This window comes from Oreochromis aureus, unplaced genomic scaffold (assembly GCF_013358895.1).
Source record: "Oreochromis aureus strain Israel breed Guangdong unplaced genomic scaffold, ZZ_aureus HiC_scaffold_32, whole genome shotgun sequence".
Lineage (NCBI taxonomy): Eukaryota > Metazoa > Chordata > Actinopteri > Cichliformes > Cichlidae > Oreochromis > Oreochromis aureus.
The window spans coordinates 784,409-851,361 of NW_024108868.1; the positions used below are offsets into that span (position 1 = coordinate 784,409).

The window sequence follows — 66,953 nt, forward strand, 5'->3', positions numbered from 1 at the left end:
ACAACAAAACAACAGAAACATTAATAAAAGTTAAATGCTAATATTCTTGTCTCCGTTCATATGAATTTTTAAATGTATTAACATGTCTTAGATACAACCAAATTTCTCCTTGTGGGACAATTAAAGGATTATTCTATTCTATGTAATTACTTTCAAATTTGCAGATTTGTTAAAACAGATGACAAATTGGCAGCAGCTCTTCCATAAGCCATAAGCAGCCACTTTTCTTGCTTTATTTTTGAGGAAAATGCCTTTCAGAATTAATAAAGGTTGACTTATACTTTCCGATAGTGGTGTGCGGCTCAATATTGAAAAAGTGATTCTCATAATACCAGATATTTATGTTCTAGAATAGATTGTCATATTAAAATGTCAATATTTTAGTAATTCTGGGCTAAATTTGTAGTTTGTCATTAACAGTAACTCAGTGCAAAGTAACTGTCTTATTGGGGCTGTCTACATGATTGGGGCCTGTCAAAGTAATATTGCAAACACGGCTGTATAAATGCGTCACAGCTCACTTGTGCTCACTCACTCACTCGACAATGATGGCTGATCGTAAGGTGAGTATTGCGTGGAGCTATTTCAGCTCCGCTGTGTCACAGACTGTGTCTTAGCTGTTAGTGGAGCTATTTCAGCTAAGACATGGACAGTGAAACACCTGGCAAGACCACAAACCTTGTCAAACACAAAATATGATCGGTTTATGTTGAGACAAACTAAAGAGGAGAACAGGGACAGATAGCGCTAGGGCGAGTGTGACATGCCACACGTTACCTGGGGTTTGGCTTCTCCTCCTGTCTGGCAAAAGGTGTGGCAAAGGGCTGGGAGAGCTGAAGTACCACTGACAGCCTAATTGGATGAAACCACATGCTTCATTGCCTGGGGTGTTTCATGTTTGTTTAATTGTTTTGTATTAGTTGGTTATATGGCAGCCATCCCCGTGTGTGTCATTTGGTTTAGCTAAACCAGTATTTAAGTTCCCCATGTGTCATTTCAGGAGGTCAGTTTATCTTATGTTTGGTTTGAAGTTTTATTAATTGTTATCTTGAGTTTAGTCTATTGAGTTAACCTCTTTTATTGGTCTGCCTGTTTAAGTTTTGGCTTTGTTAAATATTCTTTTTATACTTTTGGGTCAATAAAACCCTTTTTGAATTAAACACCTGTGTCCTTTATGCCTTACTGCTTGGTCCCTGACAGCGAGACAGACATCACTAGCAGAGTCCTTTTGTGCTGCATGCAGGCACTGTCCAGGTACAGAGAGAGATAATGCGGAGCTGTTGGCAACGTGTAACACTACTGCTGAATTTTGAAAGGTAAAATTACGTTTAGGTAATATGTCAATATATTTCATACATAAGATAGATAGATATACAATAACATTTGTCTATAAAATGTTTCTCAGTTGTGTGATTGTTAATTTAATATTTTAAAATGTAGGTATTGCCTTTTCAGGTTTTTATTTCTTACATGACAATTCTCCATAATTAAACAAGAGCAAGTAGTCTGATGTCTTACATTTTTATGAAGATATAATTTGAAATACTCCACTTCTTATTTTGATTTTCCAAACACATTAAGTTTTTGTACAAAGTATTGGATCTGTATTGTCGATACCGGCCTAAATTTTACTTGGTATCAGATCAGAAAGGAAATCAGTGGTATTGCACATCACTATTTTTTTTAATCTCAATGCAACAAATTAAATGTAGAAACAACAGTATTATGGTTTAATGAGCTTCCCTGATGTTTTATGATCTTTATAATCTTGATCACGCTTTCACTGACGTACAGTTAGTGTAAATGGCTTAATCTCCCAGCAGAGATCTCTCAGCATCACATGTGAATATCTTCAAACACTGCAGAAACCTGATTTGAAATTTTAAAAATTGATATGGCTACCATTAGTTATTATTATTTTATTTTTTTTACAATTGATGATTTTGCCCAAGCAAAAGCTTCTGGGAGTACATTTGTGGTATGGACTGTTGATTTGGTATGATTTAAGGTGAAAAATTGAAGGTAATGATGACCTTACCTTTAACCAACCAGTGGAAATGGTCTCAGGAGTTTCCAGGAAGCCTACAAAACCCTTTCACTGATTTCACTTCTTAAATGCAAACGTGAGAAATAAAAATCCAGACACAATGATTAATAAAATTATCAACCATTATAATCTTCATAGAGCTTTAAAATCTGTAGATGTCTTGAGCATTGAAAAGTCTTTCTGGTGTACATAATCTGTTTTTTGGTCACTGATTTCCAATAGTAGTAGAGTAGACAGCCTTTTCCCTGGTCTTCAGCACACTAATGTTCAAAATGTAAGCTTTATACCACTTCATTAACAGGTCCATGGTCGAGATTACCATTGTGAAACAAGTACAAAATAATTGAATTGTCAGCAAACTCGAAAATAATTTAAGTCCATTATTTATAGAAAATGGTCAGAGAAATTTGCCTCTGAAATGTAAAAACCACAAAAATGGTGGCTTAACTATGGAAGCCTGTTTCCACCACTAAAAAAAAAAAAAAAGTATCCATAACTCGAAATTTCGAGTTATTTTCTCAAAATGAAATGAAATGAAATGTGCTTCCAAATATAGCACATTTCATTCATAATGTTGTAAATCCAAGCCCATTATGTATTCATGATTTGAACCCTGGGTTGTGCGAAATCCCAGAAATAAACCCTAGACAAAGCAAATCTGTGAACTAAGGTGTAGGTCGCGCCAGCGGGAGTGTTCGCCCAGGGCGCCAAACAGGCTAGGACCGCCACTGGCTCTATTACAACACGTTTGCGCGTAATTTATGGTCATGGTTAGAGTCACCACTTTTACTACGACTTTTGCGCCGCTGGAGGGCGACTTGACTTCCTCAGACGCTCCATGGTACGAAGTACCAGCATTCCCCTTTCTATTATGCATGATTTTTACTTTCCGTAAACACTTATCCTGGACTACAGCTGCAGTTTACCTTCTCTTCACCTTTAACCCAAATCATCGGTTAAGCGGTGAAACTGAGGAGGATGGGTCTTAGTAGACACACGACGCTGGACAACCAGACATGCTGGTGCTTAAACGACTCAAAATCAAACGGAGTGTGGCCCTGTCCAATAAGAAGTTACATGAAGCAAGAAACATCCAATCACAGGCCGTATAGCGAATTGTGGGCGGGCTTAACAAGCGCGTGCCCAAGGTAGAGAATAGGAAGAGGAGGTCAAATGCACTGAGTGAAAACGTGAGGCTGTTTCAGGACAGATACACAGGTGGAAAGCTACAATATAACAGTTCAGTTTACATTGAAGTTATTAGATATTATATTCAGAGGCAGGAGCGGAGGTTTTTCGGTGTATTTTAGTTTGTGCAGGTAGCTTCCGCTAATTTAGAAGCTAGTGAAGAGAGATAAGGTTAGCTAATGCTAACGTTACATGTCGCGTGTTTGCAGACAACTCAGCAGCTAGTGGCACGACTAGAGTAAGTTATGAATTTTGCTTTCTGTAGTTGTGCATCATTATCTGCGTAGGTTAGAGAGGGAGTGCGCGGTGGTAGCTCGCAGCGCATTAGCTTTGGAAACAAAGTTTGTTAGCTAACCTTGCTGCTGCACTTTGCTACTTCTGGAATTCACGTTGTCTTTGTGAACTTGTGTCACGGACACAGCTGTCATGTTTCACTCGGTGCCCCGCCGTCCCATCTGTGAGATCGGTGTAAATACTGTGAGGCTTCAGAGCAGCTGGTCATTTCGACGTACTGTCGAGGAGGGAAGGGAAAGCTTGAGAAGCTCCCGTTGCTAGGCAGGAACGTGGGCCTGCTGCTGTCCTGGCTGCAGAGGGCAGCTGTAGGTGCCAGCGAGTCCGCGGCCTCTGGTCCCAAGAGGAAGGGTTTGCTGTCCATATTTGCGGACCATTGCGGCTTTGTGACCGGCCAGAGACTCCGGCGTGCATGCCAGGTTGGAGAGCTTTACTCCAACCTGTACTCAGAGCGCACCAAGTGGACCCTGGTTGGCAACATATGGCGCAGATTACAGAGCAAGCACGCCCCTACTGGGAAACTTGTGGCTGCCCTGGCTGGTGTCTTCATGTGGGAGAATGAGAAGATCCAAGATGAGGAAATTCAGAGGTGGGACAACTTTTATAAAGTCATATATTAATGCAAAAAAATATTTAAAAAAAAAGGAATAGATGTAAAAACGCCTCTTACTCTGTTGGCACTCTCAACAAAGCAGCACTGACATTCCTGTCCTGATTCCAAATTTTAGTAAACAGTGCAGTTAAATTTATTCTTACATTATTATGCACAGTTCAGCATTTCATTATGATCTGAATATAACCTGTAAGTAATCTAAGCTCAATATTTGCATCTTTGTGAAGGTGTGGACTGGAGCTGCAGAAGCTGGAGGCAGCAAAACGACTAAGTGTATCTTCGGGGACTGCAACTGGGCAACAGGAACCTGGCTGGGAAATTGTGGTGGAAAAGAAGGACTTCAGAGTGTGGAAACGACCTATTCCCAACAGTCACCTCTACGAATATCGAGGTCAGCTCATCCTACACACGTTTAACAGGGTCTCTCATATTTGTCCAATTTTGTCATAGAGGAAGAAATATTTGTAGCTCTAAAGGATTCTGCAGATTTTTCTTGCATTTTTAAGCAGGTAATTGAAGGTACTTTGACCTGGTCTGATCTGTCTGATGAGTTATCTTTTACTTGCAGTATTGGGCTCTTATGACGATGTCACACCAAGACAATTCTTCAATGTACAGGTATATTTAAGTTCAGTCTAATTATGTACAATTTTGACTACCTCAAAAGTTTTAGGGCAGTGAGGAAACTGCATGAAGCTGATCACCTATTCTATTTCAGTGCTGACATACATGAGGAAATGATTAGGATGTATGATTAGGCTACACTCCTAATCCATTATTGGGGATTTAAGTGTGCAGCAATCTCTTTACTCTTGAAGTTTGACCTTCTGAACCACTGTTTACTCAAACAACCTTTTAAAATCGACACATCAAGTTTGGTTATAGATTCATATTAATTGGAGTAGGTTTTTGGTTTTTTTTTTGTTTTTTTATGGGATGTTTTTTTTTTTGAAACACATTACACATCACAGGAATGCTTTAACAACATTAACACTCTGCCTTTCCCTTCCCCCCAGTTGGACATAGAGTACAGGAAGAAGTGGGATTCTCTTGTTATCAAGCTTGAAGTGGTGGACCGAGATGCCCGTACTGGCTCTGAAGTTGTGCACTGGGCTACACACTTTCCTGTGAGTTTGTAGATTGCTATTTGTTAAGCCTACCCTGCATTCACCCATGTCACTTCTTTTGTTATCAGTCAAAGTATGAATGACCTTCATTTACCTTTTGATCAAGAGCAACTGCCAACCAAGTAAGGTTAGGTTGCATTTCGTACACTCAGCTGTTATTTAATCTTGTTTGATGTCCTTCACAGTATCCCATGTATTCGAGGGACTATGTTTATGTGCGCCGCTATGATGTTGATTTCAACAACAACCTGATGATCTTGGTCTCCAGGTCAGACTTAAAGAGATGTTTGTTAATTTAGTTATTTATATAATCAGACTAAATGCTGTCTGTATCTTATCTTGTGCATATATAATCTGGCTGTGCAGAGCTGTGCAGCATCCCAGAGTCCCAGAGACACAGGAATATGTGAGAGTCCATTCATACCAGTCAAAGATGGTCATTCGCCCACACAAGTCCTTTGATGAGGTTTGTAATGAATGTCATGCTGCACACATTATTTCATTTTAAACCACGGTGCCCTGTTTTTGAAGTTGCTCGGCATAGTTTTGTTTGTCTCCTCACAGAATGGATTTGATTATCTGCTGACCTACAGTGATGACCCTCAGACTGTCTTCCCCGCTACTGTGTGAGCTGGATGGTGTCGAGTGGTGAGTACTGAAAAAGTCATATGGTAATCACGAAAGGATTAACTGAAATTTATTCAAAAAGAATATTTAAAAACGACTAATGTTCATCAAAGAGCTGTACAAAACACAAAATAGAGAAAGAGGATAAAGGAATGGAATAAAGGAAACGGACTCAAATTCCAGTGAATAAATATAAGTTTTCAGTCTAGTTTTAAAAGTCTCAGTGGAAGGAGTCGATTTGACGGTGTGGGTGATGAAGTTGGTGATGCTCTAACATAGTTTGGGGGCAAACACAGTTTAAATTTGAGTTTAAAACAATATTCAAAAAGTTGACTACACTGTGGCAGTGCAATTTATCATGGTGTTGTTAATCAACACCATAACTAAGGGACATAAGGCAAGATTTTGACCATATTTTACATCATATTTAACCACATTTAATTGAATAATACATATGAGTAATACTACATTTTGTAGAAGTCTGGACAGAAATGTAGCGAACTAAAATGTAAAATTTAGTTTTCAGAGAGTGGTCCATCATGTTATGCCTTTTCCAGCCTGATTTTGAGAATGTTCTCCCTCTTAAAACCTGTCCAGGTATGCCTGATTTTCTGGATAAACTGCACACTGCTGCCCTGCGGGCCAAGAACTTGGAAGTGGGAATTCAAGACTACACGAGTGTCATTAAATCCAGTGACACAAACAGGCCGTCGAGCCAGGAGCGCCTCACTGGAGAAAACGCCCATACAGGTGGTTCTGGACAGATCTACGCTTGAGATGGAGATTTCATAGAGAGCAGAGGTTTTCTTGGTGTGTTTTCCGTTGCACTCGAGTCAGGAAAAATAACCCTCCAACCCCAAACTTAGGGGTAGATTAGAAGAACTGAAAATGAAAGGTGCGATCTACGTTAGCGGCACATGTCCATCCATAGACATGTTTATGCTGTTTATAGAGGAGATGTCACAAGAATGATGGACTACATTAGTGACGGCATTGTTGTCACTGGAGAAAATGTTGCAATGCAAGTTGTCGTTCAGACTGCTGGTTTTAGCATTTTTCTTCTTCAGCTGGTCAATGCCACCTGATGTTTTCCTGCAATTGTACAATTGAGCCAAATTTCCTAACCAGACATGTTTTTGCCAAACGCACAGTTTTACTCATTTTAATGTTTAATGGCTTGTCTTGTGTTTTAGACAAAGCTTGACTTTAAACTCTGTTCAGACCGCCAGCGGCTCACGACTGTATTAGCGTCTTTAGTGGAATTTCAACAAGTTGTGACGGAAATGAGTATGACGTGAAACTGCAACTACACCTGGCTTGGACATTTTTGCTAACAAGTTGATGCTTGGTCAAATTATGCGTTAAGAGAAGAACTGAGGGCCCTGCTGGGAATTTAAAGCAAGTGGTTTTCGATTTGTTTGAAGCATGACAGATGACAAGTTAATTGATGAGTTTGGCTGAAAAATGACACAATTACTGGATTTTATTTCCACAGAATTTAAAAGAAAGAAAATGAAGCTTTTCATTTGCTATCAATATTAGTTTACTATCCGCCCTGTTGAGGTATCAGACGGTCCGTCTCACACTGTGTTCCTGCGAGTGTTTAAAGCTTCCAGCCTTCTGAAGATAAACCAGTCCTTCAGCATAAGGGGCATAGTGTCTTATAACAACCATATAAATCCTCAGATACAGTGGTGTAAAATTTTAGGTATTTGTGCCACATCCCAAGCCATTTTCTTTTCATGTGATTTTTTTCTTTTTCTTTTTCTTTTTGTAAGTGGTGGTCCAATTTCAGTTCAGAACTTATTTTGTTACTGTTGGGTTCATCAACACAGTTTGCACTCCTGGAGGTCTAGATATTTCTGTGTTGCTGTAGATCTTGTATACTCAAAAGTCACAGCTGGAGGACTGGATCTTTTTTTTTTTTTTTTTTGTCATTGGGTGGAATAAGATTCACGGCTTTCTCCTAAATTTTGTTGCTACCTTTTTGTTCACGTCGTCCCCACTGAAACTCCTTTGAATTCATCCTTCCAAGTCACCCTTGCATGCAGGGGGTGCTATGAATGTACAAAGAGCAGCACATGCCAGAGAATATATAACATCGCCTAACGAGCACACTGTTTACAGACTGGCACAAGAATCCTGAAATAATTTATGTTGTAAAATAACTTCACATCTTGTAGCGCAAGCTTGTGCTCCAACTTCCATAAATGGTACATTTGAGTGAATCGGCTAATTCTATATGGTGGTTTCCACTTGTGTGAGGGAGGTCCTGTGTGTGGGAACGCATATGCTCCCAGTGTGTCAAAAGTGTGTGTGTAGTTATATTCTGTTGTGAAGTGTTTTCCTGCTGTTTGTGTTTTTAGCAATGGCAGTGTAAGATGAGATACTCTTCATGTGTTGACGGTGCAAATTGACTCTCATAATAACCCAATTAAACAGTATGTCATACTTGCTAATGTTTAACTTGTGTGTGAATGTAACATTTAAATGATCTGATAACTGAAGACACCTCTGTGCCACCTGCAGTATTTAAAAGCAGTTTTCACATCTTATTTTTGTTTTGCAGGTAACTTTCTTTTTCTCTCCATTGTTAAACTAATTTAGGAACAGGAAGAGGGGGAAAGTGTGGTTATGAACAGGTGCACTTGTAATCATTGTGATTTAAAATTAATTTCTGAAATGGAAGAAACATTAATCTGATGAAATAAACAGTCCTTTATGTGTATCATTGTGGGTTCAGCTGTTGATGCACAAAGCATTTGGCTTTGACTTGTGCTGCTCGGGGACATGAGTGATTAGCATAGTGTTTGTACTGAAGGGCCACCGTAGTCCAGTCTAATGGGATAATCTGTAAATCCAATAGGCTGTCTGGTCAGAGGGTCCGTGACACTCTGCACATATAGGCTTTACTACACACACACTGTTTAATTTGTCTGCTCTAGATAACACTCACTAGTATATCTATGCTGACTATTGATTCTTTGCAGATAATCAGCACAGTGTACTACTTTAGCATCAAATATTTATAAGTGTTAAAATAGCTGCATGTCATTTATAAAAGATATCTGCCAGTTTTGTCTTAAGTGCTTGACTTGAAGTTACCTTCACATCTTTTTAGGTTCATGAAGACCTTTTACTTCTCATCCAAGGAGCTTCTTCAGTACTAAAACTGATGAGTCCCAGGTGCAATTAATTCGCACTTAAATCTGATAGGTTTATGTATAATAGTATTGAATGAGTTCATGTGGCTGAAGTTTGTGAAGGTGATAACTGGAGAATGTGACGTAGCATTTTCCAATTGATATCCGTTAAAAGTCCCAGTGACCTTAACCTGAAAGTCAGAGGTTTCTTAGATAATTTCTGAAAATTACCAATGATTTCCAAATTTAAAGAGGATGCTTTTTTTCTTCTTTGTGATGTGTTCATGGTGTAGATGTAAATAAAAGGTGCAGTCCCTGTACAGAAGAGGAGAGGAGACAACTTAAACCAGGGGTAGACAACCTTTCTGATGATGAGTGCCATCTAAAATTTCCTCAGAAGTCAATGTGCCATATGATTGCATTAGCAATAAATTTAATAACGCTCTATATTAACAGTTACACACTATATAGAACAACTTTATAGAATTATATTTGCAGATGTTGGCAGCTATCAGCGAATAGTTATCAGCTATTTTGAAACAAAAAAAGACACTTTTTATCCATAACAAGAACAGTAAATGAACTGTACAACAGAAAATGCAAATGCTATTTATGGTCTCCTCACAACAATGATAAGAAAAATAAACTGGGCCAATATGGCATGTTTGTTAATACAGGGATACACATATTAATGTGATCTCTGGTCTCCCACTCAGAGACACAGGTCTCTGAGTGTCCAGCATTCAGATGGCTACCTGAGGACACTCTTCGTGTGAGAGAAAATCTGCTCACACAGATACAGTGGGACAAAAAAGTATTTAGTCAGCCACCGATTGTGCAAGTTCCCCCACTTAAAATGATGACCGAGGTCAGTAATTTGCACCAGAGGTACACGTCAACTGTGAGAGACAGAATGTGAAAAAAAAAAATCCATGAATTCACATGGTAGGATTTGTAAAGAATTTATCCAGTAAATCAGGGTGGCAAATAAGTATTTGGTCACCTCAAACATGGAAAATCTCTGGCTCTCACAGACCTGTAACATCTTCTGTAAGACGCTTTTCTGTCCCCACTGCGTTACCTGTATGAATGGCACCTGTTTGAACTCATCATCTGTATAAAGACACCTGTCCACAGCCTCAAACAGTCAGACTCCAAACTCCACCATGGCCAAGACCAAAGAGCTCTCGAAGGACACCAGGAAAAGTATTGTAGACCTGCACCAGGCTGGGAAGAGTGAATCTACAATAGGCAAGCAGCTTGGTGTGAAAAAATCAACTGTGGGAGCAATCATCAGAAAATGGAAGACATACAAGACCACTGATAATCTCCCTACGATCTGGGGCTCCACGCAAGATCTCATCCCGTGGGGTCAAAATGATCATGAGAACGGTGAGCAAAGATCCCAGAACCACACGGGGGACCTGGTGAATGACCTGCAGAGAGCTGGGACCAAAGTAACAAAGGTCACCATCAGTAACACACTAAAACGGCAGGGAATCAAATCCGCAGTGCCAGACGTGTTCCGCTGCTGAAGCCAGTGCATGTCCAGGCCCGTCTGAAGTTTGCCAGAGAGCACATGGATGATACAGCAGAGGATTGGGAGAATGTCATGTGGTCAGATGAAACCAAAGTAGAACTTTTTGGTATAAACTCAACTCGTCGTGTTTGGAGGATGAAGAATACTGAGTTGCATCCCAAGAACACCATACCTACTGTGAAGCATGGGGTGGAAACATCATGCTATGGGGCTGTTTTTCTGCCAAGGGGACAGGACGACTGATCCGTGTTAAGGACAGAATGAATGGGGCCATGTATCGTGAGATTTTGAGCCAAAACCTCCTTCCATCAGTGAGAACTTTGAAGATGAAACGCGGCTGGGTCTTCCAACATGACAATGATCCAAAACACACCGCCCGGGCAACAAAGGAGTGGCTCCGTAAGAAGCATTTGAAAGTCCTGGAGTGGCTAACCAGTCTCCAGACCTCAACCCCATAGAAAATCTGTGGCGGGAGTTGAAAGTCCGTGTTGCTCGGCGACAGCCCCAAAACATCACTGCTCTCGAGAAGATCTGCATGGAGGAATGGGCCAAAATACCAGCTACTGTGTGTGCAAACCTGGTAAAGACCTATAGTAAACGTTTGACCTCTGTTATTGCCAACAAAGGTTATGTTACAAAGTATTGAGTTGTATTTTTGTTATTGACCAAATACTTATTTGCCACCCTGATTTACGAATAAATTCTTTACAAATCCTACCATGTGAATTCATGGATTTTTTTTTTCACATTCTGTCTCTCACAGTTGACGTGTACCTCTGGTGCAAATTACTGACCTCTGTCATCATTTTAAGTGGGGGCACTTGCACAATCGGTGGCTGACTAAATACTTTTTTGCCCCACTGTATGTAGAGCCAAATACTGTCAATAAGGCCTCTGCAATGTTCTGAAGACAGTTAAACTTGTCAGGTAGTGATGCCCAGCAGGTGAAAATGCAAGCTCCATGAACATGCACAGCTGTAGATTCCAGCTGCGTTCGTAGTTCTGCAAACTTTGCAAACCCCCACAGAGTCGAGGTTTTCAGTTCAATCAGCTGCATTTCGATGTCACATTAATTGGCATTAACTCAGCCAGTTAATGCAAGACAAATCCAGCTGCTCATTAAAGCTTTCTGGTTTGATCAGAAAAGAAAACATTGGTCCATACACCTGAATGTCCCGAAAACACATTGTGAATTCTGTCTCGAGTCTACGGATGTATCCATGTATTTCCGTGGTGCTGATGCTGCGCTGAGCGGACAGCTCCTGAAGCATTTGAAGTGTTGGAATGTGGAAATTTCATCGCTTGAAAAAAACTGCCAGCTAGCAATGTCCCTCTCACCGGTAGGCTGTTATTTTTAGCCAATTACAAGTTGAATCTGGTAGTTGGGGTTGTTAGCTAAAATACCGTAATTAAGAAGCGGCACAGCTAATGTGTGTATGCGAGCTAATTTGCGATGTGCACCGCTGGCCCGGCCATTTATTTTTTAATGCACCTTCTCAGATTAATTCACTGCGTGTCGTGCCCAGGGCTGGACTGGGACAAAAAATCGGCCCGGGCATTTTGACTAGAGACCAGCCCACAAGGTATTATAGGGAAAGCCATAAAGCCTTTGAATGAAAACAAACGCTTTTGTGACAGTGATGTACACTGTCTTGTTGGTATATGTATGATTTCTATACATTTTACATCAGATCAAAACTTTGTTTGTAAGATTCAGATAGTTATTTATTAAAAGCGAGACATTTTAAATGAGAATAAGTAAGAAAAGTATTTCCTCGTGCCCACCTCTTCCTGTTAATGCCCTACCTGGCCCCCTGGCAAAACTTTCCTAGACCCGCCCCTGCACAGTTACCAGCTGTCAGCTACTTAGAAAAGGATCCTGGTGTTATTTGTCTCTCAGAAACAGCTCATAACTTCCCTTCAACTCATTCATGTCACCTAAAAGGTAAACCTGTTTCTCCATCACTGTGATGATTCAGTAAGGACATCTCCTGGTTTCATCTTCATGTTTCCCTCTCACCACATATCCAAACCGATATCATGGCCAGCAGCTTTACAGCTGTGGCTCCAGCAAACATCAACTGATACTAGAAATTAATATTAAATAAATTCTAACAACAGCTGATCAAGCTTAAACGTGCTGCTGTTGTTTAGCGCGACATCCGCTGGTTTCCTCTTTCTGGCGCAAAGTGGGTGATAAACAAGAGAGACGGGACTTGCGTCAGAAAAGCCGATCAGCTGATCATTGATCAGTTTCATGATTGAAGTAGCAAAGGAGAGGGAGGGGGAGAGAATGAGAGAAGAAGAGGCAGCTGTGCAGCGTAAAGACGCAGAATAACTCAAACTTTGTCTTTTCCATTCTAGCTGAAGTCCGGGACAGACTGTGTTCTTTTTCAGCTCAATACGAAACGCGTAATATTTTCTCTGAATACGGGACGATTTCGTTTTTTACGGGACGGTTGGCAACTCTACTAACTAACCTTATGAATAAAATAAAGTTCACTATCAGTAACATCATAGCACCCACCCAGCTGTATAGAAACTCCGTCGTGCTAGCTAGTACGCAGTACAAGTTATTGTAACTGACTGTAAAAAGTCAGCACAACGAAAACAAACTACACCTAAACTTGGTTTTTTATACCTGACCCAGATAGACTGCAGGTCATAACTTCTTACCTGAAGTTCAGTTCACCTGACACTCGGACCAGCGGCCGCCTCGGGTCTCTCCTCCTCCTGCCTCCCCTTTCCCTCATCCACCTGCTGGCCTTTATGGTAGCTCCGCCATAGCCACCACCAAACAACTGACTTATTTTTACACATCGGCCATCATCTGGCTAATCCACCACCTTTCATTGTTTATACTGTTACAAAAAAAAAAAATCATCGGCCCATAAAAACGAAAAATCACCACCGGCATGCCCGATAGCCAGTCCAGCTATGGTCGTGCCATCAGTTAACCCCGGGCACCCAGTTAACCCCGGGTGCCCAGGGTTGCCGACCCTTTACTTAAATGGAGTAAAGTCTTTTTTTCAAGTGGCAGGAAATTTGAAATGCAGCTTTTCAAAGTTGCTTACTAAATAACAGCAAACATAGCTTCTGCACAGTTTGTCACAAAAAGTTTTCTGCTAGCTAATGTGCAGTTGCTGTATTTCTCAGAGAGAGACCTTAATGTGGACAACAGATGTTTTTGCAAAACATCTTACAACCTTTAATTCAATTGACTTAATCCACAGAAAGCAGCAGCACAGGTCAGCTGGTGACTGATCAGTCTACTCAGAGAAAGATCTACTGGAACTCCAAATAAGCTATTATGTCACTTATTAAGTAATTCTGTTCCCCACATTGCACTGCAGCACTCTGTTTGACCTCTACCTGTCAAATCCAACTTTAACCCTTAGTAGGGTCAGATGACAACATTAGTTGCCTCAATGTCCTTTATAGTTTAGATTAAAGACCCTACAATAATAGGAGAACACTCCAACAGTTAGAGGACCCCCTATGAATAAAGACTTTGCAACAGTGGGAAAGAAAAAACTTTTTAACAGGAAGTAATCTCCGGTAGCGCCAGAATCGTGGAGGGGCAGCCGTCTGCCGTGACCACTTATGAATGCAATGAGGGAAGGGGGAAGAGGCGAAAGAGGGACACACACACACACACACACAAAGAAGGGTCACAGAGGTTGAAACATTTGGGAAGGGATCTCTGGATTGCATTATAGGTGGCTGATAGCTGGTGCTGCAGGACACCAGTTCTCTTCAGTGATGATCTTTCACTTTGGCTGTTGATGGCCTCCTTTACTCCTTTCTCAAACCATCTGTCTTTGTCCAAAATGGGAACATTCGGATTCTCACAAGAGCGTCCCTTCTCCTTTAAGTGCAGACATACCACTGGGTCTTATCCTGATGAGGTGTTTCTTCTTTGCATCTCTGGAGTGGATGTTTGGTCTTTCATATGTACAAGCACTCCTCATTACACTGCACATCAGACATTGTGTAGTATTTAGTTTAAGTTGGCAAACAACCCTAAGAACCTCCAAGATGACAGCTTCCCAGGATTAAATACCAGGTACACGCGATTAGCTGAAGCCGCCACGTGGAAGAAACGTGAAACATCCTCACAGACCAGAAAGAAGCCTAGCCGCCTTCAACACAAGCACTGAAGACTGAGGACCTACAAACACAAATCTGCCAGTTTAAATTCATAGATAGAGATCTGAAGATTGAATAACTCAAGCTAAGAGTAGTTTCAGATGGGAATGGGAATAGTTGTTCTCATTTAACAATATTCTTGTCAAGTCTAGTTTGAAAAATAAAAAATGTCCACTGTGATCTGTGTATGGAGTGAATTAACCTTACTGAACCTGCTTATCCAGTCCTAACTGTAGTTTTAGTTTGAGAGGTTTATCAAATATTATACCTGAAAGTATTTTTTTATGCTTCACAGCAGAATTTAGGGCTACGTAATCATTACTTTGAACTGCAGATGGTGAGGTCTTATTATTTTTACTTTACAGTCTGCAGTCAGCATGGCAGTGCAGTGTTTAGGAGGTCGCCTGACAGACGTCCAAAGCTGCTTGTTGACTGTGGCGGTCTTTGTGTCGATATTTCATGTTCTTCTGCTGCCTCCATCAGTTTTCTCAGAGCATGTTCATTCTTTATTCTGAAGTTGTCGTGACTGAGTGCGTATGCTTCTGTGTCCCTGTGCATTTGTTAACTCTATTATAGACTGGCCACGCACTCCAGAATTTACCCGACCTCTCGCTTAATGGCTTGAGCCCCTCGCATTGGGTAAGTGGTTAACAAAGTGGATGGATGGATGATTCTGTCACTGCAAACTGTCTCAGTGAGACATTTGAGTAGAATGTATAAGTAACACTTACACAATCACTGTATTTAAAATAGCAGCTACACCTGAGGAATAACAAATGGCACGCCACCACATCCGTAATGAGTTGATTGATTAAAATAAGAGTCGAAAGAAAGGAGGAGTCTGGTTTTCATATTTCATATTTATTGGTTTGATGCATTAGTTCGGATTGGACGACACAGACTGAATTTAAAAGAAATAGCCGACCTCTGCGGAGAAAAATGGACTAATATAATTTGATGATCATTTCGAGAACATAAACTCGGGCTGAGACATATTGGCTTGTAAGTTTCAGGCGTTTCTAAGAGTCTCGTCATTTGATTTACAGATCTGTGATGAGACTGCAGTCCTTACAGACGACACATTGTTTTAATATATGACCTCTACCAGGCTGAAATCACTGGACATGCTCAAAATCACTGAGCACTTATTGTAATTGATCATTTCCACAAACCTCCCATATTTTTTGCCATCCAACTTACAGATAAAAAAACACTTTATTTATATGAATGCTATGAACCCGATTGCTTGCTTTCACTGTTAAGTTTTCCACTTTATTCAACATAACCAGTAAAAATACACAGAATATTTAGATGGTAATATTTAGGTATTAATGAGCCATAGCCCCACATCTTACTGCATCATGAGATTTTATTAAAATATAAACTAAACACTTGTAATATTATTAAAATCGACCCTGTGGTTATTGATCTTCTTTGTATTTTTCTACCAAACACCACCGCTGTCGTCCAGTCTTATTTACTGCCCTATTTTTCGTGATCATTTCATTTATACATTAATATTTGGAAAAATGCAGAGACATTGGAATAGATATCCAGATAGCTGAGGCAGACAAGCGCACACAAGACTCAAGGTGCTTGGCACAACCATGGACAGAAGATGCACTGCATGGTTAGATCAAGCACAATGGAGTCATGAGCAACGACAAAAAAAGTCCAACAGATATCGCATAGATGCAACTCTGCACAAATTGGCAAAGCAACGTGCCGAATCGACCAGGTTTTTGTGCAAATGTTAAGTATCAGGTTTTATTTTTTCCTGAAAAAAGACACAGCATTGTTAGAATATTTCATGGGTTTTGTTGAAGGACGATCCTGCAGTCGGTGCCGTCGGCAATGCAAAATTTCAGAAAATCCAAAAGTGTGAGAGACGTGATCTGATCTCATGGGGATGTTTAAAAAAAAAAAAGAAAGAAAGAAAAGAAAGAATGCTACTGGTTGCTCTACGATCAAAAAAGATGAAGAGACTTGCAGCTAGGAAGATCTGCAGAATAAAAAAGGGAACGATTACTCACAGGTCATGCTCACTGCGGGGAAAAAAGGGCTACACCCTTCCTGCGCACGAACTGCGTCAAACCCCACCCTCTCGCCCTTCACGCCCAACTCTAACAGAGGAAAAAAGTCACCATTTGATCACTTTTTACTCTTTTAATACTCAAATCTCAAACATTCTTAAGAAAGGATCTGCAGCAGGCCTGAAAATGGTGACTTGATTAAATTTGTTTCCTCATTGGGCATTCCCAACGTCATGAATGGAAACAGAGTTTGGGTAATTCATCTGTGATCTTGTTAGAGTCGCAAGATCTCATAGAGTCCAAGTCCCTGAAATTTTAGTAGTTATTGACTAAAAACAAACCATGCTCCTGGACACTATTGAATTAAGAATTAGAACTATAGCTACTTCTCTGTAGTCCATCTGGGGTGCATCTGCCATCTACTAAGAGCAAATAAAAACCACTCCTAACATTTTAGTCCTAACTATGTTAACTGTTCCCATGTTGTGATACCATCAGGCTAAGAGAGCTTCTTTTCCAAAAGGTTTGACAATCTTGTTACCTTCCCTTGTGTCTCTTTCCAGCTCCCGAGGACATTTTACTACAATGAGAAGGCACGGCACAATAATCAACTTACAGGGCTAAGCAAGTGAAACCACTTTGTGTGATGAAATTACACCATAATGCATATTAATACACCAAACAGGAAAAAAGCTGCATTTGGAAGTGACCAAATGGCACGAAAATTGGAGTACTTTGGGTGAAGATGGTGGGCGGCGGTGGTGAAACAGACTTTTGTTTTTCAGAACAATGAGGATGTTTGAAAGGGATGCAGCGCAGCTGATGGGATGGTTTGATGGGTTTTATGCACAGATGATGATTGTGATACATGATTGCGCTTTACTTACCTTCTGTTTTCCTGTCTTCTTCTGAAATCAACATGGCTCAAAATACTAAGAGAAGTATTTGAAAAAAAGTGGTTTCTGTGCTAAAGCAACAAAACCTAAAGCAACTGTTCTTCAAACTTGACCAGCACAGTATCACTGAAAACAATTGGTCTCAACCTACTCTGTGTTTTACGGACAACTTTCTGGCTGCTTTCGTTGGAAAGTCTCCTCTACACATTGTCTTTCCAAGAAACTCACCTTTCCATTCGCTAGCCTCAAAGCGGGTGTAAGGCGCAGGTGGTTGAGGGGTGGTGAAGACTGCTGGGTGCTCTGAGCTGTGTCTTGGGGTCTTCCAGCTTGCTCTACTGGAGACAGACTGTCCTGACTGCGTCCTCAGCACCCTTCAAGTCCCCAACTCCTGCCCCTCCTTCAAGCTAGGAGGGGTTGGTGATGTTCTCTTGGGATAGGTGCACTGGCAAGGAGGACTTGGTCAGGCTGGGATTGGATGTAGGTTGGGGAGTCTGAATGGGGGGGCGCCGTTCCGCATTTCATAAATATTAATACAGAGTCCTCTCTCCAAATGGGTAGATTCTTTAATTTTGTTAGAGGGGAAGTGCTTTATTCACTTAATGGCTTTTATTAGTGCCCAGTGTTCAACTCTTTCATTAGCTAAAGTGCTGCTATAATTTACAGGGTAAAAGGGGGTGGGGAAGAGGCGGTGTCTGAGAAGGGTTGATCCTGCTGCTGCTGCTTCTGCTGGACAGGCAGGCATCACCGTCAACCACTGCAGCTTTTACTAAAAAGCAGCTTTTCGGCTAAAAGAACTGGAGTCAAAAGATATAAAATACACTCAAAGAACCGTTATCCTGTCGGTCATGCTGTCTCGCTTTCACATCTGTGCAAATCTAAAGTGTTAAGGATTATCCCGAATTAGACACTGTAACCAATGTTTTTTAGAAAAAAGCACAATATTAATGACACTTCTAACAAATAAGTGGCTTTTTACTTATGAGCAGAGAACGATTTTGTGGAAACACGCAGTGGATTTCTCTCTCGCTGGCAAACTGGAATCATTTTTCTTTGTGGTTCCGCATCATATTCATTTGTTAAATGCAGATAAAAGCATCAATTTTTCTGCAATATTATATCCAATATATGATAAAATGTCTGCATTGTATGTATACATATTAAATATACTGTAAGGGTCTCTTATTCAGCTTGGCAACACATCTCTGAATGGGTTTTGTACACACGTTTGATAATTAAAAACAAAAAACATGAGCATCTCTCACGCTTTGAAGAGTCGACTCAGCCGGTCCAAATTTCTAATCTAGCCGTATTATACTACAGTTTACATGTTTGGTGTTATCCACCACATTCATTCATTAGCATGTGGTGCTCGCACTCAGAGTGGTCTTGTTGTAACATACGGACATTAAATAACACCAACTTCCAAGAGTGCACCCAGGTCCAATAAAAAGCAGCTTTATTTTGCTCTGTGGAGTTTGGCTACTTGTGAACATCCCAACCACCCTCAGACTGCATCTGAGTGAATGAACTTATTAACCTGAGTGGCCGTCCCCACCAGAGAGCGGGGAGTGGGTGGGCCACCAGTTTGAATAACTATCCCTATCATCAATGTCATATAAATCTCTTTCCCCCTCCCCTCCGAGCCACAGTTAAATGTTTGCCATAATGCCGGCTGCGGGTACGTATCTGCAACATTTCTGTGGGATTTTTCCTAACAAACCAAATTTAGCACAACACAGAACATTCCTGGTTACACTTTTTGATAAAGTAATAAATCTATTATCTGAATAAAAGCACAAGAACAGACACATTGAGATTCCACTGTGATTTTATTGTATAGTTCTTTTAGGAGTCAATGGAAGCCTTAACCAATATTCAATATGAACTATTCATGGTGTTAAGTACTGTGTGTTACTTTAAATATGACACTTTAACCTGCCATTGTTTTAAATCAATGAAAGCAAAAACAACAGATGCTGTAATGACAGACATGTCCGGTAGTTTATTGAGCAGCTGTACAGAACACTTTGTGATAACATGGGTCATGCAGTGAGGATTAAGACTCCTTTTTTTTTTACTTTTTCACCAGCTGGATAACATCTTCATCCTCCATCACATGGTCCTTGCCCACCTTTTGAGGGTTGTGCTTTACAGAGGAGCCCCAAACAAGTGCACTGAAAGAAAGAGTTAAGAAAAAAAGAGTTTGATCCTGGTTGATTCGCTCAAGAGTGTGAAAAGAAAGATATCAGGCCATTATAAAGTAGCCCTACAAATCATTCTTTGCTACAGCTCTATTATAAAGGAACCTACTGGGTGCGTGACATACGTAAGGTGCAAAAGCTTGCATGTGTCACAGTTTGACCCGTCCCTTCCCTTGAGGATGGCTAATGCTCAGCAGCACTAACATAATGAATGATTGATGATGTTATCTTGGCTAGGCCATTTGGAGATGATGGTGCAACACGCGGTAACATGTCTAAAAATCAAACGTTCCAGTGATGGCAACATTTAGTCTGGTAAATGTTGCCATTAAAGGAGGTGATAGAGTCATGAGAAAAAGAATGTACACCCAGTTTTAGTTTTAAGGTTTTGACGCATAAAAACACATTAAGAATAATCTGATCAATACCACGCTCTAAAACCACTTCTATACAACCTCAGATGAACTAAAAACAAACAAACAAAAAAAAAAAACGAGCTATTACATATGTGTCATTATTTATTTAACAAAAATTAAGCCAAAAATGCAGAAACAATGTGTGAAAAACTAAAGTACAGTGTTCCTGCTTCCATAATAATCATGAGGGTACGTGGCGCAGCTACTCAGAATGCATTTCAAAACAGAAATTTTGGCAGTTTGTTGGTCAGGAGGATTCAGGTGTGTTAACGACGGGGACCAATTGTTGCTGCTCATCAAAATGCTAACAGTTATTAAATGTCATTTACAAATAATCTGAAGTCCATCATTCTACAGAGAAAAAGATTCACAAGTTGGAAACATTAGACACAGCTGCCAATCTTCTCAGGAGTGGACGTACCATCAAATTAGAGCTGGGCGATATGTCGAGTTTTTTTTAAAAATATCGATATATTTTTATACGAGATATAAGATGTGACAATATCCTTTATATCGATATAGTCTATGTTACGTTATAATTATAGTTCCGGAGCCGCAAGTTTGCCTCTCTTTTCGTCCACTTTTGTCTTTACGCAACGTTACTCTGCCTCGCCTCTCCTTCACTGAACACAACTCCCCTCCTCCCCATCGCTTCACCTGCAGGCAGCGACAAGATGGACACGGCAAATCTCCGTTAATGAGTTACTGCGCATCGCCCGTGCGTGGGGCTGGACGGCGTCAGCGTGTTAACGAGCTAACCACGCTAACGCCATGCACGGCCTGAAATCCTTTCATTCTCTCAAAAGTTGACTGCGCGCCTTTTGTATGAATTCTGGTTGTGCTTGATGACCGCGAACCGATTTCATGTGATACACGGCGCTCAGCAATCTGTCAAAAATGTTTTAGTTCGACTTTGGTAAGCTACGGAGCTGCACCGCTTGATGGATTGTCGGAGCATTACGGCTACCGAGGAGCCTCTCGGAGTGATACGTACTGTGCTTCAACGTAATATTACCGTACTGTGTGTGTATAAGGACCATAAATGGCACCTGTTCAGAGACATGGTTACTGAAGCGGATTTCAAACTCCAGGCTGTCAGTCACGCAGTAGAAGTTGGGAACAGAGCAGCTGTGAAATCTGTCTATGTTATTATGCACAATTGTGAGCTCTTTGTTATGAACAAAACAACATAGTTTTCTTTTATTTATAGAGCATCATTATTTAATAAATGCTCATAATTTATTTTTGAGTAGTTTTTTTCATGTTCATGTTCTTTTCTATGCTGTATGTTAATAAAAGTGCCTGTGTGACATCTGGGACACAGCTTTGACTAAGAACTCTCTTTTTGTTCTTACTTTATGGCTTTAAAAAAATATCGAGATATATATCTTATATTGCCATCCAGCTAAAAAATATCGAGATATGAATTTTGGGTCATATCGCCCAGCTCCACATCAAATTCAGCACAAGGTCAGATAATGTCATATCTACAGGCCTCAGTTAGCATGATAAATGTTTAGGTTCCTGACAGTACAATTAGAAAAACACTGAACTACAGAAAAAAAGGTGTTGCGATGTTTGGGACATTGCAACACCTTTAAACTCAAGTGAAATGCTGTGGTGGGACCTTTAGAGATCTGTACATAAACAAATTTCCAAAAACCTCGATGAACTAAAGCAGGGGTGTCCAACTCCAGACCTCGAGGGCCCGGTGTCCTGCAGGTTTTAGATGTGTTCTTGATCCAACACAGCTGATTTAAATGGCTAAATTACCTCCTCAACATTTCATGAAGTTCTCCAGAGACCTGGTAATGAACTTATTGTTTGATTCGGGTGTGCTGACTCAGGGTGATATCTAAAACCTACAGGACACTGACCCTTGAAGCCTGAACTAAAACAATATTATAAAGAAGAGCTGGCCAAAATTCCTCAACAACAATGTCACCGAATGATGAAGTCGTTCAGAAAATTATTAGTTTATAATATTGCCTTTAAAGGTGGTTTTCTACAAGCTGTTGAATCAGGGGTTGTATAGTTTTCAAAAAATCCAGCCAAGCTTTTGTTAAATAAATAATGACACTGTGTAATATTCAATGTAATGCTGTTCATCTCAGGTTGTATTTAAATAACTTTAGAACCTTTTAAAGATCACATGGTATTTTATTTTGTCCTCATCTGTAAAACCTTAGAAATTGAGAGAGGGTGTACTTATTTCAGTAACTTAAATAAACAAAAGACAAAAATATTTTTTAAAATATTAGCATTTTAGCTAAGGCAACTATACTCACTACTTAAATTCTTTGATGAGGTTTTGTGAATCTTCATGCAGAAATCCTCCACTGAAGTTCGCTCATTGGGGAGCACAACAGGAGACGTGTAATCAGGAAGCTGGCCTTTGGGTTTGGTGTAGCTGTAAGTAAACGTATCATCTCAGTAACTTTTTCCAGTCTGAACACATAAACACTTCACTTTTCCAAAGACTTGCATTAAATCTATAACTGACTTTCGCTGCATTCAAAGCATCTTTTGCAGATTGTATTGATGAAAATTCTTACATGCGCACAAGCCTTAAGTAGTCCCACATCCTCTCCAGCAGGTCATCAAAGTTCCAGCGGTGGTGGGCTGAGATGGGCACAGTGTGGGGCACTTTGTAGATGATGTCGAGCTCTTCAATGGAGATCTGGTCGATTTTGTTGAGCACATAAATGCATGGGATGTAGACGCTGTTGGGACAGGGACAGAGTCTGTAAGTGAAACCACTACATACTCAGTTATACTAAATAATCCAAGAAATAAAATTGTGAATAAATGAGTCTATATTTTGGTGCCGCATGAAGCCTTCTACTCCATTTACTTGTTAACCAACATGTCAGCTGGTACACAAATGTTAGATATTACAACTAATGCCATTTACCTAACACAGGGTGCACGAGGTCTCAAACAGAAGATTTACAAATCAGTTACTTTTGGCAGAATAACTCCTAATGAATATCATTATAAATTCATAGAGCTTGCAGTAAAGATAAGATCAGATGACCTTGAACTATCCCTCGGTTATGCTGCTGTTGGCTCAGGATAATGCACGACCTCCCATAATGCATTTGCCTCTTTCACTCCTTTCGCACTTACATGCCACTAGAGTAAGTCCTTTTTTTGCACTCTGTCACAGTTTGTGCTTTGCCATCTCTGTGCTTTTCCTTTTCCCTCACAGCAGATGGCTGCTCCTCCCTGAGCCGCGTTCTGCCAGAAGCCTCTTCCTGTTGAAAATGAGTTTTCTTCCCACTGATGCCAAGTTTTTGTTCATAAGGAAATCGCTGAATCACTGGGGTTCTTCTATAATGTTGTCTTTAGCTTAAAATATTAAGTGTCTTGAGACCATTGTGATGATTTGGTGCTACATAAATAAAACTGAACTGCATTGTCAACTATACACTCCAGTATAATCTGAGTCACCGACATGCTCTACAGTTTCTACAACATTTAGTAAGACATTTAATTCCTTTATTCTGCTTGTTGAATTTGAGATATTTAGTTTTTCATATAAAGTTTAATACTTTCATTTAAATTTAAACTTATCTTAATTTATTGTATTTATTTTTTTAACTTCAAATTACTTTCCACCTTATTTCTTTTGACATATCTTATTTTATTCATCTATATACTGTAAGCACTACTGCCTGATGTGGAGTTTACACGCATGGGTTCTCGCTGTACTTCCTCCCAGTCCAAAGACATGCAGTTAGTGGGTTTAGGTTAATTGGTGATTGCAAATTGGCCATGGGTGTCGGTGTGAATTGTTGTCTGTCTCTCTGTGTTAGTCCTGCCACAGACTGGTGTCCTATCCAGCGTGTACCCCAGAATGGCTGGACGTATGGAATAAATAATGTATATTTCATTAAATTGTATAACAGCATGTGGATTAAGTGAAGCCTTCTACTTTTAGGTGGTTATAATTTCCACTGTGTCCATTTTCCTCTCAAAATTAAGTTAATTTTTGTAGGAAAAATTGTTTACTTTTCACTGGAACATTTGGCTATATATTTTTATATATGTATATTAAGTAATTTTAAACATGTTTAAAATATGTATTACTAAATTTACTTTTGTTAAGACACCTCTCTTCAAATAAATACTGCAAGTATACAGGCAAGGAGGAGGCCCCACCTAATGCTTTATGCAATGACAGTTCATAGGCCCATAGGCTTTTTGAATTATGAGAATTTTAATATAAAAATAAAAATATTTGCCTACATGAAACATCACAGTGGATTTTAACTCAATTAAATGTGAATGAAAGCTAGAATTTCATTTTTAATTCAAGGGAATTTCACAAAAAAAAAATATCCTTCTCTGCTCATGTTCAGCCAAATGCTGCAAAACTGATCAGACAGAGCTTTGCAGTGCAAATGGATGATGACCCAAAGCATACTGCAAAAGCAATGCCGAGTTTCTCAAGGGAAAGAAATGAGACATTCTTCAGTGGCCAAGTCACCTGATCTAAAATCAGTAGAGCAGCTTTTCAGTTATTAAATACAAAAGTGAGGGCAGAGAGACCCACAAACAAGCAGCAGCCGAAGGCAGCTGTCGTAAAAGCCTAGTGGAGCATCTCATGGGAGGAAACAACATCTTGTGATGTGCAAGGGTGACTTCAGGCACTCACTGCAAGAATTAAAAAAAAAAAAAAAAAAAGTCCTTGTATTTAAAATTATGTTTGTCCAATTACTTTTCAGCCTCTGAAAATGGGAGGGTGTCAGTAAAAAATGCTGTAAATCCTAAACACGTAATGCATTTTTTGGCCAAATCCCTTACAATAAAGCTGAAAGTCCGGACTTCAGACCTTGATTGATCAGTCTGAAGATCCACAATGGGGGTGTACAGGATTTAGACATTATTTGAGAAAATATTCTATAGACATAGTATTTGGTAAATTTGTTTCTTTTCTGAAGTTGTAGTTTTTATTTTACTGTATTGTGGTCTTTCTCCTAGTTGTTTTTTCTGAGAATGGACCATGCTCAACTCCACATATCTCTGATCCCATATTTGTTGACTTCTTATATTAAGATAGATGACTCAAAGGTTTTTAAGTAATATTAAAACAGGAGTTCTCCCAGATGCTGCCTAGCACATAAACAGCATATTTAAATCCATCTGTAGTGGGAATGATGGGAGTGTTAAATGGGATTTCAGACCGGCAGGCCACACCCACTGAGAATGACTAAGAAAGGCCCATTGTGACACTTCAGCAGCTTACCGATTTCCCTCCACCACATCGATGAGGTCATCAGCTGTGGAGTCACTGCGCAGAGTGATGTCGGCGTTGTGGATCTTGTACTCTGCCAAGATACTCTTAACTGTTTCAGCGTCAAGCTCACTCTGTGCACACTGGAGAGAGAAAGAGAGAGTGCATGTAGGTGGATGACTTAAAGTAACACAAAAAAGCAAAAAAATAGTCATTAAAAAAGTCACACAATTTAAACATCTGTATTAATAAATTATTACATATTAGAGTCAGCAATACAATAAACATTGATATGTTCTAATCCATGTGGCATCACTACCCATTTCTGCATCTAAATGCTCTAAATGCAAGAGTGGCAGCTCTCAAGGTGTTACAATAAACTGCAAAATATGAAAACATTCAGCTCTGGACATAAACAAAAAGGAAAATTAAATGCCACCTTTGTTTGTTTGATTAGAGAAAATGGGATAGCTGACATTCTGCTACCTCATGATGAGTTACAGAACTACTGTTGGCCTGACATTAGTGCAGGTATGATGTAGCAAGAGGGTTAAACTGTTCTCAAAAGTACAGATAGACACAAATGCCGGACGGAAGATAAACACCAAAAAGGACAAAACATCAGACAAAAAATGTCTGGGACTGTGGGATTTTAAAAACTTAGCTTGGAGAACATATTACACTTGAGTGTAGAGGCTGAGAATGACAAGTAAGTAAGGTTTTAAGTATCAGTGTAATTATTCACTTCAGTTATTAATTCTAAAGTGAAAACTGTAAGTGCGAAATTTCATTTACTGTGTTTATTATATGAAACGTACTGTAGCAGTAAAGTTGATGCCTCCTTTGTCCTTTTTCTTGAAACCGATGTTTGGTGGTTGCTTGTTGCCGAATGCCGAAGCCTTCCAGCTCATGTTCTATTAGCTTCTTATGAAGAAGAGGCTTCAAAACATCGAGCACTATCAGAATCAGATTGCAGGTTCGAGCCACTGTGAGAGAGCAGAAAAAGAAACAATAACATCAGTCAGAGATGTGTAAAAGAAATCCCAGGTGAAGTACACCTGTTCAGCTGCTCGTTAATGCAAATATGTAATCAGCCAATCACAAGGCAATATTTAGACATATAGCCAGGTAGGTCATATGGGTCAAGACGACTTGCTGAAGTTCAAACTTGAGCTTCAGAACGGGGAAAAAAAGCGATTTAAGTGACTGGTTTTGATGCAGGACGAGCTGGTCTACATTTCAGAAAAAGCTTTCAGGAGCTACAGAGAATTGTCTGAAAAAGGAAAATATCCAGAGAGTGCTGTGAGGAGTGCTTTTATGGAAACCAAATGACCACTCCATAAACACATGGCACAATACAGGAGGGAAAGCTCAACAGAACAAGACAAATGAACTTAAAGGAGAAAACACATTTTGAGGATGCCAGTGTTCACATTTTGGACCAAGAACACAGACGGTTTGAGAGATGAGTAAAGAAGTCCATCTACATCCACTGTGAATTTCTGTCACCAAACAGAGGTGGTGGGTGTGACACGAGTTATCAGCCACCTACAATGCAATTTTGAGAAACGTTCCCAAGCATTTCAACACCCACTCTCACCTTGCCTCAGGTGACCTCGATAGCTCATATGAGGTACAAAAATGTCTTTACAAACCTAAAGAAATCTAGTTACCTTCTTTTCAAGCACTTAAGACTACCATGACCTGTATGACTGAAAATCTACATAGACCACTGAGCATTATTTAAAATGTCACAGCCTACCTAGGTATTGTTGCAGCAGGATAGCACACCAGGTCACAAATCACCTTAAAACAGATTTTGTAAACTGTCAGCAGCAGCTGATAAATCTGCAGCAACTGTGTCACGTTATCATGTAAATATCTGAGGAATGTTTCCAGCACCTTGTTGAATCTGTGCTATATAGAATGAAGATTCAAGATTCAAAGTGTTTATTGTCATGTGTCACAAGAGAAAAAGGCATTTCTCTGTGCAATGAAATTCTTTCTTTGTTTTTCACCTACAGATGCTGATTAATATATACAATAGAAATAGAACATATAAATACACATAGTACAAATAAATAAATGAAGACAGAAAGGGAGACAAAATATGGAGATTTGAAACAGAGATGTGTGCAAAAGAGCTAAAGAGCAAACGCAGTTCTAATGGAAGTACCACAACCTGGTACAAGGAAAGTGTAACTAATAAATTGTCCAGTGAGTGGATAAAGTTGAGGTTCACTGCCTGCCCATAATGGTCAAAAGAAATCTTTGAGCAGGCTTGCACTTTTTGATGCCAGAGAAAATGTAACAGTAATGAAGTGGAAAAGTTTCAAAATGTGCGTGCATACACGATATAAGTGTGCCATGGGAAGAAGGCAGTGATGAGGCTCATGAAAGGAAGAGCTTAAAATACCAAGACTTTATCCAAGAGTGTAGAGTGAAAGGGTGGCAACTATGTCTGTTTCCTCTAGAAGTGGAATCCCAGTACAGTCACTGTAAATGGCACTCACTACACTCAGAGTTTCAGAAAATGAGCGGAAGACAGCTGTATGCAGGATTGTGGAAACAGCAGAAAGAGCCTCTTATGGGCTCTGGTATAAAAGGGAGGTGTAGGGTTGGAAGTGTGGAGGTGGTGGGCAGTTATTTGGCCATCGCTGCTGACATGCCAGATGGAGGGTGTTGCAGTTAAGGGTTGAAATGCCAGGTTAAGCCTGGGCATGACATCAGCTCCAGGCCGAAGGCCACAGTCAATCTGTAGAGCACCAGCGGTTGTGTTTTAAGCAAACTTTAGATAAACAATGTGAATCATTGTCTCTCTGAAAATCTACAAATACAACATCTTATGATTTAATCTGTCTATAAATATATACGGGAGAAAACTAAATTCCAGTAGCACTATTAGTTGTGCTGCCATTATATTTCCCTCTAAGCAGATTCCACTGTGATCAAATCATTACCTCATGATGACCTGTCGGCCTCTGCCCTTTCCATCCTTGGCGCCCTCAATGATTCCCGGGAGATCCAGGAGCTAAAAAGGAAGAAGTAAGGAAAAGAAAAATATAAGCAAATAACTTAAACCTTACCACAGCATGAACAATATTCGAGATTTTGAAGAAAGCAGAAACTCTTGTACCTGAATTTTAGCACCTTTATACCGAATGACTCCAGGTACTGTTGTTAGAGTGGTGAACTCGTAGGCAGCAACCTCAGAGTATACACCTGCAAGGTTACTTAGCAGTGTAGACTTTCCTACTGAAGGAAAGCCTACAAAGCCAACACGAGCATCACCGGTTTTCGCTACATCAAAACCTAAAAGTTGGAGGAGACATATATATATATATATATAAAAAAATCAAATATGCATTAGAATTCTTTGCCGGGCAAAAATAAATAAATATTTAACCTCCTAAGACCTGAACTCTTCCACTGCATGCCTTTTTAATTTCTCTTTGATATTTGGACATATTGGGGCCCGATGAATGTAAAACAAAGAATTACCAGATTTTTTTTTTTTTATTTTTTGTTTTTAAGAAAATGAGAGCCACATATGAGCATATTCATTTAAAATTTTGATAGAACAGTAGCAGTATAATGTCCTCGTAAGTGGATATCAGGCCCTTGTAGAGCAAAATTCAGTATTTTGGTCTAAATAACCCAAAATGCGATGTCCACATATGTGGACGCCAGGTCCTAGGAGGTTAAAATAAAACTTTGGTAACATCATTAGGACACAAGTATCCTGATCTCACCTTCTCCTGTCCCACCACCGCTGCCTCCTTTAGGTGTGATGAGTTCCCTTCTGAGTTTGGCAAGACGTGCTTTGAGCAGACCCAAGTGGTGAGCTGTGGCCTTGTTCTTCTGCGTCCTGGCCATCTACAGTGAACAATAACATCAGTCTGCGTGAGAACTTTCTAAAAAGCATTAAGTAAGCAGTTTTTACTGAATGCACTCAGGTACACCCATGGTGAAACTTAAAACAAAATAGACTTATCCTTTACAATTGAAAGTTTAATTTTGCCCATCTGGATTTACTGTAATGTCAGTGCAGTAACAACGCTTATAAACCTGTTCCCATTCTTTCATGTTGTACAGTTTTTACTTTATGCCAACTTAAATGCAAGGGTTTCTTACATTTGACATGCAACTTTAACTCAAACTTACATTCTTGCATGATCATAGTTAAAGCAAAAGTTTTTTTTAACATTAATTAACAGATATTCATTCATTTTATTTAATAACCTTAGTTTTTCTGTCCATTTGATAAATAATGCAGTTTAAAGCATTTAAGGTGGAGGAAACATTTTTAATATGCAGGAAAAATCCTGGCCAAGATCAACACAGCTGTGTTTCTCTGCACATTACAATGTACACCTAGTGCTGGTCTCAAGTTAGGGATAAATGGGTAGGTTGTGACAGGGAGGACGTCCGGTGTAAAGTCTCTGCCAAATCAAACATGTTAGCTAGAAATGTTATTAGTGATTTACAAGAACTGCTACCGGTACAACTGACCAGCAGGGTGGCTGCTAATGGCCAAAGACTGAGAAAGAATAGTAGGGGGAAGGCATGTTTGGAGGCAGCAAAATAGAAGGCAAGATTTTAAATGTAGGAATTATGGCTGGTAAAGTGAGAGACATGGCTGACAAAGGAAAGGATGTTCAAGATGGATCTGTCAGGCAGGAAGATAAGAGGAAGACCACAGAGAAGACAGATGGAAGCAATGATCTGCTGTGGCAACCCTTAAAGAAGACACTGAAACAAGTACTCTTTGCACTGCAACCTGGAGGGTTTCCTTTTACTGCCTCTGACAATACAGTAAAGTTTCCATAAAAATCTAAAACATTCGGTTTAATTTAAAGCAAGTACCCCTGCTGGTATGAACTCGCATGTTCAAATTTGAGGCTTCCTCAATACAACAGACGGCACACCATACAAAGATCATAATATATGGATACGTGCGGATTAAAAGACAGCACTGCAGTCTTAAATTAACTTGTATTGGACAGTTAAAGTGTACACGTTACGTAAAGGCGAGCTTGTTACCACCATCAACCTGCACTAGCACATCCGTTATACTGTCTTATATGATTAGTAATGGATTCACAAGTTCACTGATTGGGTAAAGCAACTTCATAGGGACTTTGTGGTGAAAAGGGAAAAAATTGAGTTAGAAATATTGAGAGTAAAACAAAGCCCGGCTGTAATATTGTTGCTAACGCTAACAGTTTGTAGCAAGCTTAAACGTGACTGTCAGCGGGTTAGCCCGCCCGCTGCTTCCATCTTACCTCATTTTCAATTTCTGCTATTTTGGCAAGTATACTCATGGTGACGGTGTTCCCCGTGTACAATTGACGTTACCGGTTGAAACTAAAAAGGTTTTACATGGAAGTTGGCAAAGTTATTGGGGTACTTTAGCATGCACGCCACACAAACGCGGTTGTGCGGTTTTCGAGGAAATCTCGCGAGAACTCGGACAGAAGCGGGGCATGATACCCGGTGCATTGACCAATAACAGCCCGCGTTGACTCACAGGTTGCTCACAGGACAAAAAGAGAAACGCAAACGCAGCATGAGCTTCCAGAAGGGCAAATGCTTCATTTGCGAATCAGGAGCATGGAATTTAGTACAGCTAAAATTGCAAATTAAAAATATAAACACAAATACTGCCCCTGAGTCCAGCTTTCATATAGCCTGCTATATGGATAATGGAAAATTCCATTATTTATTTGGAAAGGTTGCATTTCACTGGATATCAAAAAAAAAAAAAACGTTTAGTTAACTTGTTTGATAAATCCCAGATAGCTTTTCGAGGAAAAAAATCTTTGCGTCAAAAGGTACAATAAAGCTACTAAACACAATATTTTATTAAGAATTAATGTAGGCCTGTGTGCCTGATGAGCATTGGCTTGTACTTTTATCAAGTTTCGGATGTTTCTGAGTTGTGAGGAGACATCGTCGTTCTAAATTGATTTAAATAACCGTTTTACGCTGTAAAACATCAGATTGAATCAGTTTCTAGCTGAGAATGTACCACCGGACTGCGTTACTGTTGTCATGCAAAAGTTATACACCTGTACCTAAAATACTGCATGACTACATTTACTCAGGTAGGATAGTGCGCTTTGATTTCTTTTGCGTTTTTAATGAAATAATCCACAAGTTAAATATTAGAAGTTTTATAAAACAAAACCATTTAACTACACATGAACTAAATTACCGTCTCCTAAATTAGGGTTATGAATAAAAACACCTCTACAGAAGAAAATCTTGATGAAAAAAAGCTCATGGGCCACTTCATTGAGTACACCTCAGTGGTACGAGGTGAGAATACCCTTTGCCTTTAGAACAGCCTTTATTCTTCGTGACACAGATTAAAAGAGACGCCGGAACATTCCTCAGAGATTTTGGTTCATGTTGACATGATCACACAGTTGCTGCAGATTTTGCAGCTGCACAACCCTTTATGAGAATCCCCATTCTGCCACATCCCAAAGGTGCTCTACTGGATTGAGATCAGGTGGCACCGGAGGCCATTTGAGTACAGTCAACTCATTATCAATCAGTTTGAGATGATGTGGACTTTGTGACATCACGTAATCCCGTTGAAATCAGCCATCAGAAGATAGACACACTGTGATCATACTGAAGACCGACCGATATATCGGCACTGCTGATATTATGAGTTATGTTATGAGTGGTAATGTTATCAGTGTTCATGCTGCATAGTTTGTCCACTAGAGGGCACTTTTAAACGTCTCTGCTGGCACAAACACAGCAGATCTAAGTAGAGTCAGGCAGAGCATAAACGAGTAATCCAGGAGTTGTTGTGACAATAAAATATGATTATTTTTAAACTGAATTGGAAGGACTCATAAATAACATAACAGATATTATGGAAATATGTTTATATTTCATGTGTCATGTTTCATTTCACCCATCAGCCCGTCTGGCGCCAACAACCATGCCGTGTTCAAAGTCACTTAAATCACCTTTCTTCCAAATTCTGATCCTCCATGTGAACTTCAGCAGGTTATCTTGGCCATATCTACCTGCCTAAATGGACTGCCATGTGATGTGTATCATATCTAATACATGAGTTTTTGTGTTATTTATGAGCTGTTGAAAAGGTGTACCAACAAAGCATCCAGTGAGCGTATAACTGCATATAAAGTCAAAGCGAATGCACACAAAGTATTGCAAACTGATGCTTCGGTAAGATTAATATAATATCACATTTGTTGAATAGTAATTACATTTATTCAGGTAGAAGTTTAGAGACTGTATTTGGATTTCTGGTGTGTAATTGTAAAATTGTTGCATGTTAACTTTTAACAAATAATCAATTCTACAATTCTGCTTCTAAATAAGAAAAATCTTAGAACTTTGTTATATACTCAGGGACTATCCTTTACTTTTGCCAACACAATGGCAACTCTGGCTATATCAAATAATCTAATTTATGTCATAGCGAACCTTTTACTTTAGAAGATTTATAAAGTCTGTGGTGCACTTTACCTGGAGTGTACATACTGATGACCACATTGTCTACAACACTGGTTATTCTTTCTACAAAAGCACATAAGATACAAACCCACATTTAAATGCACACAAAAGGATGGAGACCGGTGAAATTGTATATTTTTATTGTTTAATTCTTTATCGTTTAAGTCGCATACAGTATAGTCTGTCATTGGTTTCTATGCTGCTAAAGTTTGTGGACTGAACATCTGTGTTTTGTCAACTGTCTGATTGATTTATTGTTTAATGAGTGAGCTGGTTGAACAAAACCTGTGATGGATCTCCTCTGACCCATGCGATGCTCTGTGAACCTTGGAATGGCTGTTTTAAAAATACACAACCATTATGGTCGTATACTGAGTAATAATGCATAAAAGGGTATGTTGGACACATCAGAAGATTTCACAGTTCATATGTAGCTAGAGTGCATTAATGACCAAAGTGGATATATGAATAAAATCAGAATATATGTTAAATCAATTGTGGACCGTAACATTTCCAAGTGTAATAAATGCCAATCACATTTACCAGCCCTGCTCTTCCAGCTCATCCAACCAGTATCATCCAAAGCATATGCTGTAAATGACAGATGGAGTGTGAAGAATACCACAGTTTTTAAATCACACTATTTGTTAATTATGTTCAGAAAAGAGTCTCACAGACAGTTTTATGTATCTTAACTCCAGTCCAAGATATCCTTACCGTGTGCTAGTTACGCTGAATCTGCCTCTTAATCGATCCCACGTTGTTGTTTGTTTAGTTTTAAGAGGTGTGCTTCTCCTCATTAAAGTATATAAAAATAGGCATTTACTTTTTAAAAGGTAGATATGGTTACGGTTTTGTTGTTCAGCATTTGTTGTTGCCCAGCTGGGATGGCAGCAAGCATAAATAGCACAGGCAAAAGGAAAAAAAAAAAAGACAGGAGGTGAGACACAGCGAGACAGGGGTTAATTAGTAAATATATGATCACTCAGTAAGTTTCTAAAGACCTCTGTAGGCCTAAGATGATGCTTCTTTGTGAGAAACAGAAAGGGGGCTTTGATTTGAATCATTAACACTAGCCACAACTCGATAATTGACAATAATAAACCCATGCCCGAACATTTAAAATGTTCTTCTTTTAATGAGCAACGTATCTTTATATCATATCTTAGTCAGCATTGAAGTGCATTGATTAAAAAGTAAGTGCAAGTACAGGTTCTGATGCATTCATTTTTACTAGAGGATTAAATTATTTGCAACGTGGCCCCCCAAAAATAGTCATTCTACAGGGGCACTCTGCAAAGGAAAACCACTATAGTTGATGCTGTTTCTAACCTAAAAGATATATGCTGTTTTCCTCATTTCAAGCTTTTAAAGTTATCTCTGAGTGACAGTGTGTAGGAGCGATTTTCATCTGGCTTCTGCTGTCAGTTCACTCCAGTCCGTAAACCGTAGTACTTTTCCTCAATATCACTGCCATGCTCCCTGACTGATTTCTCAGTGGTTTCTCGGTTTCCTTTGAGGAACACAGAGACTGAATCAAGCCAGCAGAAGCACAAAGTCTGTGAGAAGCACTATTTTAGTGCAATAGTTTCACACTTGGCAACCCTGCTACCTAAAACTGGCTACCTCTGCATAGAGATGGAGAAGAGTTCTTATCATAGCCCCATCGATAGGCCTTTTAGTTGTTACTGAGGGAAGCGCCATTATTTTTATGTCACCAGAGCAAGGATAACAACATCTTTTGAGGTAATAAAAAATAAATAACAGCATGAAGTTATCCATTAAAATGTATTGTCCCCAGTATCTTGGATTCTGTCATCAGAATTTGGATAATACTTATTGAAACCATAAGGCTTTACGATAAATGCAACTTGGCCATATGATGGCAAAAGTCTCCAGTGGAGGCGTTCCCCCTGGACTCTAGCTGCTCTCCGAGGAGGTGGGCGGTGCCGTGGAGGACGACCTCCGTCGGGACACTGACTGTGAGCGCTCAGGGCTGTGTTTGTCATAAGGCTGGAGCTGCACCTCCAGGAAGTCCCTGTGCTGCTGGCTGATGACCTGGCTGATGAGTCCGGGCAAAGCTTGCAAGTTACTCAGTAGAGTCTCCAGCTTCGTCTCCAGCAGGGCAATCCTTTTCTCCATGTCCTCCCCTCTCTCATTCAGGTCTGATACCATGTCATACATGATGTTCTGAGTCTGGAACAGGAGAGATAAAACACGCTTATTGCTATCATTTTCAAACCGATGTTACTTTTGATGGACCACCAGAAAATTTATTATAGATTAAAAATAAAATAGGAAAATGCATTTTATCACTTCAAGATGCACTGATAGTTCTGAAAAGAGAAGAAAGAAAACTGGTTACAAGAAGCTACGAGTGCTAAAGATTCACTGTTCAAACACATCAAAGTCAAAGTAAAGAATGACTTTAAAATAATAAACGGATGTATATCTATTTGTACGTCTGTCTGAAAACAATACTCACATTCTGCCTGCAATTTCAATGTCAGCAATCGTGAATGAACATCAAAGGCGCTATGCTGTGTAAAAGTGCAATAAAAGTTCAGCTAATATGATGCTTCCACAGTCTGAGTCAGCTCAGTAAAGCTCACAGTTTCAGATGTTACAGGATTTTTCACTGTATTGCACAATATTTGATTATTAAACCAAGATAAAAGGAAGAAAAAGTCACTATCAAATTCAAGGTATTTTAGGATTTCCTATTTCTCTTAAATAACAACAAAATGTTCATGACTGAGTGCAGTAATGACACGGATACACTCAACGGCCACTTTGTTAGGTACACCTGCTCCACTGCTTGTTAATGTAAACTTCTAATCAGCCAATCTCATGGCACGTCTGACATGGTGAAGATGACCTGCCAAAGTTCAAAGTCAATATCAGAATGTGAAAGAAAGGTGATGCTAGAGGTCAGAGGAGAATGGCCAGACTGCTTTGAGTTGATAGGATGGCAACGGGAAGTCAAACAACTCCTCGTTACAGCTAAGGTATGCAGAAAAGCATCTCTGAATGAACAGTGTATTGATGGGCTACAGCAGAAGACCACACTAGGTGCCACTTCTGTCAGCTAAGAACAGGAAACGGAGCTACAATTTACTTGTAATGGTGTCGGGGATATTTTCTTGATACATTTTGGCCAATTAGTACCAAATAAGCATTTAAATGCCACAGCCTAACTGAATATTGCTGCGGATCTTGTCCGTCTCTTTATGCCCTTTATGACCATAGTGTGCCCATCTGCTAATGGTTGCTTTCAGCAGGATAGTGCACCACGTCATGCCTGTCAAATCATCAAAATTGTTCTCAAATGCCCTCCACAGTCACCACAACCTAATCCAATAGAGCACCTTTGGGATGTAGTGGGATGTGAGATTTCCATTATGTGCAGCCAACAAATTTGCAACTGTGTGATGCTGTCATATCAATATGGATCAAAATCTCTCAGGAGAATGTTTCCAATCTGTATCACGAAGACTTAATGCAGTTATGAAGGCAAAAAAGGGTCCACCCCGGTATTAGCAAGGTGTATCTAATAAAATGTCCAGTGAGTATATACACCTTACGCCACACACGAGATCAGCCTGTACAGAACCTGCATAATATGACAGGGTGGTGAGTGCACCAATGTTTCAGTTTATGTGTCAGGCTGAATGCTGTCGTAATACTGCACGGTGAGACGTTCCTGCTCCGGCTTCTTGAGCTGAATCAACAGTTCAGATTTTACAAACTCAAAGATTTTACAAACTTATGATACTGCTATTTTATCCATCTTGTCTGCAATGGCTGGTGTCTCACCCAGAGAAACCTTCACCATCCTTCAAAATAAGGTCAGAGGAACATTATGGGAGCACAGTATCTGCCGTAAACTGATCTAGAAGGGTGAATTTTATTTGGACAGTTTACAGGAGTTTTTGTTTTCATGCTGACCAGAGTACATTAGTCTGTGAAATTGAGGAGACAGGAAAGGTGCCTGCTGACTTGACATGATGCTCTTCTGATGCATCAGCCATCTCATAACAGGCTATTAAAAACAACAACAAGAAAAGAAAAACAAACAAACACACACACACACAAACAAACAAAAAAAACCCCCATGAAAATTATATAACTATAACTACTCTTCTCTAAAACGGTTGGGATTCCAAAATAGTCAACGACAACCTAAGAAATTCATGTCACATTCCAGATGGGGAGTGTTGGTGATGCTGCTGGAAGGCGGTCTCTGAGGTACTATTCAGTGCAGGACTAATAACCCCTGGCAGCCTAGAGGCGATGTCATCCATCACTTACCTTGTCCTCTTCTGATTTGAGGCGGGGATGATGGGATAGCTTGTTTATATGAATCAGTGAGGACTAAGGAAGCCATGACACTACTTAACCTGACAACTGTTGTTAGGGTTGTGCTATTAATGTCAAATGAATCCTATAAAGGTCCATTTTTCTTCGTGTAATTAAGAAATGATTGCATCCAGGCACAGGCCTCCAAGTTTCAAACAGTGAAATGAAAGGAGAACATGCTCAAATATGGTGGAATGGATGCTAGAGAGCAAGAATGCCATTAGTAGATCATTGAGGAACGTATGTGATGGAGCAAGAATACAGGTGGTTAATAGACATCTACTTGGGCTGTAATGTAAAACCGCAAATTGACATTATAAACCAATTTCTGTTCAAGACGAGGGAAGAAGAGCGAGCAGAGTGGCAGAGATGGTTGTTAAAGCCACTTGAGCGAGCAGTTTTGTGATTTAAGGATATGTACTGGAAAAAATGAAAAAGAAAAAAAAATCCTGTGGAAGGAAACTGCATTCAACCAATGTTACATCGCTTATGTCACGCTGGATGAATAAACAGGGTCTGTATAAGTGACTCTGGAGGAGATAATGAAATAAGGGGATACGTTGTGATCTGAGGAATTTCACTGTGCACTGCAGTGGCAATGCATCTTCCAAAAAGATATGTTCAGCTCTATTTAGCTCCGTCTTTCCACCGAGAGCGCGAAAAGACTGAGACCACACTGCCCTCCTATGGCTGCAGACTCTTACAACACTGGCCATAAGCCACCTTACTCAATGTCACGTCGCAGGTTTTGGTACTGTTTTACAGCATGAGGTGATTAGGCAATATTAACTAATACCTTTCATGACATGCTGGCCTGGATCCAGTTTGACTGTGGTGTACTTTTGAATGTCAGAGTGCTCTGCTTTTCTCTCCTGTTTTTCTCTGCCTTTATTTCTGGCTGAATCATCAGATCACAGTGTGTCTCCCTTTCCAGGTTACTGTTTCTGCTGTGTCAGGCTGGCGCACTGCCTGGTCTTTCCCTAAGGTTTGTCGACTTCTGTTTAGTGCATCTGGAGACAAACATCAGAGAATACATAGAGGGAAAAACTGTGCCGGGTTTCTCATTACTCCCATTCAGTGATTTTTTTGTCCGGGGGACAGTGATTTACACTGCAAAATAAAGATGCGTTATTATTTCATACCCCAAACAAATTGAATTCCAGGTGAGTGCAGTCAACTGCAATCAACACACAGATTGTAAAGCCTGTCTGTTTATTTGACACCTGTAGACTTTATATTAGAAAACACAACTAATTCAACCAGTCAGCTAGCATGCATTGGATTCAGCCACACAGAGGGAGGAAACCTACAAAGGCAGCAGTGTACTGTTAGTCTAGCTTACCTTAGCAAGGTCCACTAGTGAGTTTGCTTGGTCATTCAGCTTATGTTGCTCCATTTTAACACTTCTCAATCTGAACACAAGACCATTCAGAACCCAATAAATTAACGCTATTAGTGTCGATATGTTTTTTCTTTTTCTTTTCTTTTCTTTTTTGTTGTTGTTGTAAATTTGTGCACACACAAGGCATACACATGGAGAACACTCCCAGGACATGCATAGGATATGTGTAGAGAATGCAGGGTTTGGAGGGGCAGTCTGCTTGGTTGAGCTGCATGCAAGTGGAAAGGAGACCACATAAAAAGAGAGGGTGGGGGGAGGACAGGGAGCTGCCACGGGGGTGAATGAAATCAGCTCTGCATCCTACTCAACCAATACACACCACAAGGGAATGGCGGTGGGGTGTCATATCTGGGTACAGTGTAAACAGCATTTGTCAAGTCCTAATGTTTGTCTTCCTGACATATGAGATTAGAAAACATCAACAGCAAGGGGGAAAAAAGGTCAGCTGTTGTTCCTGTAAAGTTCCTTCTGGTTAACTTTTTCTCTTTACTATTCCTATTTAGTCACTCAGAGAGCCAAAAACACCACACACTGTTTTGTATTAACACAGAGGGTAAAGTTTAACCTTTAAACAGCAGCTATAGGCCTGCTTCCTTTTGAGACTTTCCAATATTCCCATTAGAACAGAGAAAATTGCATCATCGTGACAACTTAAAGAATCGTTTTAATTGTTAATTACGGGCAGGAAATGAAAAGATTTTTCCAGAAACTCTCTCGTGGGCTTAAAAAACCTGCAAAACGCAAATTTTTCTATCACCCAAAAATCCTACCTGCAAAGACTGAAAATTGCCTACTTTATAAAATGTGCTTAAATAATTTACAGCTCCTGTTTAATTGTGCTACTGAAGCACCTTTTTTAAACTCTTCTTCTCAGGGGACTTAAAACAGCAAAATGTGCACTACTGTAGAGTATTAGCCACATGTGGCTTCAACATATTAAAGAGGGTTTTTTCCCTTCCTTCTGAATCGCTTAAAATAATAATACACCGTTAATACAGTCTGACTCTTAGGTGATGATTGAGGGTCAAATTTTAAGATTGCTGAAGACGAAGAAATTCAAGAGTCTTTGAGGGAGACGGATATTTCGTCGAGAAACTCCCAAATGTGCAGCGAAGACCAACAGAGAGTGCCACAGAAGCCACTAAAGAAAACTGCAGGCATGGGGCAAAAATGTCCTGGCACCTTAGCCCCATAATTCATACAAAGAAGGCTCTCAGACAAATGCAGAACAAATTTCAAAACATCACTCTTATATTCTTCTAGCTATAATAACAATAAAGAAAAGAGCAGTAGTCTGCTCTAAATTACAGAAGATAATAGGTGTTCGGGGTTACATGGTTTTGTAGTTGACATGAGACCTGTTAGAAATATACATTTCACAATTGGATGACCAATAGCTGTTAGAGGGCAGGTTGAGGTGAGGGTGAGAAAGCCTGCTGACCTTCTATTTTATATTCAAAGTATGTTTTCCACAATCAGTCACTGCTCATGGGCACTTCCCTTTGTGAACGGGCACTTTATATGCGGTTGGTGTTCATCGGGGAAAACGGCTATGCTAAGCGTTTCAATCTCAGTTAGTGCTGCTCCACATTTTTTACCCTCTCAAGTTGCTTTATTTGTCATGACCTCCATTAAACTCATGGTGAAAAGAAATGCAAATTATTCTTCAAAGTAATGGATGGGTGTGACGTGGTTTTTTTAACCCCCCTTGTCCCTGCTGACCATTCACACTGTTGGTCACAGTTGCAGCCTCTCGAGCACAAACGGGATTTCTTTGAGGCTTTACCCTGACCTTCCTCTTAGGTCACTTCCTCTTTGTTCAATTCACTGATCTCTGAGCTAAAAAGGGCTCACTGTCCTGCTTTTTTTTTTTTTTTTTGTCCCCACTATGGTTCCTCCTTCAGCCTTGAGCATGGAAAAAGACGGCCTCCCAAAGGGAGACATTTGATTTCACAGCCGTTATGGCCTAAAACATTCTGCAGGACATTTGGCTAGCACTTGTGTGATACCGTGCCTCTAGCACGTGTCATCCAAATGACCTCAGTGTTGTTGTGTCTCCAAACTCTTCTTGCATGGCAGCTGCATGTCGTTGCTATTATGCTGTTTACCAGCCACGACAACAACAATGGACTGGCATCTCTGCTACTGTGTCATCCAACAGGGAAATGGAGGAAATGTAGCTGCAAATGTCGTAACAGGCGTAACAATGGTTCCACTTGCCGAAAGATGACCCTGAGCCCAGATCTGTGCGAGCGTGGCCGCCGGGCGTATCGCATGACTTTTAGGGGTATCACAGAACGTACACGTCTGCAGGCTAATGCCGCTCTGGTCGTCATCCTTCGGTGGGTGAAAGCACAGTTGATTGGAGTTTAATCAGTTGCTTTCTGATTAAAGATCAAAAGTCTCATCACATCCATGCAGAAATGGAAAGAAAAACACCCTCCATCATTGATAATTGAAATTCACTTAAACTGCATCTGTGGGTGTGTATACAATGTGCAGCACATGTCTGTTCACTAACAAGGTGCCTGTACCGGTGATTTAAATCAGACAAAGAAAAATGTGATGCTGTGTGTTTCGTCAAACTAACATGCCAGCTAAGAAAAATACACTTTTAGCAGGTGTGTAAAATAATCCGTGACTGGGTTGTGTGAAGCAAAGATTTTTGAGGCATGAATTTCACTTATCAAATGAGGGAGTGTAATTTTTTTTTTTTTTTGTAGTAGTTATTGGGTTCAAGGACAAGCTCTCGTTAGCATGCACACAACAGGTCTGTATCTACATGAGAGGCGAAGACTTACTTTCGAGCTCTATTGCATTGTGTCGACACAAACAGGAAAAACAAAAAACAAAACAGGAACAAAAAGGAAACATGAAGTAGACAAATGAATTATTACAATATCAGATAAACATAGTCAGATGGCAAACTCTGTTTGCTCACGTCTGGCTGCTGAAACCCTCATCGCTACACTGTCACCTGTGAAGAGCAGCCACCGCTTCTCCTGACTTCTCTCATCTTGAAACCAGTTTTCATTTCACCCTCGTGGATCGTTTCTGGTGGCTGCAGCTGTTTTTGTTCTCTGAATCTAATTTAGCCTTTTCTGGTCCTATAAGAAAGACAGTGAATAAAAGCAATCTTCCTATTAATGCCGGCAAACCAGAAGTGTCTGTTTAACAACAGTTTTACCTCCTCAACTAATAAGGATGTGTGAGCAAAGTTTTCACACTGTCTTACAACTTTGACCAGTAGAGGAAGTCAAAGATTGCTGTAGGCCTATTACAAGCCTCCACTTGTTAATCCACTTCCTGTTCTATATTAATTGCACGCCAGAGTTTGTCTGTCACCCCCTGCGATTACGCTACAGGCCCTACTTAAAACTCTGCCACATGAACCCCGTGAACACTCTGCCTCATAACCAAGACCGAATCTCTCTAACACAAAGATGTGACCGGGAGATGTTGATACCATGCTGAGTGGTCGTTCCAAGCACACAGAGCTGAACGTGACTTTTCCCAACTGAATCTGGTTCTTTATAGATTGCACTTTAGCTCTGAGCCATTTCCATTATTAGGCTGTCCAAGAGAACAGGAGGTGGACATGAGAAGCCGTCATCAATGCCGCGAATCACCTGAACCCAACAGCAAGGGCATAATGACTCGAAAAGCAGCAACAATGAGAGAAAGCTATTAAACTGCAAGTCTGGATGTGGGTTGCAGCAGCAGCAGACAGTTTGTATATATTTGTGTCTCCCTACCTTCCCAATAAACATCCGAATGTCGTTAAAACTTAAATGTGTGTCCAAAAGATTCATGAGCAAAGCAAAGTTGCACACAGTAGACCACGAAGACTCATATATATATATGCGTGTGTGAATAAAACCACAGAAAGCAAAACAAACATACAAACAGAGGACATTTTTACTTGAGCATGAACAATATACCAGCGTATTTGCTATTATTTATTCTAATAAAGCGCCGAGGTGATTGCCAGTTAATGAAAGAAGCCACAGTGTAGATGTGCTGGTAAGCACTGTAAGCTGAAGGAAAACAACAGTGAGGTGAGGTTAAAATCAATACTGTTTTGGAGTGAGATAGCACTTTGGGGGTCCTTGGGGACCCACTAAAACACTAGCTGACAGGTGAGTGTCTGAGCAGCCGCTAGAGGAGTAGAAACTGAAATGTGTCAGCCCTGAGGTCAGCCTGACATCTGACTCACAGCGAAGAAGACACACAAGACTCAACCTGACAGCAAAAGGTGGAGAAATCGATATCATACTCCTGTGAATTCTGTAAAACCTGCATATTTTGAGGTAAAATGAACTTTACACAGAGTTTCTTTTTCATGATGCTAGTTTATGCCTTTTTAAAAACGTGTAAATGCTTTACAGGAATCTCCAATGAGTCATTGTGTATATATAAATATATACATATATAACATTCAAACATCAGCAGAGGAAGTTGTGAAATCAGTCAAGTCGAAGCATGGTTATAAAAATACAAGATCCTCCAAATCTATGAGCACATAACTTTGCTACAGGTGTCAAACAATTCAGATTTCAGGTTTGTGTTGCTCTGGTGAATGAAATTGCTGGATAAAAGTGGCGAGGTCAGGGTTAAGAGCACGGCACCTACTGATGAATGGCTTGGAGAAATTTTCTCTGGTGCTTCCTGACTCTGGCGTGGTCCATCTTCCTCACCAGTTTAGTGTTCTTGTAGATGAGCCACGTCTCCCTGAGAACGTTCATAGCTGTGTTTTTCACCTTTGGGTGCAAAAACAAAATTGGTTAAGACTGTAAAGAAATAAAGCATCTGTGACACCTTGCAGAGCTTTCACTTACTCTTTTGTTAGCTGGGTGTCCATCATAAAATTGTGAACATGTTTTTCAGCTTTGGTTAATTCCAGTTTCTTCGCCACCACAGCCACCACCAAGGCAGTGCAGCCAGCGCCCTGGGGAGCCAGACAAAATATACAGCGTTCCTTTACTTGTCAATATTTTTCAGTCACGATAAATTAACAGCAGATCGGCTGCTTTTACATAATTAATAAGGGTCTTTTAATAGTTTCACAAGCTGATAAAAAAAACAAGCATCATAAGCTCACCATAATGCCAGTCAGGAGGCAGACTCCTTTCCCACAGTACGTATGTGGGACCATATCTCCATAACCAATGGTAAGAAACGTGATTGAGATCAACCACATGGCTCCAAGAAAGTTGCTGGTTATGTCCTGGTTATCATGGTACCTGTAATGAATAATAAATGTAACAGACTGACACACCTTCATGCACCTGAACAAACTGATGCTCACGACTGCTACTTATTTCTTTTTTTTTAAAAAAAAGAGGTTTTAGCCACTGTAATGCCTAAAATCCAACGTTTCAGGACTCTGCAGTTTCATAATCTTTTCTTATAGCTTGTGTTAATCCTTCTATCTTGATGCTCAGACAGAGAGTGAGTATTCTATCTATTTTAAGCCTTATCTATGTTTCATGCTGAGCAGCGCGGCATAGCATGAGAAAACTGATCCAGGCACCTCTCGCAGGCTCTCACTGTCCATGCAGCAATTATCCATAGCGAGATGGTGAAGACCAGCAGCACAGTGCCGGGACAGATGGTCATGAGAGTCTTCATCACAAATCGCGTGTTAAAGTTAATCTTGTTGAGTGCACCGATGCTGCGGGATGAGGCATCGGTGAAGAGCTTGCTGTGCAGCAGCATGACGCGAGCGATGAGGTACAGCCGCAGGAACATGGGGATGGACAGGATGATGTCCACATCTGCGTCCGTCTTGGATGCCACGTAGGAGTAGGCCAAACGTGCCGTCCAGGTGAAGGTGTAGTTGCCTGGGATGGGGTGTATGGCGCACACCAGGATCTCCAGGCAGATGAAGAAGATGCGCTCGTATGTCATGGCTATCCTCCAGTCATCAGCTCCGTTGTCCACCATAAATAGCTGCAAGGAGAGGGCACCGTGAGGGTGATGAAGGGTAGAAAAACCAACCAAACGAAAGAAAACAGCTGAAATTTTCATCATGTTGACACAGCACACTACAGGAAATCATTAAACCCATTAAAGAGTAAACAGCACATTGCCTCAAGCCATTAAATTACATTTAAAAAAAAAAAAAAAGAACTCAACAACATTTGGAGGAAGTGTAGCCAAAGAAAAAGGAAAAGATTTCATGACAAGGGGAGGATGTTACAAGCTTTCAGATATTTACAGATATATACAACATGTAATGACGGCAGCATGGCCTAAATGTCATATCTGTGTTTGTGAGTGCACCACACCAGGTGTGTAAGTTTTAATGCCTTAAGGAACGTTTGTTGCGATTTTTCCCATTTCCTTTAATGTCAAAGGTCTTTGTAACAAAATAAGACTGGGGCAGGGTCATGTTTACCACTGTAATGCATCACCCCGTTTTTTAACAACAATCTCAAAGCATTTGAGAACTAAAGCTTTGAAAGTCAAACGTTTCCCCATTTTTGCTTGTTGTGGGATCTCAGCTGCTCAGCTGTTTGACTTCAATACAGACTCACTGTTGCAATGTGTGTAAAACACTGGAAATCTCTGAAAAAGACTTCTGGATGGCAATATGTTCCTCTAAAACCTGTGTATGCCATTCAGCATTTAAGACGCTTTTGGAAATGTGGAAACCTTTGGTTGTTCTGACCACAGCAGAGTTAGTTTTCACCCCAGTCCATCTTAAATGAGCTTGGGTTCAGAGAGGAATTGTGTGTTTATTTTCTTTGATCTGAAAGCGTCTAAAATGGGACTACATAAAAACGGCTTCAATTCTTAAACAGTTAATGCAATACTTTTGTTACAGCCATCGATTTAAATCTGAAAGTCTGCACTTCACCAACATCTCCATTGCTTGATTTAAAATCCACTGTGGCAGTGGACAACTTAACTGATGGTACAGTAAACGGTTATTTCAGCATCAAATTTAAAAAACAAAATAGTCCAAAGACTCCAGATGTTCACTTATGATTGTAAACCAACTTTCTTTAAGGTTTTACCTTTTCAACAAAACCGAGACATTTAAAGATTGTCAGGGCAGTATGGACTTTTTAAAGCTACTTTGACGTGAAAACTAAATAATGTAAAAGAAAAAAAAGAAAGCCAGAAAACGGCAGACTCATCAATACTGTATAAAACAGCTTCTGCATACAATAAATTATTGAAATTTCTGGAATAAATGACAAATCTTAGTGTAAAGCATCTTAGTGCCTATAGAATAAATTGTTCTGTAGTTGACTGAAGATTTTGACTTCATCATTAAAATACATTAAAATAAAATATTTTTACATCAGACAATACATTAGCGGTGTGCAGTAAGCATTTTCAACTTCTAAGCAGTATACTAATGAGAACATCTGCCACCTCCACATTAGCATTAGGTGCTGATCGCCTGGGCACCCTGACCAGAAGGTTGGCGGTCTCACTGGGGACCTCAGTGTGAGTGGATTTCAACACCTCCCATCGCTCTTCTCCTCCCCGTCCTTTGTCATATACGCAGCAGCTTTCTCACATGGCCACTCCTGCTGATGTCCCTTCGCTCCTCTTTATCACTTTCTACAGCTATTTTCAACTCGTGTCCTCACACGACTACCAATATCAGCTCCTTCACAGTCCCCACTTCTCACGCTTAAGGTTGTAAACAGGTGATCTCAATTTTATACCTGTTATTTTATATTGTGAGGCTTGTAGATAAAAAGCCTTCCAAACCGTATTCCTCTCTCTGACACCTCGCACTGGTATCCTTTTTCTAACGCGCCCGCTCTATCCACTCAATCACATCAAGGTCCTCCGCCTGTACAAGCCGTCACAAGTGGCAGTAGATTTTTCACAAAATGTTGTTGTCAGCAAATCTAAGCGAGGTTTCCTGGCAGCTTTTTTTTTGCCATGAGAGCAGACGCCTTTATGAAGGGGAAAAAGAAAAAAAAAACTGCACTATTATGTGTCGTCAGAAACCTCCCTAATGTACTCGGTAATAAATTATGGGGTGTCCAGTGACTTCTCAGGCTTAACTATGATATACAGTACAATGATTTTGCTTACAGCCCTCTGAAACAACATCCTCCTGCGCAGTTCTGTTCATCTTTCAGCTCAGAAATGTACAAGAATTACTAAAGGAAAAGGAACTTCTTTCAGGGATTTAAAGATTTCAGTGTCCTCCAAAAAAGTAGAAAATATATATCATATCTTCAATAACATATATCATATTGAACATATATCAAAGTAAAAAATATTTAATGTGATATATGTTTAATACATTTAATATACTACATTAAATATATCATACATGTGTGTTTGACTTAATATAATGAATGTTGCACATCTTCACAATTTGTTCTATTAATGTGTTATATAATACTGAAGTATTTGTTTGCTTACTCAATGGTAAGAAATGAAAATCAAAAAATAACCCAGATATTTAATGGAAGAATTAGTTTCAGGTTATGCTGTAAGTCACGAAAAATGTACAGTTAAAAAAAAAGCCATGATGCTCGCTGCAGAGTTTTTGTGCTGATCTTAATGCGAGAGAACAACTGAAACTCTGCAGTTACTGAGTTGGCAGAGCGTTAGCGAGTTTTACTCTCTGTGCCATTCAGAAGCACTTTCGGTGATGCCGCTCTGTAACTTTATGTGGTCTGCAACTATGTAGTTGAGTTTCTATTGTTCCTAAATGCACATTTTGCAGGGCAACATCTCACAAGCAGTCAGGTCATCTTAAACATGTCAGTGATATAACTAGAGTGGTGGAGCCATCAAAAGTCCCTTTTGATTTCTCGCTTGGCTCCTGTTAAATCTGGAATTGAATTTAAAGTCCTTCTCTTCCCATACATGGTCTTGAATAATCAGGCCCCATCTTATCTTAAACACCTCATAGTACTGTATCATCCCAATAAAGCACCTTACTCTCAGACCACTGGCTCACTTATGGTCCCTAGGATAAAAGTAGAATGGGAGGCAGAGCTTTCAGCTTTCAAGGCCCGCTTCTGTGGAACCAGCTCCCAGTTTGGATTCAGGAGACAGAAACGTCCTCTTCTTCTAAGATTAGACTTAAAACTTTCATTACTGATAAAGCATATAGTTAAGGATGAATCAGGTGACCCTGAGTGATCCCTTCGTTATGCTACAATAGGTCTAGGCTGCTGGTGGATTCCCATGATGCATTGAGTGTTTCTTCATCACTCACCTCTTTTAACGCCCTGTTACTGTGTTTATACACCACTCTGCATCTAACCATTAGTTATTATTGATGTCTGGCTCCACAGCATGTCTTTTGTCCTGTCCCCATCCCCCAACTGGTCACGCCAGATGGCCGCCCTTCCTGAGCCTGATTCTGCTGGAAGTTTCTTCCTGTTAAAGGAAGCTTTTCCTTCCCACTGTCGCCAAGTGCTTGCTCATAGGGGTCATCTGATTGTTTGGGGTTTCTCTGTATTATTGTAGGGTCTTTACCTTATGATATAAAGTGCCTTGAGGTGACTGTTGTTGTGATCTGGTGCTATATAAATAAAACTGAATTGAACTGAATAGGAGTAAAAACATTTTGAAGAAAATTAGATGACCAATTTTAGAATAATTCATCATTTGCAGCAATGTTAGTAAACATTATATTTGAAGAAATCCCTACACACAAAGGACAACACTGAAAAACAAAACTGACTGGCACAGAACAAAAAAACACGATACAGAAATGCTCCTGCCAGCTCTGCTCGTGTAAGATGGACTGAGGTGAAGTGGAAAGCTGTCTGTGGTCTTATGTATCAAATTTTAAATTCATGCTTCAATTCATGCGTGCTGCTCTAACCAGGCTAAAGAGGAGAGGGACTGTTCGGCTTGTTGTCTTGCTGTCAGGAAAGGCCTTATTTGTTTTTGTAAGACAATGCCAGACCCCATTCTGCACAGAGTACACAGCATGGCTCTGTTGCAAGAGAGCCAGGGTGAAAAACTGTCCTGTCCGCAGTTCAGACCTGTCACCTACTGAAAACATTTGGTGGATTAATAGGCAAGAAAAAGACAACAAGAAGCATTTGATTTACAAAACTGCAGCAGCTGGTCTCCTCAATCCCCAAACACTTAAAGAGTGTGTTGTTAGAAACAGAGAAAAACCTGATCCTAACCTTTTTAAAATGTGTAGCTACTGTTAAAAATGTGGGTGTATTTTTCAAAAACAATTATATGCCTCCCTTTCAGCATCTATTACTTTGCCCTTGCACTTTTAATCATTTATATTGGGCTTATATGATTTGCAAATCAGTCTGTCTTAACTTCATATGGTCATAATTTTCAGGACACTCTGGAGGCATACATCATGACTCGGCAGTTTGCCAGCTACTCTCCATTTAATTTTGAATTTCTCATTATAGAAGCAAAAAGAAAACTGTCCCACTCCTGAAAGGCTAATGGGATCACTGACCTAGATTGTAATTTTAGCTGTGACATGTTACCTAAAAATGGAATCGCTGAAATAGTCATGTTTCTCACATCTTAAATAAAGCTCCCCATTCAAAGCGTTCATCTCAAGGACAAAGCGAGCGCAAGAGAAATCAATAAGACTGCACTACAGACGTGTATGAGTGCTCCACATGCTACAGTTTGACAGCTTCAAAGACTCTTCGAGACTACAGCTTCAGCTGCTTTAATGCAGAAACGGCACACTGCACGCTTATTATAGCTTCCGAGCCAAGAAATGTGCAGGAAATATCAGCTGTCAACAAGCCGGCACAGTACAACACCAGCCAACAACAACAGCAACAAGTCCCTGAATAAATGGTACAACAACCCCACGTAGCCTCTGCAGCTCGTTTGTATTTATTCAGAAGCTACAATCAAAGTCCCCCGCCCTCCCCCAAACACAGAAAACACGTGAATTAAATTTTCAGCGGTGGTTGTTCCTATCAAATGAGCGACACTGAGCTCCTTTAACAAACTGACATCTGTCAAAGAAGTGTGTAACTCTAACCACAGCTTGTCCTGTTCGGCTTTCCAGCTGAGTGTAATGTAGACATGGGAACACAAGCTGTGTCTCCACTCACACTGTGGTCTCTTACTTACAGAATTAGCTCTCTGAAAGAGGCTAAATCTATTGTTTGTACGTGGCACAAGCGACGTTTTATTTTACATTTTAAACAACAAACCGGTCGTGTCAAAAGCAGTTACAAAGTTTGTTACCTCCAAACAATGTAATTAAACATTTAGCAGGAGCTTGCATAAGGAAAGCCTACTTGGTGAGTAAAAGCAATTATGGTAATGGATGACCTGAAATACAATACTCATGGGGCTTTAACCACACAGCATGAAATATTTCATACTCGCTGGAAAACCAGCAGTTATGACATCTTTTTTTTTTTAAAAAGAAAAAACTTATGTTAACAGTGTGAAAAACAAAAGCCCTGATGAGAAAGAGAAGGTTAATTATTTACAGCACAGATGGTTTAAGTACTATAAAAACAAGCTTTAAATATAATAATTTCAGTTACATCATAGTTACATTTTTAATGTTAAGAATGAAAATAATAATAATAATAATAGTTAAATATGAAACAATTAACAGAGGTTGAAAAAAAAAAACAAATGAGTCCACAAGTAAATTTTGTGGTGATCATTAAATTATTATTAAATTTTTTATTTACATATAGACAATTACATAAATCTTAAAATTATAACCTCAGAGACATAATTATTAAAAATATGTCTAACCTAACATTAGATTAGAATAAAGGCCTGTGACTTGAGAAACATACCTGAAAGTTTAATTTTAAAATAAAGAAGGTAAAAAGAATCTATTTATAGCGGTAAGAGCTCCGCATCTTGACCTCGTACACAGTGGATCATTCAAAGGGAAGATTTGAAGATGAAAGTGAGGCACAGCTAGAATAGAATAAATCATTTTTCTCTTCACTCAAATAAAATCTTGTGCATAGACTTTCTTTGTCGTGTTCACTGTGTGGAAACATGACATTTAAATTCAGTTAATCTTTTGTAAAAGTGGCAGAAACTCTTTTAGGTGTCACTTAGCAACCTAGTTGATAAAATCAACTTGCTCAAATGCTACACGTGTATGTTACTTAGCGTAGACTTGTTAACCACTTTATTAGGTACATCTATTCAAATGCTCGTTAATGCGAATATTTCATCAGTCAATTGCATGGCTGCAGCTCAGTGGATTTAGGCTTATAGACAGGGTCAAGATGACCTGCTAGAGTCAAAACCGAACATCAGAATGGGACTGCAAGGAGATTTATGTGAGACTGAATGTGGCATTGTTATCGGTGCTAGATGGGTGATGATCTATGAATGCACAACATGTGAAACCTTGAAGCAGATGTGCTACAGCAGCAGAAGACCACAACGGGTGCCACTCCTGCTGGGAAACTAAGGCTATAATTCGGCTCACCAAAAATGGATAACAGAAGCCTAGAAAAATGTTGTCTGGTGATGGTACAGCCAGAAATTGGCATAAACAAGTTGAAAGTGTGCATCCATGCTGCCTTGTATCAGCAGTTCAGGTTCGCCGATCATGTAATGGCTTGAGGGATGTTTTCTTGACACACATTGGACCCCTTAGTAACAACGCCAGTCTACCTGAGTATCTTGGTGACCATGTCCATCCCTTAATGGGCATAGTGCGTGCACCCATCTTCTGATGCCTGCTTCCTACAGGATAAAGCTCCATGTCACAAAACTCAAATCATCTCATGATCATGGTTTCTTGCATATGACAGTGGCCTCATATGACCCGCACAGTCACAATCCAATAAAGCACCACGATGGGAATGTGGAGCTGAAAAATCAGCAGCAGCTGTGTGATGCTGTCATGTCAGTATGGTTTAAAAATCTCTGAGGAATGTTTCCAGCACCTTGTTGAACCTGTACAATGAAGAATTAAAGAAGTTCTGAATGTAAAGGGGGATCTAACCTGGCATTAGCACCTGGTACCTAATATAGTGGCCAGTGACATTTCTAATTAGCACAAAGTACAGCTCAGAGTGATGGGAATGCCATTAGGTCTGTGAGGTTATAAACTAAAGGATCAGGTAAAAAAAAAAAGACCTTAATGGCATTAGATTAAAAGCTAAGGAGTCACTAAATATATTTCAGTACATCCTGGAGTAAAGACAAACATGTGCACCTTATTTAATGGAAATCCATCCAATAGCTGCCCAGACATTTTATTTGAACGTGAACTGTGTGGTCACACAAGAGATTAGGATTTATCCTTATCTGCTCAGTATGAATGCCTATAATAAAGTTTTATGGTCGTTCCTTTAATAGTAAAATGGCTAAAAATGTAGTCGCAAAAATAATTGATAAAAAACAGGCCTTTAATTCCTTACAATCTATATTTATCACGTGGATATTCAAAGACACATTTGTTTGTATCTATATATGTGTCCTAACCTTAACTGTGTGCCTTTATTCTAAAACAGCTCTCTCCAAACCCCACCTTACCTCAGGAAAAAAACCTAAAATCAGTTCAAGAGCACAGACGTTAATCCCCTGCAATGTACAACAGAGCCCAGGGAACAGAGCGCCAGCCTGTTTCTAACTCGGGGCAAATCAAAGCATCAGCGGTTTCTCTTTGACATTCATCTTGTTTTCTGATGGACTTAAAATACAGTCTAATTACTCAGAGTGCATGCCCCTTTCCCATCATCGAAAAGGCTTCTTCATGTCAGTCTGAGAGACAGCACAGCCGAATATGTCTTGAGCTCATTCCCTGCCTGCCGATGTCCTGCGTCTGCACTGTGCAGCCCCAGAGGAGCTCACCTGCACTGCTAGCTGGGTTGGTTACTGGTTTCACTACTCTCAATATAACTAATGGAGTGCAGCTCAATATTTAATCTGTGTAATGTGGAGATGGGAACATATATCTTGTCACTGAGAATGAAATCACTCAATCTCATTAGTGAATTAGGTTGAGAGGTTCAGTCCAATTAGGCATTAATGCAATGCTTTATTTATGATATCAAAGTGAGCCACTAAGAGGCCAGTTTGCAGAATAAATCTGAAGCTTTTGCAAATTCTGTTTGCTTTCGCTTCCGAGATTAAGTCTCACATTTGCATGCACAATTTTTCCATTCGAGCAAAGTGAAACATTTCCGAGCCAAAGTAAAAGCTCAGTATAAATCTTTCTTTAAAGTGCTGTGGCTGCAGCCAAGTCGCCACACATTAATAATCTACATTCAGCTGCATGTTTGGAGTCACACACACACACAAAAAAGAGCAATTTAATAAATAATCTTCAGGATCCTCAGCTCTATGGGTGGTTTGGTATCTCTGCCCTTGAAAGGCGGTACGTTCAGTGAAAACATTGAGGTCACCAGCCAGTGGTGGTTATCTGACTCCAGTCTGGAGTCTCAGGTAGAGGACAGATTTCACTGTGAGAAATGCAGAGCGTCTCCTGCAGTTACACCATATCTCTGACACATACGCAGCACCCAGGGGCAATCTGAAGAGCGCAGCCAACTTTGGCTCTGGCAGGATTTTGCTGGCACAGTTTGGGTGACGTGTTGTTGTTTTATATCTTTCTGCGGAACCGAAAAATGTAATATTGCGCGACTGCGAAACATCAGCGCAGACTCTTATCGCAAAAGTACACATCAAAGACAAAAAACCCAACCCAGCCCCTAAAGCATTTTGCATTAGTTTAAGAGAACTCAGCAGAACTGTCATCACAAGGTAGAGTGACACAGCAATGGCCTTAACACAACACTTTGATGTGAGAAGAAGAGAGAAACTTGCAAAATGTCAGTTTGTGTTTGCTTAGAAAAAAAGAGAGAACTCATCAACCACCTCAGCAGCTTGCAGCTCATATCAGACTCTGACAAGGACAAGTCAAAGTTAGGAAAGAGCTACACACTCTGCTTTATTAACTTCCACAACACAGCTGCATCGCTTAACTAAAAAGTCTAAAAATTACTCATCTGGAAATATTAAGGAGACGTATAATAAGATTCATGCTTCCGGCTCTTTATCAAAGCTGGTGTGTAGAGGGAGGAATACATATAATTTTCCTTGTGGACACTGAAAAAAAAAAAAACTAAGGACAAATCTTTTTCTTTTTTTAAGCACACTCAGCTCAGTAGGTCACTCCTCACTGCCAATGCAGCACAGCAGTTGTATCCCTAAACAAATGACAGCCTGTGTCCAACCTCTGTCCTGCCTGCTCAGAGTGACCTTTTTGAGTTTTCAGTCACTCTGCATAGAACAAACTTTGTGTTGTGGAAATCAGAGAGCGCAGACTTTACCGAGCTTGACAAGTAAATCAGTTTTAAGGGGCTAGAAGTGGTGGGGAAACCATTTCATCACCCTGACTTATGCCTCTACATCTGACAGGCATCTGTGAGTACACATGGATGTGCATGCATAATCTACTTCACTGCAGGAACAACATTTCCCACATGGAAAAGTGCACTTTAGAAACAGCAATTCATATTGCAACATTGCAAACACATTAGGCTCTCGTAGAGGCGTAAAAATGAAGCGCGGGGGATGTGGATGGGGAGGGCGTGTTAAAGCTAAGAACATTGCATAAAACCGAATAACACAACAGCTGACAGAGTGCTGATGCAGTAATGCTAAATATGGATTCAGTCGATGGGTGGGTTTGTGTTTTGGTGGGCGCTGTGGTTTCCAAACTTTTTCTCCAGGGGACGTCATTTGCAGATAGAAAATAAAAATATTTGGGTTGGTGAAGCGCTACATGGAAATCTATCATTTAAAGCGATGAGTTTCTGAACTCAAGCTCTAATGTCAAACATCTGGAGTACATGTAGTGTGCAAAAGTCTTGAGCCACCCTCATTTCTTTACATTTTGTTAGGAAAATGGGAAATAGATGCAGAAATTGTCGAAACAAATATAGAAACAGAGCTTGAACTCTTTTAGACAAGCTTTCTCATAATTTCTTTTGTCTTCGGAATAGTTTCCAGGCTTCTTGTTAAAGCGCTTCTTTGGATGCTGACATGGCAGAGCCTCCACTGTGTTCACAAAAGGCTGTAGACACTCTTTGCATCAGACCTGTTGCCACTGAGACTATTTCTGATGAGTCTTCATTGAACTGTAGATGAGTAAACCGGAGCGTCAGATGCATCTTTTAGGTCCTGCGTCAGGTCTTTGTTGGATATTTTTCCAATTTGTCAAGGACATAACTTTCAGAGCTATAGAGTTTTTTAGACCTGCCACTTCTTGTTTTGTCCTCCACTGCCCTGTTTCCTCAAAATTTTAAAGACACACTCCACAGCATGCTGAGTTATGCCAAGTTTTCGATTAATAGCTCTTTAGGAATCACCTAAAAGGAATCACCTTTTCTTCCTATTTTATGTCTGCCAAACTGGTTCAGCTAAAGAAATGGGAACAAAGGATGAGCTTTTGTGACAGGATGCTAGCAACAAAGTGTCTAACAACTCAATTCAGTATTCATTCTTTGCTAAGTTGTGTGTTATGTGTAGACACAACACTGGCTGATCCTTGAGTTAGGTGTTTTTTAATACTTGAAGGATTCATGCAGTAGGTAAAAATATTCCTCTGAAAATGGCCCATGTCCAAAGAAAATCTTTGAAAGACCTCCATCCTGGAGAGCTATTGTTCAAGAGCACTTTAAAAAATTACACGTCTTGTTCCTTGGAAAGAAAATATGAAGAAATTGCCATTGGCTTTTGCATTGTAGTGCACATTTACATTGACTTCATTCATAGGAAAATACTGTACTTTTTGCTTTGCTACACTTACTTCTTGGCAGCCTTTATGTGAGGTAAACAAAATATGGTCAAAGACAGAATGATTCAATTATCAGAAAGTTAGTTGGCAACTGATTCCTCTTTAGGTTTAGATTATTTGATAAAACACGAGTTTTTAGATGTTACGTTGTTCATTTCTTTGCAGCGAAAGCTTCTATTTCTGATATTTTAGGTAAACTTCCTAATCACATTTATAGATACATAAGAAACACTTTCAGTAGCTTTACTTTCAGCTGAGCTTTTAAAATGATTGACTTTATATAATGATTTTGTACTTTGTTGTTATTACTTGTATAGCATCTGATAACCTCTTTGCCACTGCCAGATTTACCTGTGTGAATTTACTGAATCACTGAAAATGTACCAGTCAGTAGTCGTATTCTTCCACCTGTTAAAGTAATGTTTCTGACTTTGGAGAAGCTTTTCTCGAAAGAGTTTCCAAAACTGCCAGTTAAGCAGATAATCAAGTTAAAAATTAAATGCCAAATTAAAATCAAGAACCCTCCTCTCCCCCAAAATTCTCGTTTCAGCTCATCTGGTGTGACAATTTGCTGGTTTTGTTTGTATTACATCACTGTCAGTGTTTGCAAGCACTGAACAAAATCCTCTGCATTTAATAATGGAAAAAAGGCTAATTCAGCACCAATAAACTATACCAGATTATTTAGCGATATAGTGGAGACTTAATGATATAAAATATGAAGTAATATGATGTCAAGTAGAAAAATGCGCATTTAAATCCATCCATCTCCATCAATCCTAACTGCAAAGACACTAAAGTCCAGGTGAAACTGGACATACACACTGAACAGATCACCAGTGCATCACATGACTAACATCTACACCCAAACCAGTTCAGAATCACCAGTTAGCCTAACATGCATGCCTTTTGACATTTGCACTCAGCACAGTGCCTGCAGATGACCAGGTTCAATCCCAAACCTTCTTGAAGAGAAGTGAATGTGCTAACTGTTGTATCACCCCAATTTAAACATCTATCAAAATATTGGCAATGGTAAAATTTGCATTGGACTAGTTTATGTCGTTCCTAATGCACCCGGCGTAGCACCTCACTGCTAATAAAAAAGTCAACCTTCAATCAAGATTTTCAATTTGGGGCATTACACCTTCATTTAGTCCTGATATTTAAATGTTTAAGGATTCAATCTGGAGTCTGTTTTAGTTTATCTTCCTTAAACAAAAAATAAACAGAAAGAAAACAATCAGTTTGTTTTTTTCACAAGCGTATTGAGAAGCAGGCAGCATAGGGACAGAGAAAATGAGAAAGAAAAACACATTTTAACAGCTCTCTCTGGTCTCTCTCTGTTCTGTGTGCTTGTGTGTACTTGCGTTTACCATCAGCAAGACAGATTCAGAATTAATTCAGCCCTCTACACATGTACATGTGCACGTTTTTGAAGGCACATATGTCAATCTGCAGGAACCAAAAAAGCAACAACTGGCACAAAAAACAGCAACAACTGACACAAAAGAGCCTCAGGCAGGGAGGGACGGGAGCAGCTGGTGTGGTGGATGTTGGAGTATAACAGTGTGAACTGGATTTAAATAGTGAGACAGAGTCAGTTCCAGGAACTGGTTACTCCCAAAGGGAATGTGATGAATTAGAGGACAGACCTTATAATCAACTTGTATATTTACAGAGCAGGTCTAGTGAGTAAGACTGCGGTGACTTGATAATGTTTTCTGACTCATCAAAGTGTTCCAGCTTCTACTTCAGTCAGCGTGAATATGTGGCGAATTGCAATAATCAGCTGTGAAGAAACAACTGCCTTAATAAAGTTTTCTAGGTCAACAAAGGAGGAAATGTCTTTTATAGTGGAGAGAGAGCTATGTGGGGTGAAAAATGTTTTGGATATTGACGTGACTGTCAGAGGGACTTGATCAAAGATGTCTGAGCAGCCTGCCTGTGTGCTAAATATGCATCTGCTGACAATTAAAGGAATGGAAAGAGGGCCTTGCTTTAGAGCTAAAATAATCACTTGAGCTCAGGAAACAGCCGTTCTTCAGAGTCATTTTAAGCAGAGAAAGAGATTTAAACTTCTTGAATCCATGTTTATAATATACAGATGTGTTGCTGTAACATTGCAGCAAGGATATATATACATAAAAGTAGTCTCAGCGTCTCAGCAAACTGGTTTCCTGTGAATGGGAACAGTAACCGCGTGGCTGATGCAGGACTAATTTAATACCTCTAACTAAACAGAAACATGCTGTGTACAAAGAATGTCTCTTTACATCAAAACTAAATTGTTACACCGGTTGGCAGCCGATAAGCAAATGGTGAATAAAAGCTCTGTTTATGGATTTATTTATTCGCTCTGTATTTTAGCAGAAATGTCCAATGGCCAAAAAAAAGAGGAAGAATAAGAAAAAAATGGGTTTGATACTTTCATACCAACTTATGATTTTCTTTCTAATTTATACACAGCTCCTGGGAACCATCTGCAGGGGAAATGAAACAGCTTCTGTTGTGCGGTGAAATATGATAATGATGCCTTTCTACCATCTCTTATGAAGAAAGGTTTACAATGTGAGATCTCAAGGCAGTGACATATTTTACTGTTGGGCTATTTTAATGACTGATCCTCTCCTGGGGTTTGTAGCTGCTAAATATACCAACAAAGCTGATGAAGATTCTGTTTGCCAGATGCAAGAGGTAAGAAGTGATGTTTTATCAAAGTGCAATGCACTATTTCATAAACAAAATGAGGCTACGTCTTGAGTTTGAGACTAAATAGACTGGCAACAAAGTGAAGAAATAAGGTCAGATGAAAACAGCTGGATCAGCTTTTACAGTTCAGCTGAAGGCATTTTAAAATCACCCTCTTGGGCAAAGGTAAGAAACTCCATTAACATGATTAAACATGGCGTCGCATTTATTCGAGAAAATGCTTGGGTGTTTCTTTTCAGGTGAAGCTTTTCCCATTTAGGTGGATTTAAAAGAAACAGACAGAAACACATCAGGCACATGAAAGCCGTCTGGCATGCAACGTTGGTCCACGCTGCAGGAAGTGAAAATTGGTGGCAAAGACACGAGTACTGAAGCACAGTAATGCAACAATGCTCTGAGGCATGGTCATAAAACTGTCTTGTTGGAGCATCTCAGGCTAATAATCATTCATCCACTCAACCCTGTGAGGAGTTCCTTAATCTTCCCAATATCTATAATGAACTGTTAATGCGGCTTCAATAGATGATGATTTGGCCTACAACAGCACCAGTGCAACAACCTCTCCCATCATTTAAACACTCACAGGGCTGCAGAAAGTCTTTGATTCTTTGAAAGAAAAAAAAGATGGCAAAGAAACAAGCACACATTTCACACGCTTCAAGATGTCCATGCATTGAAGGCACACAAGACTTAAATCTGACACTAAATGAGCAGCAATGACTTTAAAATCAACCTGTAACATTGTAAAAGAAGGAAGAAAAGTGTGCACAAATACAGCAGATTAGACATAAAACTGATAAAACATTTTTGATTAAAACAAAAACAAAAAACAACAGAGTGCATCAGCATTACCTGTATCTCCTTTGCATGGTAGATGATAATCAGCCCCAGGAGAATGATTGTAGAAAGGCTTATCAGGCATTTTAGAGCTAATGAATACAGGGATTCCTGCAAAAGAGCAAGGACAGTAAAGCCAAACAAGACACAACAACATGACAGAAGATCTTGTCTTACACGCTGGAGTAACTCCTACTAATGTGACAAAATAGATAAATAAATAAGTAAAACTGCATGATTTAGCTTTTAGGTCACAGTGCAACAAAGTCTAACATTGCAGCTTCTTCTCCCATTCATTTTTTTTTTGGAAGTGGTGGTGGTGGGGGTCCCTTCATGGCTGGACAGCTGTGGGCCTTTTGGCCTGCGTGCCTGGGAGAACACTTTATCCTTCCACAAGTTGTTTAACGTTAAAACACTTGTTTCGTGAGTCACCTGCCCCTAAATCAACTCTAGCCTACATGGGACTGCGAAGCACGGACTTTGAGTGGGCTATACGCACCTTTCCATACGCTCCCCATGAGAGTTCAGTCTCTATAACCATAACAACGATCCCAAACATCCCAAAGATTAAAGCGTAGTCGCTGAGCCGTTTCCTTTTCTCAAACAAGGCCCTCCTGTGCCCCAGCTTCTCCCCAATGTTCTGGTTCTTCTTTTTACCCGATTTGGCCCCGCTGTGGCTGCAGCCTCCTCCGTCTCCCGATGCGTAAGGCATCAGGGTGCTTGAATTATTCTCCGGCTTGGATACTAAAGTGTCCGACGCATCTGCGGCGGAGATGGGCTGCAAAGGCTGGGACTCGGAATCAAACTCGTGTATGTTTCTGCGGGACGAGCTCAAGTTGCTCAGCGGCCGCATTACGCCGCCGTTGTATCTGCAGCTGCTCATGGCTATTTCATTGTAGGAGTTACTGTCTTTGTGGCTGCTGCCCAGGCTGCCCCGCTGCCTATCGCGGCAATGCTGCTGCTGCTGCTGATGGTGAGGATGATGATGATGATGTCTGGATGAACTACCATGACTAGAAGGTGTGAATTCGCAGACGCTGTACTGGCAGCCTTGCCTCGAAGACGTTTCCGAAGGTGTCCTTAAAGTTCCCACAGTGGCCGGCGACGTCCCGCGAAAGACGAGGCTTTTCTCGCATCACAGGTGCAATTATTGCAGGTGCAGCATTGGTCGTGCTGCTTGCCGAGGCGATCCTCGCGTCCGCAGTAGTGCTGGTACTTACAGTGCTGGAGCTGCTGCTCTGGGAAGAAATCGTTCTGCAGCTGTAATGGGGTTTCCATGTCAGTGCTGCTTTTAAAGCAGCGACCAGGCACCACAGAGCCCCGACAAAGGGCGTCACGGTCCTTACGGGAGGACAGAGCCGCTGCATGAATAGAACCATTTCGGCTCCGGTAGATGTGTGAGAGGAGCCTCCGATTGGGCAGAGGGGACCAAAACAACTGTCTCGACGTCATGAAAAGGTTGCAACCACAGGAACTGAAGCCCAGCCTCGTTTCATTCTCATCAATATAAGCGAGTGAATTGTTGCTTCCCCACCTGCACTGTCACACCTTTGCAAAGCCACACAGGAAAACTTACTCAAGGTGTGTGTTTTTTATTTGTCATTATTTCTATTGATTTGTGAAACGTCACTTCATCAGTGCAGCTCTGCTTTGCTGAGACACCGCCACTCCCACAGGTGCATTTTAGCTTTTGCTCCCAACAACACATCAGCACCTCCTATTAATAAAAGCCGGACTGATTTCCAATTTCTTGACTTGAGAGGAAACACAAGTAGCTCGCTATCACCCGTGATTTACAACAAGGTGCTGATTTCATTCAGCTCATTGGCCGTTGAGCGCGTGACGCCTTCGCGAGCAGGGCCCTGTGTCTCCGCAGCCACAGATTGATGTGGGCGCTGGTGGCTGCCTTATTAATGGAGTCCAAGAGTTATATCGCCCCGAGGAAATACAACCAACAGCCCGAGATTGAGCAGCTGTGGCATAAACCAAAGACCGAAACCCAATCATCCACACATCCCTTCGTAACAGCAGCAGCAAATTTAGTCACAGTTAGGCGCTATTGGAGTTTTGTCGTTGTGTTTGCGGTGGGATTTGAGTGCGAGCTGCGCAGTTTGATTGCTCGCAATGATTTCTTTGTTTCATCTGCAGTGGAGACGTAAAGTTGCCCTTCTATGCAATATGTAAATTAAGCATCAAGCGTAGATCCAGAAACAACAAAAACAGCTCCAAACGGGCGCAAAGTTTGAACTGCACGAGTGTGTGTGGTAAAGTATTAAAGTGCACGTGTTTTCCTGCAATTATCTAAGTGGAGCTGTTTACTGGAGCTCACAGACAGAAAATTTTAGTCTTCAAAGTCAGAAACTTTCGGCTCCGCGGACAGCTACACTCGCCCATTGATCACTACCAAACCCTCAATAAAACAATCCTTCAGCGCAGGATCGCAATGCGCACTTACTCCTGATTGGTTGATGCACACGCCACGTGACATCTCTCGCCTTCACGAGCCGGAAGCTCCTTCCTTTCTCTCTCTCTCTGTGAAGTCCAGTGAATGAGAGCCGTGCTCGTTAATTCAAGCCACAAATCGCACACAGTCTATGGGAGTCTATGGACTCTTTTCTGTAAGGCAGATAAAACAGCCTCCATTGAAGCTGAATAGTCATTTCTTCCCCCCACTTTATATAGAAAGCACTGCCAGATATCTTAGCCTTTCTCTGCAAAAAGGACAGAGCATTTTAGTTCTTATAAGCATTTTGAGCGGTGTTTTAAAATTACACTGTAAGAACAGCAACATGTCTGTCCGCTTAGCTAATTTAAATATATGTTTACTTTGAAATGTCCCAACACTTTATTTTTGTAATAAGACATAAAAAAAAGGGAGAAGATCTCATTTTAAGGGAATTCCAGATCTTAGGAAAAAATAGCAAGGAAACATTGAAACAATGTTGAGTCAATATCAGGCGACGTCATTGAAGCAACGTTGAAGTGTGACGTTGACCCAACGTCACTCTTGCACCCATTTTAACGTTGAAACAACGTCAGGTTTTTGATGTTGAATCAATGTTGAAACCTGACATTGATTCGACGTTATATTTTCGAATACTGTTGACATTGAATCAATGTCAGATTCTGATATTGAAACACTGTTGAGCTATGGTGTTGATTTTCCACCTCATTTGCACAGTTGCTTTTTATTGAAAAAAAAAACAAAAAGGTCAATAGACATGTATCATTTGCAAAATACTTTATTAAAAGACAAAGTTTCCTATTTACATTTCTATGTTTCACGTCACTTTTATTATTTACTCCGGGATGGGATGGATGATGTGCGTCCTGCGCGCCACCCGTATGATCTGGAGCATATCTGAGCCATTTCTGGACTGTTTAAGCAAAGACCAACTCAGACATAGAGTTCGCCCACCTGCTGCGCCAGGCCATCTAGGACAAAAATAGACACACACACAAAAACAAAGACAAAAAAAAAGGAATTAGAGCACATGAATAAGCTCTTGTTAATTGTCTTCAGCAGGGAGAAAGTATGTAAACTCCTAGGCTGAAAATCACCAGGCGGAAATCAGCAAACTGCCGCATTTGATTCCCAAAGAGCTATAAGCTGAAAATGTGATATGTCTTAGCATGGTGTGCCGTGTATCCTTTAAAAAAAAAAGAAAAAAGAAAACATGGGGTCCTCGGGCTGTAGAAAGTGTACAACCCGAGGACAAAACAAGCCGAAGACCAAAGACTCCATCTCCAGATTAACCGGACATGAAAGTCTTGTTATTAAGAAAGAAACAGACATAGGAAATGTGAAACGCACCCAGCACATCAATTGATCCCTTTATTGTTCACTTTAGGCTCATAAAACTACAATAAATGTTAAAACTTACCAAATATGCATCTGCACAGCGCTGTCTCTTTAAATGCCCTTTTTGCTTTGTCTGGTCCTTGGTTGGCGAGATCGCAAAGCTGTGTCGGCTTGTGCCGGAGTGGCGAAAGGTGCCGGAAGCTAGGTGGGGCATTATGATGGTTGCTATCAGTGGGCTGGGGGCAGACTGGAGTGATGAGGGCTGTTTAGAAAAAGATAATTTTTAAGTATTTAAGAATACAGACAACTTGTCAAAAAGTTTCCTTGTGTCAGACACAGATATGTACACAGACACTAGACAGTATTTTATTACCTGGTATTTTCACTCGAGGGGCCTGGGGAAACCGTTTTTTTTTGTAGGCTGCTCATCCTCTGAGTCCGTATATGTGTACAGGGATTTGGTCTAAAGAAAAGAAATTAAAACAGTCTTAAGTAATTGTAAATATGCTTTTGGCATATTGTTTGCTAAAGTTAGTTTGATTTCTAACAACACACACAGGAAACAGAGACGTGCAAGGTACAGTATACAATGAATTTTTGAAGTGCACAAGTGTACACGGCTTTGCATTTTTAAAAGTTTACAAACTTCCACTTTTTGACTATATTATGTGGTGATATTGCAGTATGCAAGCACCACAGATATGTATAAAAGACAAGATCATAAATTCTTAACAATCAAAGATATGTTTGTGAATAAAAGGGTTTTACTTGTGCTTTCTTTTAAGACTGGTCTGGGTTTCTTCTTCGGACTGAAGGTCAGATCACAGCGTTCACGTGGATATCTCTGAAGACTGCGTTCTGCTTAGTGAAATGTGCCTGGAAATACAAACACAATGTACGGCCAGACATAAATTACGTGTGGACAAAAGGTGCAAACGCATAGAAAAATCAGCGTTTTCAAAAATACGCTGGTACGTGTGGACGTAGCCTTATTCATTATTCAAGGCACAAACGGAAAGTCATGTACGCGTGCAACGTACAGTCACGTGGGCATGCTGCCTGAGCATTCAAACTGAGTCTAAAGTTTTCGTGTGCGAATTGAAGCGAGTGCTCTCCAATCATCAAAAGTAACAAAGTCATTGAACACGTTTATACAGTTAACTTTATGTTTATCAGTCATATATCACAGATTTAGAATTTTTTGTAGTACTAAGCAACTACAGAGCAAAAGTCTGGGTCAAGCCCCGAGGCCACGGCAAGAACAAAGGAAACCTCGAAGCGTTAAAGCTAGCTTTGTAAGGGAATATAACGAAGAAATTATGAAACAAAAATGTTTTCTTTGTTGATATACTTTGTTCGCAGTGCAATTTATTTGTTGCCGGATTGTAAGAAGTAGACACAATTTCCGTTTCGTAAATAACAGTAAAAAAACTCGTTAATGTACAACATTAACGAGTTTTTTACTGTTATTCAAATGCAAACATGGAAATAACGAGTAGGAAAAAAAAATCATTCATTCTTACCTTATACCAGGGGTCGGCAACCCTAGGCACATAGCTGGACTGGCCATCAGGCATACCGGGCATTTGCTCGGTGGCCCGATTTTTTTTTTTTTTTATTGATTTTTTTTGGTGGTGGATTGGCCAGACGCCGGTCGGTGTGTAAAAATAACTCAGTTGTTTGGTGTTGGCCATGGCGTAGCTTCCACAGATTCAGTAAAATTAACAAGTGGTGGAGACCAGCAGGTGGATGAGGAAAGGGAGGCAGGAGGAGAGACCCGAGGCAGCCGCCGGTCAGAGCGTCAGGTGAACTAAACTTCAGGTAAGAAGTTATGACCTGCAGTCTATCTGGGTCAGATATAAACCAAGTTTAGGTGCAGTTTATTTTCGTTGTGCTGACTTTTTACAGTCAGTTACAATAACTCGTACTGCGTACTAGCTAGCATGACGGAATTTATATACTGCTGGGCGGGTGCTATGATTTTATTGATAGTGAACTTTATTTTATTCATAAGGTTAGTTAGTAGAGTTGCCAACCGTTCCGTACAAACGGAATCGTCCCAATGATCAGCTGATCAGCTTTTCTCTCTTGTTTATTTATCGCTCACTTTGCGTCAGAAAGAGGAAACCGCCGGATGTCGCACTAAACAACAGCAGCACGTTTAAGCTTGGTCAGCTATTGTTAGAATTTATTTAATATTAATTTCTAGTATCAGCTGATGTTTGCTGGAGCCACAGCTGTGAAAGCTGCTGGTCATGATATCGGTTTGTATATCTGGTGAGAGAGAAACATGCAGATGAAACCAGGAGATGTCCTTACTGAATCATCAGAGCTGAACAGGTGATGGAGAAACAGGTTTACCTTTTAGGTGACATGAATGGGTTGAAGGGAAGTTATGAACTGTTTCTGAGAGACAAATAACACCAGGATCCTTTTCTAAGTAGCTGACAGCTGGTAACTATGCAGGGGCGGGTCTAGCAAAGTGTTGCCAGGGGGCAGGTAGGGCATTAACAGGGAAAGGGGCACAAAGAAATACTTTCTTATTCTCATTTAAAATGTCTGGCTGTTATTAAATAATTATCTGAAGCTTACAACCAAAGTTTTTATCTGACGAAAATGAATAGAAATCATACATTTACCAACAAGACAGTGTACATCACTGTCACAACAGCGTTGTTTTCATTCAAAGGCTTTATGGCTTTAATATCTGGGGGCGGTCTTTAGTCAAAATGCATCCATAGACTCGAGACACAATGCATTTTTGGGACTTTCAGGTGGACCAATGTTTTATTTCCTGATCAAACCAGAAATCTTTAATGAGCAGCTAGATTTCTCTCGCATTAACTGGCTGAGTTAATGCCAGTTAATGCGACATCGAAGCAGCTGGAATCCACAGCTGTGCATGTTCATGGAGCTTGCATTTTCACCTGCTGGACATCACTACCTGACAAGTTTAACTGTCTTCAGAACATTGCAGAGGCCTTATTGACAGTATTTGGCTCTACATATCTGTGTGAGCAGATTTTCTCTCACATGAGTGTCCTCAGGTAGCCATCTGAATGCTGGACACTCGGAGACCTGTGTCTCTGAGTGGGAGACCAGAGATCACATTAACATGCGTGTCTCTGTATTAACAAACATACCATATTGGCCCAGTTTATTTTTCTTATCACTGTTGTGAGGAGACCATAAATAGCATTTGTATTTTCTGTTGTACAGTTCATTTGCTGTTATGGAGTTCTTGTTATGGATAAAAAGTGTCTTTTTTGTTTCAAAATAGCTGATAACTATTCGCTGATAGCTGCCAACATTTGCAAATAAAATTCTATAAAGCGGTTCTATATAATGTGTAACTGTTCATATAGAGCGTTATTAAATTTAATGCTAATGCAATCATATGGCACACTGACTTCTGAGGAAATTTTAAATGGCACTCGCCATCAGAAAGGTTGCCTACCCCTGCCTTATACTAATCGTGGTGCAGGCCAGTGCAGTGCATGACCTGATGCCTTCTCCGGTCAATTCCGCTGAGAGTAAATCAAATGTCCCGCTCTACTGTAGAAGACAATGAATACCTGGGGGGATGTACCAATGTGAGAGGGGTGCTGCGGAATAGTCCAAGTGAACGCTGCTTTAATTTCCCGGTCAACTATACATAAATTGCACGTAGACATGATTTTTTAAAGCTGGTGAACTAGACCAAGTCATTGATAACAAATGAACAATAAATCTACTTTCTCTGGTACTTTATACCCGATCAGTTGCAGTGCAATTTAATACTCAACTACAAATCGATGGTTTTTGATAGTGACCGGAGCCGAATGATTGTCAACTATAAATAGACGTTTTCTCGACGTTGTTGTTGTCACCTGGTCGACTATAAATAGATCAAATATCAATGACAAAAAAACAATGGTGAATCAACATCGTTATAACGTCCCTAAGACCGTCGGTTTACCACAGTATTTCAATGTTGTTACAACATTGGCATTTCAACCCGACCATATACGACGGTTCGGATGAAAAATCAACATAGATTCAACGTCGCCTTGCTATCTGGATTGCTATCTGATTGCTCTGGATCTTGTGTTAACAC

At 40.2% G+C, this 66,953-nt stretch overlaps 1 protein-coding gene and 2 pseudogenes across 1 annotated transcript; 1 reads left to right on the top strand and 2 right to left on the bottom strand.

Annotated features, from left to right (window-relative positions):
• The first annotated feature begins 3,768 nt into the window (after positions 1-3,768).
• On the top strand, positions 3,769-7,011 carry LOC120436892 (annotated as a pseudogene).
• Positions 7,012-19,464: 12,453 nt separating this feature from the next.
• Positions 19,465-30,953, bottom strand: LOC120436881 (annotated as a pseudogene).
• A 3,696-nt stretch (positions 30,954-34,649) lies between these two features.
• Positions 34,650-60,333, bottom strand: LOC116322535 (small conductance calcium-activated potassium channel protein 2). The gene is given in 10 exon segments (XM_039607728.1): positions 34,650-35,209; positions 38,715-38,784; positions 41,576-41,584; positions 43,407-43,534; positions 43,609-43,722; positions 43,876-44,017; positions 44,308-44,726; positions 59,071-59,166; positions 59,555-60,180; positions 60,183-60,333. Coding segments are annotated over 10 exon segments (2,031 nt in total). The 3' UTR covers positions 34,650-34,933.
• Positions 60,334-66,953: the final 6,620 nt, after the last annotated feature.